This window comes from Musca autumnalis, unplaced genomic scaffold, assembly GCF_047663935.1.
Source record: "Musca autumnalis isolate F117 unplaced genomic scaffold, ASM4766393v1 scaffold_1, whole genome shotgun sequence".
NCBI classification, from domain to species: Eukaryota; Metazoa; Arthropoda; class Insecta; order Diptera; family Muscidae; genus Musca; species Musca autumnalis.
Window position 1 is genome coordinate 164,976,250 of NW_027411644.1, and position 72,089 is coordinate 165,048,338.

Here is a 72,089-nt window from a genome sequence, read left to right on the forward strand (position 1 = left end):
GTGATATTTTGAAGGCGATCTGCTGAAGAATGAATTTAATATCGTTATTTTTTATTATTTTGTCATTTATAGAGTGAAAAAGTAAAAAATTGAATTGATTTTATTTATTTACTTAATAAAACAACGTATTTATACCCAAACGTCACTATACATAATATTATATTACCTCTTTTATAAATATCGTTTATAACGACTATCGCTTATAGCGTCCGATTTTGGCCGGTCCCTTGACCGACGTTATAAGCGATTTCGACTGTATTGATTATTTTGGTTCTGTTGGACTTAAGTCATCTATCTATATACATATATAAAATTGAAATTTGTTTGTACGTTTGTTGGTTTGTTTGTTTGTTTGTACCTTATAGACTCGAAAACCGCTGAACAGATCTTACTGAAATCTTTAGGGATTGCTACATGGCCTGGAATGAAAATAGAATATATAATTTTTTGAAATTTCGCGTTGATCTGGAGATATAGCATCAAAACCGGAGGTACCTCCAAAAAATTTAGATTTTGTATGCAAATATCTTTAGAACTGTTACAGATATAATCTCCAAATTTTGTATACGTGACGAAATTTGATGTGGAAATAAATTTACCAATTTATATTCAAATCGGTTCAGATTTGGATATTGCTCCCACAAACATATATTTGTCGGCCGATTTCTTTATTTTATGTATCAAACATGCTATTTATGTCAAATTTCAATGAAATTTGGAATGTGTGACGGAACATGGTCTGGAAATAAACGTGCCAAATTATATCAAAATCGGTTCAGATTTGGATATAGCTCCCATACATATATATTTTCGGCCGACTTCCTTATTTTATGCACCAAACACGCTATATATGTCCAATTTCGCCGAAATTTGGAGGGTCTGACGGAATTTGTTCTTGAAATAGATGTTCTAAATTATATAGAGATTGGTTCAGATTTGAATATAGCTCCCATATATATTTTCGGCCGATTTCCTTTATTTTATGCACCAAGCACGCTATATACATATGTCCAATTTCGCTGAAATTTGGTATGTGAAACGGAATTTGGTCTAGGCATAAATGTGCCAAATTATATCGAAAACGGTTCAGATTTGGATATAGCTTCAATATATATTTTCGACCGATTTTCCACATTTGATGCACCAAACACTCTATATATGTTCAATTTCGCTCAAATTTGGAGGGTCTGACGCAATTTGTTCTAAAAATAAATGTGCTAAATTATATAGAGATCGGTTCAGATTTGAATATAGGTCCCATATATATTTCGGCCGATGTTACCTCCTGAAACATACAAAAATACCATAGTAGCTCCATAACAACCCTGAATAGGTTTATTACGCCTTCATATCTCCTATATTTATTCGTTCAAATATTAAAAACGTTAAAATAATTATGGCATTCCATTATACGAGTATTTTATCGTAGTCGGGGCAGCAAAGCCCAACGGGTTAAGCTAGTTTAGTATAAAACCCAGATAGGTGAAAACTTTAATATCTCCCTAAAAGAAATGTTTATGAGTTAAAGACTTATGCACAGGGGTAGTGGTGTAGGGTATCACATAGTCGGCCCCGTCCCGACTATAGCCTTGCTCACTTGTTTTATTATGGTCAGTGTCATGTGTTATTTTGTTCACGATCGTAATACATACATATTTTTGGTTTATTCATACTGATCTTCGGTTGGAACACAAGCGCAGAAATGACAGATGTCTTTATTCGAATTACGAGGCGCACTAATGAAGTTTTTGGCCTAACCATGAAAACGCAAACATTTACCATAAAAATAGTTTTACTGTATTCTTAAGTAATCTCCAGCATGATTTATACAATTTTTCAAAAACATGGTTTTTTAATGCTTTTACAGCATCTTCTGGCGATTGCTGCTATTCTTCGGGCTCATGCGCTTAGTTCCATGATACGTCACCTGGATCCATCTTATAAACGTCTTATGAAGGAACACCAGGTGTTCATGCAATATCAAATGTTAGTTGCTGGAATAAATGCCCAAGGATGCCTCTATCGCATCGTATATGACATGGCAATCTTAGGACCCTTACGATCTTCGTCATTTTTTTGCGAGTGTCGGCCACGATTGATTTCACTATACCAGTTTTTCATAGAGCTATAGGATGGTCCTTTCTCGACATACAAATATATAATTTGATCGAGGCAAAAAAAGTGTGAAAATGATCGGACGAAAATGTTCACAAGTAAATTCCTTTTTTTTAAGTTATTTTTTCAAATCACTGTAAACTAGTAAAATCTGGCCTTTGAGCAGTAGTTGTCAACAGTGATTTTAGAGCTTGGTTCACTTTCCACATTGCATAAGCTGATTGAACATCTGGCACTTAATCTTTGCGGAACAGTAGGGGGAGAGATTTGGATATACATAGCTCCAATATGTATTTTCGTGCGATTCCATGTATTTGATGCACGAAACATGTTATGTATGTCTTATTTCAATGAAATTTTAAATGTATAGCCGAATTTGGTTTAGAAATAAGTTTTCCTGATTATAATGAAATCGGTTCAGATTTGGATATAGCTTCCATATATATTTTCGCCCTCAAACACTCAAACACTCTATATATTTCCAATTTCAATTAAATTTGATATGTGTGACGGAATTTTGTCTAGAAATAAGTATGCCAATTTATATTAAAATCGGCTTAAATTTGGATATAGCTCACATATATATTTTCGGCCGATTTCACGTATTTTGTGCACCAATCACGCTATATATATCCAAATTCAATTAAATTTGGAATATGTGACGGTCTAGAAATAAGTTGGCCATATTATATTGAAATTGGTCGAGATTTTGATATAGCTGTCGTATATAATTTTGGCCGATGTCATATATTTAATGTGACGGTCTAGAAATAAGTTTGCCATATTATATTGAAATTGGCGGAGATTTGGATATACCTCCCGTATATAAATTTGGCCGATGTCATATATTTGACGCACCAACACTTTGTATGGCTAATTTCAATGAAATTTGAAATGCGTGACGAATTTTATTTAAAAATAAATTTTCCAAACTATATTGAAATCGTTTCAGATTTGAATATAGTACAAATATATATTTTCGACCGATTTCATCTACTTGATGCACGAAACACGCTATGGAAATTAATTTATTAAATTATTATTAAACCGGTTCTAAACGGGGAAATCATTATTGGACTAAAATTATCAATACAAGTGGGATAAATTAAATTATGGAAAAATGCTCCCATCAATAATATAATTTAAAACTATCCCCAAACTTGAGGTACTAAAAACTTAGTGTTATTCCTAACATTATCTTATTTTAAGGGGAGAGAAGGCTCAGATAGATATACATACATCAAATCTGTCGAAATTAAGAGAACTTAAAATGGTAAGAGTATACGATGTTTGTAGATGTGACCTACATACGTAGGTGTACTTATAGTCGGAAAGGATTTAGGAGGAGTGTTGCCTGTTGCAACATACAAAAATACCATATAATAAGTTCCATACACAGAACTGCACGCGTATAGAACGTCTTCATATCACCTATGCATATTTTAGCCGCCCAGTGCACACATCGATCAACTTCATAAAAAAAGCGGAAAAGCGATGATAAAATGTATGCTTGCCATTGTATGTCTTTGTATTTGCCATTATTTATTTGTAATTAAAAGGTGCTCTTTATTATTCAGGAATGATATTTTAAATATATGTGGAACAATATTCCAACTATATTTTTTTTTCTATTTTGTTGTTGCTGTAGTCTATTTTGTTGTTGCTGTCGGATTCTGGCGCAAGATAATTTGTATATACTTCAAGCTTTTTTATACCCTACACCATAAAATGGAGGGTATAATTACATTTGTCATTCCGTTTGTAACACATCGAAATATTCATCGGAGACCCTATAGAGTATATATATTTATGTTCAGGGTAGAATTCTAAGTCGATATAACCATGTCCGTCTGTTGAAATCAAGATACAGCTCGCAATTTTTAAGATAGAGGTTTTTAATTTGGTCCACATTTTGATATAGCCCCATAGAACGGTACCACCCGATTTTAGGTACTTTGAAGGTTTTAGCCTCATTATCACATCGAAATGGCTGAAATTTTAAAAAAAGTCTTCGTCGCGGGTATACTACTTTTCCCCTGAAGTTTTTTGGTATAGGTCCACGCCTTCATAAAGCCCCCATAGAATGTACCTCCCGATTTTCGGCATTTTGAAGGTTGTGGCCCCAATATTCCTTAGAAATGGCTGAAATTCGGTATTTTGTGTTCGTTAGGGGTTTAAAACTTTCCCCCAGAAACTTGTCAGTATAGGTCCAAGCCTTAGTATAGCCCCCTTAGAACGGTACCTCCCTATTTTAGGTTTTTTGGAGGATGTGGCCTCAATATTCCACCGAAATGGTTGAAATTTAGTATTTGGTCTTTATTTAGGCTAAAAAAACTTTCCCCCAGAAACTAGTCGATATAGGTCCACGCCTTAGTATAGCCCCCAAAGAACGGTACCTCATTATTTCCGGTATTTTGAAGGTTGTGGCCTCAATATTAAACCGAAATGGCTGAAATTTGGTATTTGGTATTCAGTTGGGGTATTAAACGTTAAATATGAAATTTGTCGGTATAAGTCCACGCCTTCATATAGCTCCCAATAAAAGGTACCACCCGATTTTCTGTATTTTGAAGGTGAAATTTGGCACCTAGTATTCGTTGGAGGTATAAAACGTTCTCCCAGAAATATGTCGGTACAGGTCCACGCCTTAGTATAGCCTCCACAGAACGGCACCTCCCTATTTCCCGTATTTTGAAGGTTGTGGTCGCAGCAACACAACGAAATGGCTAAAATTTGGTATTTAGTCTTTGTTGGATGTAAAAGCCTTTCTGACTGAAATTCGTCGGTACAGGTCCAATTTTCGATATAGCCCCCATAGAACGGTACCTCCCGATTTTCGTAATAATAAAGGTTGTGACGTCAATATCTCACCGAAAGACTGAAATTGATTATTCAGTCTTCCATGGGGTGTAGTGTCCAACTGGATATGGTGTTAATTTTGAATAAAAACTGTTTTTATTTTCTTACACACCGAGAACTCATGAGGATAAAGGACTGCGGGAGCCTTTGTTCTGCTAGCAGCCAGTCGTGTGGGGAGGTTCGGTCCTTTTTCCGCATAAATCTGTATCCACTACACATAATTATTGTAGACTCCCTTTTTAGTTCCTTGACGTTAACTATTGACTCTAAATGGACCAGGATGACTATTACAAAAATACCCCAAAATATAGTCATATTGAAAATGTTCTAAAATAATATAAAAATACCATTATCTTTTCTTATGGAGATTCATTTCCACGGATGTAATTGTGGAAAAGTGCCTCAATACCCTCGCCTGCCAATGTTCTGTAAGCACAAAAGAATTATACCAGAACCCCTAACATACTTACGCATTTTTTCTTCTTCACATCACTCGGCTCGAAAACATAAAGCTAGTCTTTTACAAAGCCATCCTTTGGCATACAAAATTCATTTTATTCAGAGCATTACTTATATTCAATAAAATATATGTATAATAAAACATAAATAATCAATAATAGTACATTTTAAAGAATGACTATAATATAAAAAAATTGTGCATCTTCGGTCCTTAAAGGACCTTAAAGGATTAAAGGATTAATGTTTTAAAAATATCTTTTCTGCTCCATAAGTAAAGTAATACGCTTATGCGAAACAGAGATAAAAATAAACAATCATATGATGATTGTAGTTACAAATTTACGTGTTTATATCTGTACATACACATATTAAGGTACCGAAATGTTTTGTTTCTATTCCTCTTTGTTAAAACAACCTGTATTGAGAGATCACAATTAAATGAGAATTGAGTTATTTTCAACTGTTATACACCTTTGAAATATTCACCTCCAGTGAGAGGGCACTGTCATTTTTATTGTGAGATCTCATTACATGTTTTAATTTTTAATTCAATGTAAGAGCAAGTAATAAAGAGACATATACGAAATTTCAAGCAAAATCAGCTGTTTTGACTTACCACCAACATCACCATTTGAAGAAGGCCTCCTGCAGTTTGTGACTGATGGCTGCTGCTACAAAAAAAGTAAAATGCTAGGAACTGCTCTTACAAAAGTTAAAAATTCTCCCTCTCGAATTCTAATATACTCAAATAGAAAAAATATAACTTAGGTAATGTAATTATAACAGGAATACTTATAATGATGTTGCCTGGAATACATGTTCAGTAGAGAAGTGACGGTCCAAAGGGAATCACTGGGATGTATGTGGAGCTTGCAACATATTGTCTACTTCAATTCGACGAAAATTATGACTGCATTTTGCATCTAATTTTATGATGTATCTCATGGATAGGTTTATGTGTAATTTGTTGCAGGTTGTTTAGATTACTCCAGATGTTAAATTATGACGTTCTTGGAAGTTTCCGTGTGATTTCTTGCCTCATCAATTGGGAAATTATTCGTAATCAGTGTTACATCAATACGTATCCTTCTATATATCCATGGTAGTTTGAAGTTGAGACGTATTAAGCGATCATTTTATGACATATTTTGAATGCTTTTGTGGTCACTTTGCTATGCGGATTTCAATCATGTTAACAATCAAAGTGATCTTGGAGTATTTTGGAAAACCATGACTGAGCTTATTGTTCCAATTTAATGGGAAAAAAAGTCATCACGCTACCCGTTGGGCAGCGTGAATTCTGTTCGTCTATACTGATGGTATAAGCGCTTTTTAGTACCGATTTGGCTTCAATTTTCACTAGCAAATATGCTAACCTGAATTTTTTGGAAGAAACACTTGTTATGCTACCAATCACAAACTTTCTTAATTTGTATTTCTCACCTTCGTAATAGCAAAATATGTATGCACCAATTTTATCAAAGAATATGTGATTTCACAAAAATTGATGGAATTTCACTTGAAATATATAGGATTCATGTATGGCAAACTGATTTCTTTATAAACTTGAAACGATGTTAACACTTTGGAAGATTGAACAGAAAGGAAGTTCTTGTATGAACGTTCTCAACTTGATGTATTGGATATCTTAAAAAAATGACAATTGCCAAAACGTAGAATTTTAATAGGAAATGTTGCCACATTTGGTGTATTAGTGTGCATCGTTGAAACAATAAGTATTAACAAATCTGAATCATGATTATGCTCGGTAGTATTAAAAATGGGTGATATTTATTTGAATTGAGCTACCCTCGAGATATTTATTTAAAATTTAGCATTTTTCTGAATGATTTTATCTTTGATTATTTTCTTGTTTTTCATCCGACATGTTTGCCAAACAGCTAGGTTAAATGTCCGTTTAGTTTGGAAACGAACCATTTACGCTCAGTATCTGTGGACTAAGTCACCACAGAACCAGAACACAAGATCAAAATATAATTACAAAAACATTTTACATCTTCCTTCTCACTGACTAACTGTCAAAATTTTATGACCTCTTGTCAGCTATTTCGTAAACATTCAGATAAATATTACTAGCATGCATAATTTATCAATGAATATTATTTTGTTTTTTAATAAATTTCGGTAAATTTAACCAGTGAAATATAATGAAAGAAAGTGAATTTCATGCAAGAATAATTTTACCAATAGCAAAGAAATTAATATATCCGAAGATAGTGCCCAAACAAAATCTGTAACATGTTGATGAAGATTGCCAAACATAATGATGATGAAAAAGCAAACCAGTCTACAGAACAACAACAACTCCAAACGAATCCCAAAGTCACAGCTAACAATTGGTAAACATTGGTGACAATTTAAAGGTAATATTTAACATCATCAACTTTAGTGTGTCGATGAATTATAGGGAATTTTGCTATTTTTGATATGTAGAATTGTTCGTGTTTATAAAAAATGTGAACGTCCGCCACAGGGGTTATCAAATATTCCAGAAGAGAATTTTCAGTATAGGTCGGCGGGTTCCTCTAGAAGCTTATCACTTGATTTTCGGTATTTTGAAGTCTAAAAACTTTCCGCCACAAGTTTGTAAGTATAAGGCCTCCACCCACCTATCAGACATGCCGTCGGGCCGATGAACCCTTTCTGTATGTGTGTGCGTGACAACTGTGTAGCCTAGCCTTCAGTCAATTCTCGAAAACGCAATTCACCCAGACTGATCGGGGTTCATTTTGAAATCAAAACTATTTTGATTTTCATCAGTCTTGAAAAACTCGCACATACATTCTCAAATTTTGGAAAATTTATACATACTAACACAAATGCTGTCGGGCAGACTGATAGGTAAGTGGACGCCTTAAAGGCGTTCTGATATAGCTCCAAGGAACGGTAGCTCCCGAATTTCCGTATTTTGAAGATAAACCGAACTTGCTGTAATTTGGTATTTAGTCTTCTTTATAAACGAAAGGAAACTAATTGTGCCATTTTACTTCAATACAACTTGTGGTGGAGGGTATAACAAGTTCGGCCTGGTCGAACTTAACGCCGTTCTTACTTGTTTATTCTTTGTTGATTTTCCGCGAAAATAAAAATAAATTGAGTAAATATTTAAACATCTACAAATAGATATGGAATGCCGTTAACGATTTATGCATAGATTTTCTCATAGGAACAAAAAAAAACATTTTTAAAATATTTTCTTTATATGAGAATAAAAGCCGCTATAACATTTGCGCGCATCTGTCAATTTGGCGAACGCGAACGGATTTAAAACCAAATGTTTTTTTTAATTTTTTTTTTAAATACAACTCCAAAAGAAATTTTGTTGTTATAAAAATAAGATATGCATAGATGTTAGCCAAAGCAAATCATCATTTGAGAGAAAAAAAATGAGAGGAATTTTTGTAAAGGCCGCTCTAAAATATTTCTTAGTAGAAAAGTTTTTGCAATACCTAATATATATTTTCTGCACAGACAAACAACCTCACTTACAGTCCCTGTGGGATCTGGCTACCATGTTTCCTGTAAGCATGGCTATTTCGACTTGGCAGCCCCGACTACATACTCACATGTTGTAGCTTAAAAGGCTGCCCATCCTTTTAAGCCCGTAATCAATAAGCAATCATTTTAAGTAATATAGAAATTTTAATTTGCATAATATTTAAAATTTAAAGTCTATTGCGAAACAAAGCCTGAAACATTTAAAAAACGGAAAAATACAATATACCCGAAATGGGCGGAATGTGGCAAAATATAGCCACAATTTGTTTGCCAAGCAGCTTTTCGCAGCTATGGTGGCAAAATCCATTACAACAAGATTAACAAGCAACCACCCAAGGGATTCGTGTACGGTTTCTATTACAAGCAATGCCAAGCCGTTGATTTGTTGGCAGTTAAAACTAATGTAAAAACTGTGTATTCAGCACTTCATTTACTGTGTCTATCGTTTCTCCATTAGTGGGTGTACGACGTGCGTTTGTTTGTGTAAGCAAACATGGCTATGCGAGTATGCGAACATTTTCTTTAAGGCGTCTTAAAACATTATTTTTTAAACATTAATTTACGTACGTACATATATGTGTGCGAATTTTTATTATGTTTACGATAATGTGTGTATTGAGGAAATTTAATCAATTTCACGTACACAAAATATATATTAAAATATTATATTTGGCATACAAACATATTTAGATCTTTTAAATTTGTGAAAAAATATATTTAGGTTTTAACTTTTGCGAAATGCCAAGGAAGGGTTCTTTTCGCTTTGAAATATCAAAGTCCAGGATTTTGCTTCTTTCGTCTTTCATTCTAATTATAACATATCAACTCGCCGTGTAACCAGCAGAGCAATCGTTAACATCCCCTCAATGTATCTTTTCGGATATCATATGCTACGAGGACTTTCAGCCATTAGCAAGCAAAGTGAGGTGTGTAAAACTCGAGTTGTACAAGAAGCATCAGAAAATCATTTTAGCGATGACTGAAATATCCAACATAAATTACAAACAAGCAAACCTTGTAATAGGTACAGTATATGGAATTAACATACTTGTAAGCTGTTATATTTAGTAGTTATACATTACTAGCTGAACCGATGCGCTTTGCTACCCCGACTAAGATAAAATAGAATGCTATAATTATATTAACTTTTTTAATATTTTAACGTATACATATAGGAGATATGAAGGCGTTCTCTGCCCATTCAGGGCTGTTATGGAGCTACTATGGTATTTTTGTATGTTTCTGGAGGTAACACTCCTTCTAAAACTTTTTCGACTATAAGTATTCCTACGTAGGTTATATACTCTTACACTATAAATTTCTCTTTATTTCTACAGACTGAATTTGGAGTGAATTAAATTAGGAATAAAACCAGGTTTGAGAACCTTAAGTTTGAGGATAGTTGTAATTTATTTTATACCTGGGACTTATTTTTTCCAGGTCATATACATATTAACCTATTGTAATATCTTAAATTACTAATAGGATAACTTCCACTCGTATTTATAATTTTTACTCCAATAATGATTTAGATATATCTTAATAAAACATCCCTCTTAAGAAGTCTCACATTCCAAATTTCATTGAAATTGAACATACATAGCGTGTTTGGTGCATAAAATACAGGAATTCCTCCTAACCGATTTCGATAAAATTTGGCACATTAATTTCTAGACCAAATTCCGTCACACATTCCAAATTTCAAAGAAAATGGACACATATAGCATGTTTGGTGCATAAAATACCGGAAATCCGCTGTAAATATATATATAAGCAATATCCAAATCTGAACCGATTTCGATATAATTTGGCATATTTATTTCTAAAAAAAATTCCGTCACAAATTCTAAATTCTATTGAAATAAACAGCGTGTTTTGTGCATAAAATACAGGAAATCGGCCGAAAATATATGTATATGGAAGCTATATCCAAATCTTAACCGATTTCGATATAATTTGGCACATTCATGTCTAGACCAAATTCCGTCAGACATTCCAAAATTCAGCGAAATTGGACATACATAGCGTGTTTGGTGCATAAAATACAGGAAATCGGCCGAAAATATATACATATAGGAGCAATATCCATATCTGAAAAATTTGGCACATTTATTTCTAGACCAAATTCCGTCACACATTCCAAATTTCAAAGAAATTGGACATACATAGCGTGTTTGGTGCATAAAATACTGGAAATCGGCTGAAAATTTATATAGAAGCAATATACAAATCTGAACCGATTTCGATATAATTTGGCATATTTATTTTAAATTCTATTGAAATTGGACATAAACAGTGTGTTTGGTGCATAAAATACAGGTTATCGGACAAATATATATGTAGGAGCAATATCCAAATATGAACCGATTTGAATATAATTTTGCAAATTTATTTCTACATCAAATTCCGTCAAACATACCAAATTTAGAGATTGTATCTGTAACAGTTCTAAAGATATTTGCACACAAAATCTACATTTTTTGGAGGTATCTCCGGTTTTGATGTTATATCTCCAGATCAAAGGATCCTTGAACAGACCCTTAACCACACAAACATGTTGAACATTTGTGTTGGTGGTACCCCAATGATCGGACCGATAGGGCCCACATTTGACAAAATATTTAGAGATCTTTGGACAAAATATTTAGAGATCTTTAGAGTTTGGACCAAATAGGTTGCTGCGTTTATGAGATATCGCACGTACCATTTTAGCGAATATTTTCGAACTTTTGTGGGGGAGGTACCGGAAGGAGTGGACCTATAGGCACCACCTTCGAATTTCATCTAATATTCGAAGAAATATTCAAAGTGTGGATGAACGCAGTATTCGGTTCGAGCTCTCCAGCAACTATATATGGTGGTATAGGGGTTTTTACCAGTTTCGGACTGTTTTGTCAAGAAGTAAGGACTTGCCCCTGAAAAAACTTTTGCAGTCGTAATTGAGGCTGTGAATGCAAGTTGCTTCAACATAAATCAAGGTGATTCGAGAGCAGGTCTTAAAGTGAATTTGTGTGGGAGGTACCTGAAGGAGTGAACAAATATAGTACATATTCGAACCTGATCTATAATTGGTAGATATATTAGAATGTGCAAAGTATGGACCAAGTCGGTCACTCCCTTCAAGAGTTATGATGCGCATTTTTGAACTTTTGTGGGGGAGGTGCCTGAAGGAGTATTTGCCATCGGTATTTCAACTTATTGGAACATAATTTGAAAGTATTTGTCAATAGTCGAAGGTTAGTAAAAGCGTTCACACAGGATATTACGATCAATGCTCGGATTTTATTCCCTCCTTCGGACAATGTTTATGAAACTTCTATAAAATAAATTAAATGAAAGATTTTTAGCAAGTCAAATAAATTAAATTTAAATTTCACAATAATTTAAAAGCTATCACGAACATTATGATTATCTCCCAAGAATGTGAGCATTTGTATATGTTTCTGCATTTCACCGTATTTCCTTACAGACTGTGATATTTAATTGCATTTTTTAAATTGTCCAACATTGTCATTTAAACGAGTGCCGGTTAAGAGTTCAAGGCATTCACAAATAATCTGATGCCAAATATATTCAACCTAAATATAAACTTTAAAAGCTTATTCTGTTCTAGCTGTCTTTATTATTTTTAAGAATGACAAAAGAACAGCACAATTTTTTGGCTATCAAAATGAGAGAAGATTTTTCATTGTAGATAATGAGGCTGGACTAAGGATACGGATACCACCGAAATGCTTCGAAGTAAATAGACAAAAGAAAAACAGAGCTAATTCCATTGGTTGTTTGGCGGTTCATTTTACTTTGCCCGTTACTTGCTATTCATTTACAACTTGCATTGCAATTAAAATTTATGGAAAATGAAAAACAAAGACGTGGTGGTGGTCGTGGCGATGTTAAATTGGGGTGCTTTTTGTAACATCACAACCGGCAAGTAATAATGAATGGAAGGAAACGTAATTTTTTCTTTCGTATTTTCATTTTGCTGAGATGAACGGTTTTTTATTTGTGTCTTGGGTAAAAATAATTCCCTTTTCGCGTTTATTAATGTGACCAATTAAGTTACCAAATGTACCATTAACGAACATCATTTAATTACGTTCTTTCAGTTTCTTTCATATTTCACATCAAACAACGCTTTTCAAGGCAAATTTTACCACAAGTGCGGTATAGATAATCTAAAGCCATGATGGTGTGATATGATAGCATAAAGGATTAAAAACAGGTTTTGAATTTAAAGTGTTTATACGAAATAATTGGCTAAGAAAAAGTCTTAAATTTTTGCCTACAGATATCTAAACAAGTAAAGGTTTAAGGTTTAAGGTTTAATTTATTGAGCCTTTTTGGAAACGTTACAATTTTACAGAGCGCAATAGTAAAAGTAATACTTAAGATTATAACGTGTTATCAAAATTTACAATAAGTGTGGATATGCATACAGCACCATGCTTTAATATATGTAAGTTTGAAAAATAATAGAGTTATAATAATAATGTGGAATATAATTCCTTGCTCCCGGGAATACAATTTTGTGAGTGTTAAAAACTCGTCTAAACAAGTAAAAAAGCATTAAGTTCGGCCGGGCCGAACTTTTCATACCCTCCACCATAAAATATTCTGAACTAAAATGGAATAATTACTTTTCATTCCTGTCCCCAACTTTAAGTGGGTACGTTAAAATGTCAGATAATGTTTATGTACATTTATGCTTCCTTCAAGAGGCCCTTTTTATGGTGCCTATATCTAACTATGTATGTTGACAATTTTTGGTGGGCTAGAAATTGGGAGGTACTGTTATATAGGGGTTATATAAAACATGGGCCTATGTTGACAGTTTTTGATGGGAGCCTTTAATGTCAAATAACTCCTAATTCGGTTAAAAAATTTAGCTAGAATCTTCAAAATATCGAAAATCGGTACATAACGTGGGAACTTCAAATGTCATTAACAGCTAGTTCGGAGGTATCTGGGCTATACGAAAATATGAACTTAAATGAACTGTTATATGGGGGCTATACCAAAACGTGGACCTATGTCCACACGTTTTGTCATATAAGTTTATTGACATTTAAGAACTTTAAATGTCAAATTATAGCTACATCGGTCTGAAAATGTAGCTACAAACGTCAAAACACCGCAAATCGGGGGTACCGTTATATGGTGGATATACCAAAACGTGGACCTATGTCCACAAGTTTTGTTATATAAGTTTATTGACACTTAAGAACCCTAAGTGTCAATATAGCTACATCGGTCTGAAAATGTAGCTAAAAACGTCAAAATACCGCAAATCGGAGGGTACAGTTATATGGGGGCTATACCAAAACGTGGACCTATGTCCACAACTTTTGTTATATAAGTTTATTGACACTTAAGAACCCTAAATGTCAAATTATAGCTATATCGGTCTGAAAATGTAGCCAAAAACTTCAAAACACCGTAAATCGGGGGGGCTCCGTTATATGGGGGCTATACAAAAACGGGGACCTATGTCCACAAGTTTTGTTATATAAGTTTATTGACACCTAAGAACCCTAAATGTCAAATTATAGCTATATCGGTCTGAAAATGTAGCCAAAAACTTCAAAACACCGTAAATCGGGGGGCTCCGTTATATGGGGGCTATACCAAAACGGGGACCTATGTCCACAAGTTTTGTTATATAAGTTTATTGACACTTAAGAACCCTAAATGTCAAATTATAGCTATATCGGTCTGAAAATGTAGCTAAAAACATCAAACACCGTAAATCGGGGGGCACCGTTATATGGGGGCTATACCAAAACGGGGACCTATGTCCACAACTTTCGTTATATAAGTTTATTGACACTTAATAACCCTAAATGTTGAATTATAGCTACATCGGTCTGAAAATGTAGCTAAAAACGTTAAAATACCGTAAATTGGGGGGTACCGTTATATGGTGGCTATACCAAAACGTGGACCTATGTCCACAAGTTTTGTTATATATGTTTATTGACACTTAAGAACCCTAAGTGTCAAATTATAGCCAAATCGGTATGAAAATGTAGCTGAAAACGTCAAAATACCGTAAATCGGGGGGTACCGTTATATGGGGGCTATACCAAAACGTGGACCAATATATCCCATCTTCGAACTTGAACTTTCGACGGCTAAAAAAATGGTATTCCTCAATTTTCAGCGGAATCGGTCAACAAATGCGACCTGTATGTTGCGAACGGACGGACGGACGGACGGACATGCATAAATCGACTCAGAAAGTGATTCTATGTATATCCCTAGAAGGAACTATGGGTCTATCTCGCTTCCTTTTGTATGTTACATACAAATGCACTAACACATAATACCCCTTACCACATAGTGGTGTAGGGTATAAAAAGATATTCAAAATCAGAAAAAATGCTTAAGTTGACCCTGATAGAAGGACTCCCACCGCGTTCCGTGCACAGTGTGACTTTTTCCAATTTTAGGTGGCCAAAATTAATTACTGTGGTATTAAAATACCTATCGAAGTGAAACTTGGTACATACAGCCCCAATACTCAAAAGATGCTGTATGAAAAAAATGGGCGTGGTCCGCCCACTTTTGGGCGTATTAGTAAAAAAATGTGTAATGTTCATGAAATGCAATTATAAAACACACAAAGATTAATTAAAAATATAGTTTATTGTTGTTTTTATTATTTTTATCTTTTTTTTTTTTTTTTTTTTTTTTTTTTTTTTTTTTTTTTTTTTTTTTTTGAAGCAGTTAATAAAAAAAGAATCAATGTACAAGAAAATTAAAGAAAATAATAAAAACATTTAAAAACAAAAATAAAATATTTATTTATATTTTTAATTTAGATGAAATATAGTTTATATTAGATTAAAATATAGACATAAAATAAATTAGATTAATCCATTGTATCCGTAATAAGGTCTTCTTCTTCTAGTGGCTCCAATAGTAAAGATTGCATCTCTGGATTTAATGTTTTTCTTCTTGAGGTCGTTGGAAGTTTTCGCAAACTACATATACACACACGGCCGTGTGGAGAGTCTTGGATAAATGTCCGAGTGCTTATAATCCCTCGGTTGATGGTGAGAGTCTTTGGATCTTTCTGAACACCCAGTGCTGCGGTTACCTTTGAGAACGTTAAACACAAAAAACACACTCTATTAAAACGGATCTGCGCTGATCTACACCTGGAATGTCAGGACTTTTTACAGAAAAGTACAGTTTTGGTACTGAAAGATTATTACCTTACAGGAAGTACCACAGAACGGAAAAACAGATAAGACAGCAACTGTTTAAGCTCTGCCTCTCCTGTATTCCACTTCCTGCAGACGGCACTGAAATCGTAAAGTATGCGGATGATTGTACAAACTTGCCATTCCCTGATATCATTTGTGAAAGTCGGAAGTCCTATTTTATCAATCTTAACACATTTTCCATGCGACCTTTCCAAGTGCACTAAAGGCCACATTTATTGTCCGAAGAGAACATTTTACCAGTTCATTTCTGTGGCTAAATAAGTAATCCTACAAAGTTTTTTTGAAAATAGACTGGATTTTAATATAACGCTATATTATAGGGTCCCAATTGACCAAATATTCTATTGGAACAATATCAAAATCTTACCCGATTTTTATAAATTTTTGTAGGATTACATGCTTAGCCACATAAATGGACTTGCAAAATTTTCTTTTCGATTGCACAATAAACTTGGCCTTTAGAGCAATTTCGTGAAAATTCACCTTTGGCTAAATACAAATTACTATGGAAACTTTAAGGCCCCATTAGCACGTGTTAACATATTCCGAACTAAATGTAATTAGACATTTTGGGTTCCTAGCGATCGAAAAGGTTTAGGTTTTAGAGGCTTAAAAGTGCTCGGAGTTCCTTCCCCGTAGCCATGTAAGACTCCTTGACTGATGAGTGCACAGTAGGTGCTCAATGGTTTCCGTCTCCTCATCATCTTCGCACAGCCTACAGTAATCGATACTACTGTCCCAACAAGTTCTGCATCTTACGTAGCAGTGCCCCGTCATTACCCCTATAGCAATTCTGATCTCAGCCTTGTTAAGAAGTAATAAGGAAGAAGTTATACGACTCGATATAACCGGCCAGATAAGCCTCCAGATCCTGCAACCGGGCTAGTTCAGCCATTTCCGAGCAGAAAGGTATGTGCAGTAGTTGTCGAGTTTAATCCGGTTGGAAGACGCTACAGAACGCCAAGCCTTGTGGAAGTGGTCTTCCATGACACAAATCCCCATGTTACAAATTCTAAGATTATTTAAAATAAAATTGAATAAATTTAATATTGTCGCAAAATACCAACAATAGACACCCATATAACAGTACCTCCCGAGGGTTTTAGATACATTTTGTGACTGAACTGCCTTTATTTCACATGAGAGACAGTCACAAAACTTCTCCACCAAAAATTGTCAACATTGATGCTTATTTTGGTGTACGCCCCGTATAACGGTACCTCCGATTTTAGGTGTTTTGAGGAGTTAAGCTTCATTGGCTACAGTTGACATTTGAGTTTTCCAGTGTCGTAAATCTTCTCCACCAAAAATTGTCAACGAATGTCCATATTTTTGAAGAGCCCAGTAACGGAACCGGTTCACGCTACATTTTGAGACTAAACTACCTCCAGATTTTAGGTACGTTAGGGGTTTTAGATACATATTGTGTCTGAGCTATCCGTCATTTGACATGTGCGGCAGTCACTAAACTTTTCTACCAACAATTGCCAACATAGGTCAATATTTTGGTGCAGGCCCCATACAATGGTACATCCCGATTTTAGGTGTTTTGAGGAGTAATGCTACATTTGTTGAACGAAATGCCTGTAATTTTTTATTTGAGGTTCCAACTGTCACAACAAGTCTTCACTAAATATTGCCTACATAGGTCCATGCTTTGCTATAGCCCCCATATGACGGTACCTCACGATTTTAGGTATTTTGAGGAATTAAGCCACATTTTGTGAAATGTAATGTTTCCAGTCGTCACGAAACATCTCCACCAAACATTTTCAACATAGGCCCATGTTTTGGTATATCACCAATATTTTTGAAAATTTAACATAGTTGAAGCCAAGGTTTACCCTTTTAGAACACGCGACTTGTGATTGTATATTATACAAATTAAATGGTTTTGGCTCAAATGATATGTTTATGGACGTGGCAAAAAATATTGGCATCAAAAGTTAATTTGCGTGGAAGCTGTGGCAACATTTATGTTAAAAAAATAGGTAAAAATGGGTTGAAGCCAACGTGTCTTTTTTTTGTTTTCTCTTGATTTGTGAATAAAACAAACTTTTCCCGATTTTCCTGTCAAAGTAAAAGCAGAAGCAAACTAAATAAGGATCATCTCACTAATGTATTACTTTTCAAAATTTTATCTGCTTCTACCATTAAATGATGCTGACATTTTGAAGCCAGATTTACAGTGTTTTTTTGACATTTTCTTTTAATTTCATTCCGCAAACATGTTTTTCAAAAAATCGTATATAGGATTGTAGAACTCGCGATTCTGAGTTATTTGATATATGTGCCGTGAATGTAGTCTACACAGCTTCATAGAAATCTGCATCCAAATAGGGAAATTTTGTGCGAACATTTTTCTAAAAATCATATTTTTCGGGACTAATTTTTACAATTGTCATTCGAATTCCTCGTACTTGATTGCACATTTTAGCTTTTTACGTTCCGGATCCAATAAATCATTCCGCGTGAAAATCCATCTACTAAAACGCGAGTTATGAGAAATTCCAAAGTAGAAAAATCACCTAAAATTTTTTTTGAAAATATCGCGTATTATATCGCGTTTTCTGCGGTTTGTTTCCACTGCAATGAAACAACTAGTACAGCATCTTCGTTTTAGCGGAAACAGAGATTTCAAAATTTCAATGATAAGGAAGCTACCTTCATTTTATCCCAAAAAATAGTGTGGGATGCTACATCCACGGTTCTTGATTCATCGCCTTGAAATAGATATATATCGACGTAGATTTCCATGGTGGACATTGAAATCGGATGCGGACAATAATTGTATTTACTTTGCGCAAACTAGCGATATTTTATTGGTTTTTTAGTGCTAAGATGCAGCCGATGCTACATCTTAGCCTCCAAATTAAATTTCGAAAAATATATACAAATTAAAAGATATGGTCTTGCTGTACATGAAAATCACATGCGGACAAAATGATTTTGATAATTACGCGATTTACACGTATTTCAAATGCATATAAATTAAAATGGGTCACATAGACCCCTATTTCCATTTCAGAAGCCTTGAGATATATCATCAGCAACCCAATTATCTTCCTCAATAGGAAAGCTTTTATATGAATGTCTATAAAGCAAAATCCGTTTACTTTAATGGGAGATTTAAGCAAAATAAAGGAAGTATTCCAAAATTTTACACTACATATTGAATGTGAAAAAATATTTTTTCAAACAAAAAATTACTTTTTTAATCAAAATATGTGTTTATTTTGGCTGTGACATCGAAACTATAATACCAATCTGTATGATTTTAGTCTTATTTGATTCGCCGTGAAGTTTTGCTCCCATACGAATTTTTTCGTAATTTTATAGCGGGTAAATGGACCTTTATTTTGAAAAATGTTAACTTACATTCAATAATTTATCAATTTATTATACATTTCGCGAGTACTGAGTAACATTTAACAAATATTATGCAATCTACTAACTCAAGCCACTTCCAGATAACTTTTTAGTAGCAATTGCTCGCGGTAAAATAATTAGCGCTTTTATAATATTTTTTTCTTTAAAACGAAAATAAAACCGCCATAACTTTTGTTCGCATCAACAAAAAACTGACTCGCGAGCGGATTCGTACTGGGAATTTTTTTCTTAACCTATGTACAAAAAATCTTTGATGTAGCGCGAAAAAAATTTAACATTTTTTTGAAATGGAATATGAAATATTTGACAACATTCGTGATATACTTATGTTTTGGGTATTTCTTCTCCTTCAAAATTTCTCAACATAGGTCCATGTTTTGGTGTACCCCCTATATATCGATACCTCGATTTTAGATATTATTTTACGGAACTACGCCTAATTTGACATTTCAGATTCCAATTGGTCACAAAACATCGTCACTAAACATTTTAAATATAGGTCCGTGTTTTTGTATAGCCCGATTGAAGACATTTTTAGAAATATTTTCCCAACTAAATTAGGCATTTGAGTTATTCATGGTTGTAAAACTTCTGTTCCTAAAATTGAGGGCAGGTCCCTAACCTAATTAAGTAATTATTCCATTTTAGTTCAGAATATTTTATGTTGGAGGGTATAACAAGTTCGGCCCGTCCGAACTTAACGATTTTTTACTTGTTGGATCTGGAAACAGATGAACCAGAACCAGATAGCTTGAAAATATGTGTATACGAACATATTTGCGTTGTTACACCAACAACCCTTTTACGCTCTCTGTCTCCCTAAAATCTTCAAAATTGCAATTACATTCAACGACATGCAAATATTCGATTAGAATTCCAATGTTTTTTACTTTATTCAGATTTGACTAAACACAACCTTTTTTACAAATTTAATAAAATTGCATTTTTGCCCTTTGCAATAAAATCCTGCAAATGGATGGAATATAAAACGCTTTCAATCCGTTAAATGGCAATTTACATGTAAAAATCTCTGCAAAATTTTGCCATTGTTTTTTTTTTTTTGGTTAGTTGGAATACAAAACACGTTCAAAAAACGTTAATACTCCAATTGTTATTCTAACCAAGAGATTATTGCATCTACTCGTCGTAGTCCTACACGGGTAGCATTGTGTACGACAGGAAGTATATGAAAATGCTATTAAAGAGCATTACTAAAAACTTAAAATGTATTTAAAACTATAAAAAGAAGATTCCTGAATTCTGAAGATAACACAAAATGAAAACACAAGAAACGTGCAAACAACAAACATCCATAAATATTTTTCGAATGGTAAAAAGATGCTCAGGTGATAAAAGGGAATAACAATGTTTTAAGGGGGAGTTGTTTTTTTAATGAACGTTTATAAAAATGAATCGAAAAGAATCAAGACAAATTTAAATAGTTGAGAGAATGTATCAGCTTCTTAACTCTAAACTCTTAAGCTGGGTACACATTGTCAGTTTTGAATGACAGCTTTGTTGTTGCTTGCTAGTGTGGCCGTTCATTTTTGTCATTCATCATGCAACCACAAAATATTTTGTGGTTGCTGGACGGTTGGACAGTTATCGATAGTTGCAAAAAATCGTCATTCAAAACTGACAATGTGTACTGTACTTTAGTCAGACTAAAACTCTTAGTCGATTTAGCCGATTTACCCATCCTTACTACTTTTTAGTATATGATGCTTCTAATAAAAATATCCGCAAAACCTCTGTTCACCATTAAATTGACCTACCCACAAATTAGTTTCTGCAAAATGTCCTGTTTTTTAAATTTTTAAATTAACATCGGCTTTCCGACTATAAATCAAAGTTTCACTTCACATTATTTTTCTTTCCGCTAAATACCAATGATTAATAACATCAATATAAATGAATAAATCCTCTAATCCCTGGCCAAACAGACTATTAGTCAATTATGAAATGACAGCAGAAAATCCTAGCCCCAATGGTAAAGCACAGAGCAGAGAAGCAATTTAGTTAGACCTAGTGAAAAACCATTTGTACAGCCTCGAGAAAATAATACAGCAGCCATTATCAAACGATGTAATTTCCCACTGTCCGTCTGTCCCTGTGTCGCTCTGGTTGGTGTCTATTAACTGACATTAGAACAAAAAACATATAGCTTGGCACAAATTATCAGTCATTACTGCCAGTTTAATTTGCCAACAACTACCACAGCAGCAGCAACAATACACAAGCATCACAACCATTGGCAGAGACAAAGCAAACATAAATTCAAGCCAGGACTTTGCGTGGCATTTTTCCCAGATAACATTTTATGATGGTTGATAGAATGACAAGTTTTTAATTTGAAGTAAATGAAGTGAAAATATCTGCAAACCACCACACATTCAATGAAATATCCTGTCGAACGGCAAAATAATCAAAAAGAGTCACATAAATCTAGCAAATCTCCACCACTGCTGATGATGATGCAAGGGAAATAGAGGATTGCTGTTGTGTGGAAACCACCAATGTTGAGGAGGAGTCAGTCCATGAACTTAGGCTGTGGCTAATTCGATTAGGAAGTCAGAATGATAAATGACAAGTCTAAGAAAAGCATTTTTATCTTTGGCCTCGGGCAAACAAAAAAGACTCACATCCACATGAATTCAAACTGGCTTCTGTTGAAAAATAAGTGTTAAATTAAAATTTAAATTATGAGTATGGGATTAAGCCTGACTATTTTGACAAACAAATTATGAGTGCATTTAGAACCTTGAGGTAGTTGTTTGTCGGAACTCTGCTACCATCAACCATAACATTCCACTCAGTGCCCACCTCTGAAATCGAAAATAAAAATCGAAAATAAATTGTATAAATTTAAATTTAAATAGTGTCAAATATTGTTTATAGGATGCCATAAAAGCTGGTCAAAGTGACCCTATTTGACATTTTTTGTTTTTCTCAATATTTATGTTGTTTATAAAATTATAAACAAAATAAACAACGGTTTTTAAATATTTTTATACCCTATACCGGGAAGCATATTATCTTGCGGTATCACTAGACTATCTCCCATTTGCCTTATGTTTAGAAACTTATTGAAATTTCCGTAGGTCCCATAGAGATGAACATAGGTTAATCGTGGCATACATCACGACATATCGGTAAAATTCAGTCCAGATGGATTTAGTATTTATAAAATCAATAGCTCAAAACATCATATTACAGTTTTTAATTAAAATTTTTGTGGCAAACGGACTTTACAGATGCACACTGCTGGTGGGTACATCCCACTATTCGCAAATTTATAAAGATGAACAAGAATATGATGTTTTATTTGATGTTTCTATGAACTACTTGCATCAATGAATTTGTTTACATGTGAAAAATTCGATAAAAAACACTAAAAAACTGAAATTTCCATCAGTCCTTCAGACCCAAAGTGTACCCCATATAATTCCCTTCTGACACTGAAATTTCGGAGACTGGTGGAGAGTATAACTAGCAGATTGGAACTTATTGCCAAACGAAAGGGATTTAAAACTGAATATGGACGAAAATATTGAAACTATTCACAATATTAGTGATTCTTTTAAGGTGTGCTAATTACGTGTCCGTTACGTGTTACACGTGTTACGTGTCAGTTATTTTTCAGTTTCTATATTGCGTTTTATTCTTTAAGCATACTACTGAGAATATATTAGTACAAATACTTCATTAAATACAACTACTTTTGAAGGTCTTTTTAGGCAAAATAAATGTTGGTAGTGGGGTGTGCTAATTGTGTGACCAACACTGTATATATTTCGCAAAGTAGCTTACATATGGAAAAAAACTACTGACCTTTCCTCTTATGTAAATTGCAATAAAGTGTTTGCTAGATAACGGGCCTGCTGCCTAATATATAATGGGTTCTGTGTAGAGAATCACATTTTTATCCCATGCTAGATATTGTCTCTCCAAAAGTTTATGTAACACCACGAAATATTCGTCCTAGACCCCTTATGTGGTATGCCAAAATTCATATCTCGACGAGATAAAGCGATTTAGCGATGTGTGTCCGTCCATTAAAAATTGTAAACAAGCTTAAGGCCGCAATTATGGACCGATTTTTTTTAGGAGATTGGGTTGGGGCCAGAATAGAAATGATTATTTTTTGGTGATGATCGTGAAATGTTTAGGGGATGAAATGGACCAAAAACAAAATATTAACCAATTTTGTAGCGGCTCTGCAGGTCAAAGTAATAACCCACAATAGTTTAAACAAAGTTTGAGTTTATGATGAAGAAGAAGCGTACAAACCAACGTGAAGATCAGATAATACTTAGCGGGTTAAATGGACAGAAAATTTTGTGTGAAATTGGTAAAAATTTCAATAACGTAGCGGTTAAACAACGGAAGTAGTACTACATAAGTGGGTTTCATTACATTTTAGTTTGTGTGAACAAAATTTTCCTTTCCTGCTACAAAAATGTCTTTGTCATGCTAGATAACTTTTTGGTTTTGGTCATAAGTAGACATCGGATTTTTGCATGTTTTTTATTTCTCATGCGATTGGACTCAAATTTTGGATCTAGGCGTTTTGAGGGTCAATTTTTCGATATTTGGGGTCATATCAAAAATATGCAAAAAATATGCAAAAAATATGCAAAATATATGCAAAAAATATGCAAAAAATATGCCAAAAAATATGCAAAAAATATGCAAAATATGCAAAAAATATGCAAAATATGCAAAAAATATGCAAAATATGCAAAAAATATGCAAAATATGCAAAAAATATGCAGAATATGCAAAAAATATGCAAAATATGCAAACAGTTTTTGTGCGAAAATCGTCATAAAAGTCGTAAAATTTACAATTAAAGTTGGAAAATATCATTAAAAAACTTTAAAGTGTCCTAAATTAAGACTGTTGGCCATTTAACGTCGATTTTTTAGCAAATTATTATGTTATTGATACCTTTTACGACGGTGTGGTGTAGAGTATATGGTATTGTAATACTATTTTTTATTGTTAAACTACATAAAATATAAAATTTGATAAAATATCAATCATTTTATGTTAATTCAATACTTTCTTTGTCTTAATTTGTAGCTTTAGGCTGGTTTTAACTCAAAGGGGAGAAATCGATGTCGGATTTTTTTAGGCGGGGGTGCCGCCTAAACTGTTTTCTTAGATTAGATTTTAGATAGATTTAAGATTAAAATTGCCAATTGAGCACCATTGGAATAAGTTAACACGTGCTATGAAGTTATGAAAATTTCGTCTCTCTCGGCGACCCATATCTGTGGAACGGTTAAAGCTATTTGCCCGTATTATGCATTAAATTAAAGGCCATTCTGTTTATTTTATATTCAAAAACAAAATGCGTAAGTATTACTGAATTCGAGATAGAAAGCCAGTGTGCGAAAATGGAGCCTATCTGGGTATAGCCGACTACTTGGAGAACGCATTGTTTTAGTTGTTCGTCCTTTGTATTTAATTGGTTGTAATCTGTGGTGAGCTCGACTCGGAGTTAATGTGACTTTTTTATGAATTTCGAACAGTTGTTCTTTTGTAAGTTTGGGTCGAATATTTCCGGAGAAGTTTCCATCTTCGCTTTGTTAAAATTTTTGTCGCCATTTGACTCTTTACGGTGTTTTGCACTGTCGGATCAAACAATGCCAAGCCAACAAGTTCAGGACTAAGATACCACAGGTGATTTATCATTTTTTTATTTCCTTTTTCTGTCTATGTTTTCGTATTTCAATAGATTATCAATGAGGTTTAGGTCTTCTTTTGATGCTAAACGCTTCGTAAAATCTGAAGAACCATCTGTCCCGAAAATAATCAAGCTCAGCTTCAACAAAAACTCCTAACCATGAAATTGTCATTGCTGCTGGATCCCTGTAAAGTGTCCTATAGGAACGTTAGTCGAACCATTTTATCTACAGTAGAAGCTCTCGGAGAGGACCCCAACAACTATATGATCTTTAGAAGCTTTATCCGTTTATTCCGGAGAATAAACAGTGAAAAATACTAGCAACAACTTCAAGGAAGATACCCCAAAACAAGGCTATTTGCGTGCACTGCACGATGGGGCCGATGATATGTTTTTGAGGCAAAAAATCACAGGGGCAAGCTAGACCTTCAAAATTTCGTGCAGATGTTTATAATCGGCCTAGAAGCTAATCTGCCAAATTTGGTTGATATCGGTTCATATATAGATATAGCTCTCATATATATGTTCGCCCGATTTCGAGTAATTGATGGACCAAACACGAAAATTCTGTCCAATTATGATGATATTTGTAATATGTTGCGGAATTCAGACTGGAAATAAGTTTGCCAAGTTATTTTGAAATCGGTTCAGATTTGGATATAGCTCCCTTATATATTTTCGCCCGATTTGAGGTATTTCGTGCAACAAACACGTAATTTCTGTCCAATTTCGCAGAAATTTGAAACGTGTGACAGGATTTGGTCTCGAAATATGTTTGCTAAATTATATTGAAATCGGTTCAGATTTGGATATAGGTCCCATATATATTTTCACCCGATTTTAGGTATTTGGTGCAACAAACACGCAAATTCTGTCCAATTTCGATGAAATTTAAAATGTGTGACGAAATTACGTCTAGAAAAAAAGTATGCCAAATTATATCGAAATCGGTTCAGATTTGGATATAGCTCCCATATATATTTCACCCGATTTTAGGTATTTCGTGCAGCAATCACGCTATATATGTCCAATTGTGATGAAATTTAAAGTGCGTGACGGAATTTGGTCTAGAAAACATTATTGAGACATCATATTGAAATCGGTTCAGATTTGGATATATCGTTCATAAATTTTCTCTGTCGAAGTTAATTGTTTTCTCAATTTAGTTGCTTGATACCGAACTTCCTTGAGAACATAGTTTAAATATTTTTCTTTTGACAAATTGGCCGAAACAGAGGCGGCATGAATCAAGGGTTTGGCACTGTTGCCGTGTTCATAGCAGACTTCCGAAGCAAGTTTTCTTCCTTCACTATAATCCACATTAGGGCGCCCTCTCTTCTTTTTATCATTACCTTGTTCTAGAGTTAATACTGTGTCGCTAGCTAACCATAAGCTTTCAAATTGTAATACACGACTTTTTGACCTCCAATTTTTTATCCATTTTTGGTTAAGGCGTGCACAAATATTATAAATTTGCTTTTTAACTTCCGTCATGAAGTTGTCTTTGACACCTCGATTAAATTTTGCAGAAATCCATTCTATAAGGAGTTTAGGTTTTCGCTGATTTTCCAACCAAAAATAAAAATATCCAAATTTTTAAGTTTTACGAAATCTGGAAGTTGATAATTTTTTTATTCGCAAGTATACGCAAAAATTCTTTTCAAAATCTGTTAGCCGACATTGTCGCCTTTCACCAGATACATATTTTTACGAGAAAGCACCCTGAAGTCGAAAGTTCTACTCCAAAGAACACATGGACGATACCACAGACTACATCAAAAACCATCACTTACAGACACAACAAATTTTTGACCACATCTAATATTACATTTACACTTTTAATAATAATCTTAATTTACATACCATTACCCATATTTTCCATTTTTAAAAAATAGATAATATCAACAGATCAGGTTTTGGCGCCAAAATACTTAAATTGTTTACTTACGACTGAATGTCAGAAATAAACGGAATCATAATTATGACATCTTTGACAGCTTGACATGTCGCCGTGGGTCGTTGCCAGATTGTAATTTTTTGGTTTTGGAGGTTTGAAAGTGTTAAGAATATAATTCCGTTATTATTTGATTTCAATCGCTGATTTGAAAAAATGACTTTTTGCCTCAAAAACCTGCCATTGGCCCCATCGTGCACTGGCATGGAAAACTATTACCAGGTATTCCCAAAACAGTGCAGAAAGAACGGGTTGCTGTTCTGGTATCATCTGGTATGGGGGTAAAGAACAACTCCTGGGCGTTCCTGAAACTGACAGTAGCTCAGGGGAGAAACAAGACTTAGCAGTATACGAATGCCTAGAATAATGGGGTCTTACAAGCTTGAGCAGATGTTAAGTCCAGAGCTTCTGTACCTGCGTACAGATTTATAAGAAGTATTGTTGAGAAGGATTTTTGACTGCAAGTTTGGCAGCACATACGGACATCAACCAAACATATTCACGCGATTTCTATAAGAATAGTCTGCGATTGACAAATCTATGTTCGATGTAGGCGAGAATGTTTTAAAACTACTTCCCAGCTGACTTCCCAAGAACAAGAGGTCGTAGAAGCACTTTGTGTTTTCATCTTTCGAGCCTGGTTTAACGCGCCCAGAAAGTTTCTTATTTTTTTTATTTATTTTGTATCAAACGACAACAACTGAGTGTTATAAATGAGAGTGTGGGTTATTGATTTTACAAAACCTTATGTAGATATAATATCGGATGGATTGGGTAAACATAATCAATAGGTTGAAAAGGATTAGAGACAATAGATTGAGTTTAATACAACAAATAGTGAAAACGAAATTCAGAAATATTTTTTAGGTCCAAAAAAAGACCTAAACCGCATTGAAGATTTATTGAAATACGAAACAAATATCAGATAAAGGAAATAACAAAATGATAAATCATCTGTGGTATCTTAGTTCTGAACTTGTTGGCCTGATCTGATAGTTCAAACCACCGTAAAGAGCCAAATGCGAGAAAAATCTTAACAAAGCAAGCAAAAGAAGATGGAAAAAACCAAACTAATAGTACGGCTACACTAGAGTTTTTTTTGCCGGGTTAACCCACTTCGATAGGATTTATTTGACGTTTGCGCTATGGAATTGACATTTGAAATCCAAACCCACTGGGTTAATCTGGCTAAGTGTAACCGGGGTATAACAAAAGAACAACTGCCGAAATTTCCAGAAAAAGTCTACCAGGCGTAATTACTTCTTGTTCAAGAGATTAAGCATTAACTCCGAATTTCTTGAAAAAGATCCTGTAACTTGACCGCAGAACATCAATTACCAGGAAGGGTAAAGGATGTTAAACAATTTGAAAGTTGTGAACGACATAGCAGAGCAAGGAGTCGAGTTCATCACCAACTAGTCATCTTTACCCAGATGTCTCCAAAATCACAATATGTCAGTCCCTTAAATAAAATTAAATATGAACAAAATGTAAAATACATTTGTTTTCATTCCCAAAAATTGATAATATGGGAAGAAATAAAAAATAATTTAAAAAATTAAGTTACAATGTTTTATTTATAAAAGCGCTTAAAACGAGAATATAATTGTTAAACAATTTGAAAGTTGTGAACGACATAGCAGAGCAAGGAGTCGAGTTCATCACCAACTAGTCATCTTTACCCAGATGTCTCCAAAATCACAATATGTCAGTCCCTTAAATAAAATTAAATATGAACAAAATGTAAAAGACATTTGTTTTCATTCCCAAAAATTGATAATATGGGAAGAAATAAAAAATAATTTAAAAAATTAAGTTACAATGTTTTATTTATAAAAGCGCTTAAAACGAGAATATAATTTTTAATGATGGATTCTCTCAAATAAAACGCTGGTGGCCGTTTAATATTGCCCCAATTTTTACTTCAAATGCAAGCGTTTTATTTGAGAGATTTAATCATTAAAAATAAATTTCTAGTTTTAAGTACATTTGTAAATAAAACACTGTAACTTATTTTTTAACTATTTTTTATTTTTAACTTTTCAGCATTTATTTTTTTGATCACTGGGAAACTCGTAACAAAATTATAGCCAATTTAGGCCGAACAAACTTTAAAATACCTGAAATCGTGTTGCACCGTTATATACAGGCTATACCAAAACCTTGACCTAAGTCCAACATTTTTAGTGAGGAAGTTTCTGTACCATTGGGAACCCCAAATGCCAAGTTATAGCCAATTCGGCCTAAAAATTTAACCAGAATCCTTAAAATACTTTAAATCGGGTGGTACCGCTATATGGGGGCTCTAAGAAAAAAAATGGACCCATATTGGTTTTGGTTTCATATTCATGTATTGTCATCCAAGTCTGAAAAGTGTGCGAAGTTTTAGTTCGATTGGTCAACTACAACTGTGTGGAAAATAAGTTACTAGATTTGATCTAAACAGACAAGTTAAATAAACCACTGTAAAAAGGCCTTTTTCACAATAGACTCCATTTTCACCTTAAGGCGTTTTCAGGACATTGACTGTATTATCTTGAATTTAGTACTACTTAGGTATTTTGTTGTTCGGCAAGAAATATCAAGAAAAGTATGGCATTTAATTTAATGCATAACACGAGCAAATAGCTTTAACCGCTTCATAGATATGGGTCGTTGAAGTCGTCAAATAGCCAAAAAATCAAGATTTTCATAATTACGAGGCCCCAATGGCATGTCTTAACATATTCCAATGGTGATTTAACTTTAACAATCTTAAAATCTAACCAAACTAACAACTTTAGGGGAGTGCCGCATAAAAAATTGTACATCGATGTTTTCCCTTTGAGTTAAAACCAGACTAATGCAACAAATTAAGCCAAAGAAAATATTGAATTTTACATAAAATATTTGACAATTTAACAAATTTTATATTTTTGAATAGGTTAATAATAAAAAAATGGTATTACAATAGACATATAACCATATTTTTATATCCACACTGTGGTAAGGGGTCTCAATAGCACAATAATCTGCTAAAAAAGCGACGTTAAACATCCAACTATCCTAATTTAGGGCACTTTGAAGTTGTTTTGATGATTTTTTCCAACTTTAATTGTCAATTTTACGACTTTTATGACGATTTTCGGCCAAAAACTATTTGCATATTTTGCATATTTTTTGCATATTTTGCATATTTTTGCATATTTTGCATATTTTTTGCATATTTTGTGCATATGCAAAATATGCAAATATGCAAAATAAATACAAAATATGACCCTGCCATTGAATTTAGATTTCTTTGAAACGAATTTTGGTCCAATCAGAATCTTCGTATCTTTATTATTAAAAAATATGCAAATATGCAAAATCCGATGTCTAGTCATAAGTATTATACATTACATCTCTGATATTTGATAATTAAATTTTCACAATCATTGAAAAGAAGTTCCGTGGAGAGCGGCTCCGTCCGACTATAGACTTTTCTTACTTGTTTTGTAATTGTAATGAAATGTATGTGAAACGAATTCAAAATGTTCGGTTTCGCCAATGAAGTGTTTTTTTTTTTTTTTAATAATTGATCACGTTAAAATGCAAGGTGCTTACACCGGGGAAGTATTTGCGGAAAACAAAAAAATCGCTTGAGCGCTTTTTAAATAAATCGCGATTCAAGTTGACATTTGTAAGGTTTTTTTTAGGTTTTCACGATTTTGCTTAAATCCCGCAAGTCTTATCGAAATAGGACTAAAGAAAATATTATAGCTATAAAAACATTTTATAGGAGTTTTTAAAGGTTTGTGGAAAAAGTGACCAAAAAGACCCCTTTTATGACTCGCTTGAGGGTTTATTTCTTAAGAAAAGTATTCATCGCATTCTTGTCAGTAAAGTTGCCAAGGACACTATATACCTAAAGTGCAAGGATTCCAAGTAATCTTACCACAAATATTTCCAAAACTGTAGAAATGGTAGAAGCTTTCCTTTTTTAGTTTTTGATAACGATATTCCCTTGGTATGTAATACAAATATAGATGTCATTTCTTTGGTGACTTATAGTGAAATTTAGCGGAAGATATTTTTGTCTTTGACGCCATTTTTCTAAAATGATGTTTTGTATGACAATTTTGCAAAAAACTCACATGAAGTACGTCCTTAACCCTAAAATGTGTTTTTAATTTTGCATATTTTTGGAGAGTTTGGTGTATTCTAGAACCTATAGTAAAAATTGATGGCGCACAGATTTGTAGAATATCTTGAACTGATACGAACACATTTTATAGGATAAGGGGTTAAAAAATATGAAAATGAAACCAGCGACGCGAAAAACATAAGAAACAAAGGTAAGTTTGAAATCCATTCATTTTTAGAGTTTTGGTCAGGTATTTCGTAAAATTGGCCACTGTGCCATTCACAAGAAGTAACCGATTTTAGCGGTTAATTGAATTAATTACCTTGAATTTAGGTACAAAAATCATAATATAACTAAAAGAATATACGTTTAGGATAATATTTGATTTTAACTTCACATTATAGTGTGGTATATCTATGGTATAAAGAATTTAAGTTAAACATGACAAATTTCTAACATTAACCCACCACGTCCCTATCATGACGTAGGCGCCCCACCCCTTACATATTTCATAATAATCTATATATGTATATAAAAGAGTAAAGTGATGACTGACAGATCTACAACGCCCAGACGAAACGGCTGAAGCTAGAATCCCCAAATATTGTGTGAGGATTAGTCTTGGGACGAAGGTGCTCGATAAGGCTGGGTTTTTGGAAATTCGTCCTAGAAGGGTACGAAAAGTACTAAAATGTACTAAAAATGGTACCATTTGTGTGGGGGCCGACTAAGAATCAACGCCCAGACGAAACGGATGAAGCTAGAAGCTTGAAATTTTGAGTGTAGGTTGGTGTTGGTATGTAGGCGTGAGATAAGGCTCGGTTTTTGGAAATTGGAACTGGAAGGGTACGAAAAGTACTAAATGGTACTAAATATGGTACCCTTTGTATTAGGCAAACGGGAAAAGCTAGAATTCTGAAATTTGGGATGAGGGTCACTGGTGGAGAGTTAGAAAGATGTACCAAAGGGTTTTTGGAATTTCGACCTAGAAGTGTACGGAAAGTACTAAAAGTTATAAAATTTAGTACCAGTTGTATATTTTGAACGGCTATAGCTAAAATCTTGAAATTTGGTATGGAAATAAAGAATGGGAGGTGGTGTTTATGAAAGGAAATTCGTTCTCATGTGTACGAAAAGTACTAAAGTGTACTAAATTTAGTACAATTTGGATTTAAGCGAACGGATAAAGCTGGAAACTTGAATTTTAAAATTAAGACTACTATTGAAGAGTAGGATTGAGATATGAGGGTTATTTTTGGAAATTCGTACTTATGTGTACGAAAAGTACTAAATTTGGTACAATTTGGATTTGGGTGAACGGATAGAGATGGAATCCTGAAATTTTGAATTATTATTACTGTTAGAGTATAGGATTGAGGTAGTTTTGAAAATTTGTACTTATTCGTACGAAAAGTACTAAACGGTCGTGAATTTGGTACAATTTGGATTTCGGTGAATGGATATAGGTGGAATCCTGTAATTTGGAATCTAGATTACTGTTGGACTGTAGGATTGAGTTAATCTTGGAAATTCGTACCTATGGGTACGGAAAATACTAAATTTGGTACAATGGTACTAAATTTGGTACAATTTAAATTTAGGTAAACGGACAGAACTGGAATCTTGAAATATTGAATTAAGATTTCTGTTGGGCTGTAGGATTGAACAAGTTGTGGAAATTTGTACGAAAGTACTAAATGGTACTCAATTTGGATTTGGGTGCACGGATAGAGCTGAAATTCTGAAATCTGGAATTAAGGTTACTGATGGAGTGAAGGATTGAGGTAGTTTTGGAAATTCATACTTATGGGTACGGAAGGTACTAAATGTACTAAAGTTGGTACAATTTGGATTTGGGTGAACAGATAGAGCTGGAATCCTGAAATTTATAATTAAAGTTACTTATGGGGTGTAAGATTGAGGTAGTTTTGGAAATTCGTACTTATGGGTACGGAAAGTACTAAATGGTACTAACTTTGGTATACTTTAGATTTGGGTGAACGAATAGAGCTGGAATCCTGAAATTTGGAATTAAGATTACTGTTGGACTGTAGGATTGAGTTAGTCTTGGAAATTCGTACTTATGTGTTAGGAAAGTACTAAATTTGGTACAATTGAAATTTACGTGGACTCAATTTGGGATTGGGTGCACAGATAGAGCTGGAATCCTGAAATCTGGAATTAAGGTTACTGATGGAGTGAAGGATTGAGGTAGTTTTGGAAATTCATACTTATGGGTACGGAAAGTACTAAATGGTACAAACTTTGGTATACTTTAGATTTGGGTGAACGAATAGAGCTGGAATCCTGAAATTTGGAATTATGATTACTTATGGAGTGTAGGATTGAGGTAGTTTCGGATGTTCGTACTTATGGGTACGGAAAGTACTAAATGGTACTAAGTTTTGTACATTTTGGATTTGGGTAAACAGATAGAGCTGGAATCCTGAAATTTATAATTAAGATTACTTATGGAGTGTAGGATTGAGGTAGTTTTGGAAATTCGTACTTATGGGTATGGAATGTACTAAATGACACTTAATTTAGTACAATCTATATTTGGGTGAACGGATAGAGCAGGAATCCTGGAATTTCGAGTTAAGGTTATTGTTGGAGTGTAGGGTTAAGGAAGTTTTGGAAATTCGTACTTATGGGCACGGAATGTACTAAGTAGTACTAAATTGGTACAATTTATATTTGGGTGAACGGAGAGAGCTGGAATCCAGAATTTTAGATTACTGTTGGAGTGTAGGACTGAGATAGTTTTGGATGTTCGTACTTATGGTTACGAAAAGTACTAAATGGTACTTAATTTCGTACAACTTAGTTTTAGGTGGACGCAAATTTGGAATTACTGTTGGAGATAGTTATTGAAATTCGTACTTTCATACGAAAAGTATTAATGGTATTATGAATAGAGATGGAATTCGGAAATTTGATATTATAGACCCTCTTGATGTGTAGGGTTGAGATATGGATGTGGTTGTGGATATACTTACAAAATTACAAAATGGCACAGAATTTGGTTCAAACTGATATTGTGTAAATTAGTAGAGCTGGAATTGTGAAATTCGATATTATGTGTACGTACTTATGTATACGAAAAATACTAAATTGCGGTTGGGATTATGTTTTGGATAAAAGGCAGTAGTTTTTTAACTTATACATATTATAGGTACTGAATTTGGTACCAGTTTGGCGTTGAAGGGATAAAGTGGAATTTCGAATTGTTGTTGAGGGATGGTGTTGGTGTTTAGATAAGAATTTTTTTTAAATGCATACAAATTCTGAAATTAGGCTTAGGGCTGGCTGACTTATTGAGAAATACACAATGGTATTAAATTTGACGTTGCTGTAGCAATGAAGCTGGAATAATATAATTAGCGTGTGAAAAGTACAAAATTGCAATCAATTTGGTATTGGGCTAAGGAATAGGTATATTATCTATTTGACAGGTTCATTTTTAGAAGTGGTCGTACAATCAATGTACTAGAGTATTAAGTAATACTAAATATTGAAGCACTGGTATTGGGTGAATCGATAATTGAAATTTGTTGTGAGGATCACTGTTGAGATTGGATCAGAATGTTTATTAAAATCCACCTTTAAATGTATGAAAGGTTTCCACATGTAATACTATTGACATTGGGTGAACAAGTAGAGGTAAAACTGTAACATATGAGCTAAGGTTCTGGATTCTAAAAATTGTACTGAATAATGTTCTATTGTTTCTATGTTAACACGAATTCGGTTTCTAAATTATGTAATAATTGTTTCACAAACATCCCAGACGGGACAAGGGAGACTTCTCTCATATCAATGAGTGCACCCGATTCATATTAGATCAATGATATGGGACGTACTGATTATCGCCGAGTCCGAACGGCGTGCCTTACGACACCATTTGTAGAGAAGTTTTACATGACTGAAATACTCAGTAAATGTCGCCAACATTACTGAGGGGTATTTTGCAACCGTCGAAAATTTGATGTTGCCTGACCGGGGAATCGATCGGTTTTCTACATTTTGATATCACAAATTCCAAAATTCGGACTGAAATTTAAAATGTAGGTCGCTGTTGAAGTGTAGAGGTCTTTTTTTTGAGATTCGAACAAAACATGCACGAACAGTACTTGAAAGAAATTAAATATCAATTTAAATAGATATAAGTACATAAAAATGTTCAGTGTTCACCATATTAAATGTTTATTTGAATATTATTTCTTTTCCGCATACGAAGTAGCGGGCATTTTGCTAGTATTAATATATTGACATTTGCAATTGCTTTTTTCATGCGAATTATTGGGATTTATATTCTTCAGTAGTTGTCTTCTAACGGTATAAAATGTGTTTTTGATATTACAAAAGGTAAAGAAGATATCACAAAAAATACCTACCATAATTATTTTTCCCAATACCGTGAAAACACAAAAACGCGTGCGTCCGCTATCATACCTATGACACAATTGCCAACTTTTGGGAGATGATAGATCTTTACTAAACTCACAATTTTGCCTTTAACGGCTTTTTTCTAGCACTTGTATTATGCAAGAAAATCGGCGCTGGAGTAGCCGCCCCAGTGGCGAAGGCCATATATTATAATTGTTCCACATTGTTACCATATATTATAATTGTTCCACAAACATCCAAGGCGGGACAAGGGAGACTTCTCTCATATCAATGAGTGCACCCCGATTCATATTAGTTCAATGATATGGGACCTACAGTTTATCGCAGAGTCTGAACGGCGTGTTTTAAGACACCACTTGTAGAGAAGTTTTACATGGCTGAAATACTCAGGAAATGTCGCCAATATTACTGAGGGGTATTTTGCCACCGTTGAAAATTTGATGTTGCCTAGCCGGGGAATCGAAACCAAGACCTTCTGTGTGCAAGGCGGGCGTGCATACCATTGCCCCGCGGTGGCACCCTTACTACTAATTACTTACTTTACTCATTTCTAAGTAATTACTAAGTAATGAGTGGCACAGAGCTTGTGTGTCCGAATACAAATCCTAGGGATGTGTGTTCAAAGCTCACCGTGCCGACGGGAATTTTTTGTTGGAAAATTTACAACCAAATGTTGCCGTACCTGCATATGTTTAAATAACCCTTAACGTTCGTAAGTGTGGCCTAGTGTGTAGTGCATTTGGCTACAAATCAGAGGTTCGTGTTCAAAACCAGCAGCGAGTAGAATAAAAGAAAAACAATGAAAAAATGGAGTGTTGAAATTGACCATAAATTCACCCCAATTGTTCTAAAAATAGAACGTATGTTTTTAGCTTTTTTCGACTACCAGTATGTGGTTAAATATGTACTTAACAAACATGTTTAAGGAACTACTTCCTTCCTATGGCATACCTATGTATAAATAATGACTTTTGCGGTCAATTTGTAAGTAGGTACTTGTGCCAAAATTTACTGAATAAAGCTATTGGAGTTAGTTGAGTAGGCTTAGCAGGACAGTTGAAAAGGTGCAGTGTGACGAGCGGGCCTGTGTCACAGGCTGGGCAGATGCTTTAAACGGTGTAATCGAATAGGAATTTATACTGCTGCACCATCCCTAGCGTATTTGAGCCAAAACTACTGTGGTTTGTCGTGGAGGCTAATACACCTCAGCTGCGATAAAGGGGGGGACGTTCTCCGAGGACCACATTAGCACGATAGTTGTTTATGGCATCTGCGAATGTATCTGTGTTTGCTACTTAAACCTGAATGATATTCTTGTTGTTCTAGGAGTTATCTCTTGTAACGTTCTACCTCCCTTCTAGATCATGAACATGCCTCCTGACATGTCTGGTTGGCGGGGTTCTATCCACCGTATAGTGATTAGGATGGCTTTCCCTGCAACACCCGAACAAGTACTGCAACGAAAGCATGCCATTGTGTTGCTGTACTAGAAGAATATTTGCCTTCTCATGTAGATGGTCCACTGAAGACATGAGAAGGCACCTTGTTGCAGTTATCATCCTGACAAATTTTGAATATTTTTTTACTTAACGGTTGCCCACTATTCTCATTTGCTGTATCGCCAACTCTGCTGGAAAATTTGGTCACACTTGGGTATTCGCACAGCAGGTATATTGCGAGCGGCTGCAGCTTTGATGATGTCCGAGAACATCCTTACTGCTACCCAAACATCAGAACGGCTGGGCAGTTCTCTGAAGAGGCGATTGGTGAACTCCTTGTGTTAAGAGGTGATGAAGTCGATAGGTCTGCTGATGGAGACGATTTTAGAGAGATGATCTGACCCAAGAGAAACAACGGATGACACAATGATTATGTCTGGCGAACTATGGCACAATCCGCAAATACTGGTAGGGGCGTCTTCATTGACAGTGCAATACATAGAGCTGTCAAATTGCAAAGCCAGCGCTATACCCCTCTGGGCATTAACTAAAACCAAATGCCACTACTCATGATGAGCATAATAGTCCCCTAGGACCAGTGCACTGTGGTCCCACTTGTATGGCAAGGTGCGACAAAAATATTTCTAATCGTCGGATCGATCTGATTTTTTCAGTAAATGCTTAAAATAAATAAAAACTACTTTAGACAAAAAAAAATCATCAATATGGGTCCAGGTATTTTGAAGTTTTGAAGTTCCAGGTATTTTGAAGCTTTTATCTACATTTTCGGCCTGAGTTGGCTGTAATTTGGTATTTGGGGTTCCCAGTAGACCGAAACCTCTCACCTACAAACCGACAATTGCCACAAGGAAAATTGCCTAATTTAAATATGGACTTAGTTTTATTTGATAGACGTGAAGGTAGTCTTCGGTAATAAAAATGAAAAGTGCACAATATTTGCATTCTTTAGAAAAGGTACTGTTCGAATCCCACAAAGACCAAAATTTATATCGCAAAAGTTAGTGTGCACCGCAGAACCCTTGTTTAACTGTGGAAAAAAATTCTTCATTCAAAACAAACAATTAAAGAACAAAACAAAGATAGTGAAGCTCAACTTCAATTATCTTTTAAATTTTCAGTTATTTGCCGTGCTAGAAGTCAGTACCTAACTGACGTTTTTTAAATCTTTAAGATATCATACCTTAATGCCAACTTTTTATGTTTTGCTTTGTTACGTACCATTATACATTACGAAAATATTGCTGGAATATTAAAATATGTTATGTTTAGAGACAATTTACTGAATTGTCATTGAAATTTTTTTATATCGATTTGTCGATTTTTGTCGATTTTTGTCGCAGGTTGGGACCACAGTGCAGTGGGTTATGACCCTCTTAAAGCGGACTAATGTTAGGCCTATAACCTGAAATACAGCGGAATTTATCTGTGAAGCAGTTTCACACCTGGCTGGTACCGCCATACAATCCATGTAACGCCGCCAGCATAGTCTTCTTCCGACTCATAAAGTCCACTATTCCCGATCTTACCTCGGAGTATATTGCAAAAATGATGCATTTCCAGGAAGCAATGACTGTTGTTAAGTGTTAAGTATGTGGCTATGTTCTGAAATGCACCTTCATCTCACCGAAGTTTGGGTGTGGTGAATGCGATGACACAAACCGAACACATCCAAAGAGGTCCTAGATTTCCATTCGTTGCGGCAAGCACCAAAAGAATCCAAAGCGGGCATTCCTGGATGCTGCTCCCAACACAGAAGAACTATACAAATACAGATGTACACTGAGGCGTCAGCCGCTGACCGGAACACTGATGTAGTGTAGTTCCGGGTCAATCCGATGTCGAAGAACCCGCCGCGTGGGAGTTTTTTGGACTTTTGTGGAGGAACCACACTCCTTTCAAGAGTTTTCGAGCTCACCAACCACCTTAGTTCGTGTAAGCATAAACTGTCCCAAGAAAAATATATATCGCCTTAAAATCTATTTGCGGGCGGATCCGAGAAAGACCTCGAAATTTCAATTATATGACAAATTTTGGACATAATTGAAGTTTGGCCCATATCGGTTACTCTTTATAGTTCGCACTAGCCATTTTTGTTACTAGCAGTAGGATTTTTTTGTAATGTTCTCCCTTATATCAGGAACTATGGGCTTTCCCAAGAAAACAAATATATCTATTAACTTAGGACCGCAGCGACTGTTTGGTAGAAAAATGTCAAAACGAACCGCAAAGGTATTCAAACAGATTTCAGATTATATTTATAGCATTAAGATTGAACGACAAGATACAACATTTCCCACATACATATATTTTTTATCACTTTCAGACATTTGAAGCTTTCCCTTCAGCGAAAACAAATAACCAAATTCCGACAACATTAATTCATAATCAATTTTACAAAATTGTAGGTACTGACGCAAAATAACAATAAAAGGATATTTTTGATAGACTTTCGGCCAAAGTATGTACAATGATAACAAACTTCACTAGCAACGCTCTATGGAAACAGACCACCACGAAACCATGAAAATAACAGAAAACACACATAGCAGAATTAAAAACACACAAAACGTAAGACTGGCAACATTTACAATCAGTAACACAATGGCTACGAAATGACCACAAAGGAATGCACACTTGAAACAGATTCTGATATTAAAACTGAATTCATTGTAAAAATTATAAAAGAAACTGTAAATTCCATTACATTGGAGTGGAATTGCATTGAAGATGCCGAAGTGTACCGCATTGAAAAGCACCACAAAACAAAAGGATGGACAAAAGTTGATTGGTAATAATTGAAATTAAAAACGATACTAACGAAGGCAATGGCAAACAAGCGGCTGGTTGCAACAACAACAACAATCACAAAGTTACATCATTTCAGGACTAGCCAATGTTCCACAACCATAGACAATTTGGAAGAAAATTTTGGTTATCGTTTGAGAGTGAAAGCACTAAGGCTTCTTCCACCCGATGCAAACGAATACGAGTTATTACAAACTTCCAATGAATTTGTGGTAAGTGAATGGCTTCAAGCGGAGGAGTATAACGATAACATTTTTGTGGCATTTTCCACTTTTTATAAATTCTTGAAAAAGAATTTTATTGTGAATAATAATGGCAGAGAAGATTTTATGACAGCGTATTAAGATATTATTATTCTTATAATGGACCGATACATTAGCTCCGTTCCAGTACTTTTTTAATGGTAAAATGAGCAAAAGAGAAAACTGTCAAAAATGAGTTCAACGCACACATTTTTCCAAAATGTACGGGAACGGAAAAATGTCAGAAGCGTCAAAAAAGCTTGAACAAATGTCAAAGTCGGCGTGTCAGGCAATCGGAAGCCGGCAAACATGTTGCACATTTTTGCTCGCTGAAATTTGTCGTGTAAAAAGTTTCTAAAGAGAGAGTCATTCAGCGCCATTTTTGTTCAAAGAGAAGTGAACATTTTGCAACTTTTTTGGTGTACGGGAACGCATTTCGGGGAAAAATGTTCAAAATGTGTTAAATGTGTAAAAACTTTTTAGTTCTGGAACGAAGCTATTGTAACCGAAAAGATTTGTTTTGTCACATCCGCACCACCGCACTCAAACTTCGTTGATATGCAATAGATGCCGAGAGCGCGTAGAGGTTGCTGTGAACTCGTCAATGTGAGGTACTAAGACAGAAACTATGTTGCTGCGTGCTACGTGAACACAGCCCCCAGTGAGTCATCGCCATCACAATAAGAGACTCTCCCGCAGTCCCCCCACCCATTGCTGTTCGAATCCCTGACAGTGCATATTTTTGCAATTTAATTGCAAAATGTGTCGGAAGAATATCATGGTTGCGGCGGTGCAGGATATCAAGCTCTGCAAGAACCGCAGCTTACAGCGTTGTGATGGTTACAACGTACTGAGGAAGGATCGCACCAGAAGTGGAGGTGGGGGCTTAGCTTTTCTATTTCACCAGCTCGTTCAATATTTTCCTTGAGCCTGGCTCTAAAAACCAGTACATGGAATGTATGGTGGTAGCAGTCAGGTGTGGAACTGCCGAGGTAGAGTTGCTTAACGTAAACATCCCGCCGATAAATAGTTGTAGTCCAGGTTATAGGCCCAATATTAGTGCGGGCTGAGAAAATTGATAGCTCTACGTTTTTTACGGTCAATAAGGACGCCCTGAAAAAGTTTAGCTGAGAGTGCCATAGTTCACCAGACATAACCATTGTGTCACCTGCTCTGACAAATAACGTCACCTGGCAACCCGTCGTTTCTCTGGGATCAGAGCATTTCCCCTCAATATGTCTCCGTCAGCAGACCGTCCGATTTTATCACCTCTGAACGCCGCACTTTTATCAATTATGAACAAGCTAATTGTCCTAGTTTCAAAGTGGTAGAGTTGCTTAAAGTATACAGTCTGCCGTACTTCAGGGTATAGGCCCAATATTAGCCCACTTTTGCAAGGTCATAAAATACTACTCTTAGGAGACTTTTATGCTCGTCATAAGTTGTGACATTAGGTCCCCTGCAATGACCAAAGAATTAACGGAGAGTGTCAGAATTAACAGAGAGTGTCACAGTTTGCCAGATATAACCATCGTTTCGCCTGGTCTGACAAATAACGTCACCTGGCAACCCGTCGGTTCTCTTGGGTCGGACCATCTCCCCATAATTGTCTCCATCATCAGATTAAACGATTTCATCACCTCTGAACGCCTTACTTTCATCAATGATGGGAAATCTAATTGGCGTAGTTTCAGAGAGTTCGCCAATCACCGCTTCAGAGAACACTTCAGATGTTCGGGTAGCAGAGGGGACATTCAGAGACATCATCACTGCTGCAGTCGCTCGCCATATATCTGCTGGTCGAATACCCGAAATGAGACCAAATTTCAGAAGTGACTAAATCATCAGAAATGTTATTACGTTTAGCGACGTTAGGCCGACTGATTCGAAGAGTTGTTAAATTTGTTTAGGTGACAGTTTGACGAGCACCGCGGAATTGACAAGGTGAAGAGAAAAGTATTACGTCGCATTAGATTCTAACTACTGATTAGGAACCACAACAATTCAAACTAGATGATGTTGGGAATGTCATCAGGAACGCTTAATCATCCAAAGCATTGGGCCTGATATAAGCTCCATGGTAATGCTGAAACAGCTGGATGAGCCATGAGTCGAGTATCTTATCCAAGTTTTCAAACTGCCGCTAGCCATCCAAATCGTGCACGAAGTATGGAAATAGGGGCAGGGACGTCCCGTTTCTAAGGCCAGGCAGGGATGCGTGCAAAGGTATCTCGCCAAGTCCTCAACCTGATCTAGCCACACACGTCGTTCCCGAAGTCTGGAAAATGGCAGGATGGTCTCGTAGTCCGTAGCAAAGAATCTTTGTATAACATTCAAACATGTGTGAATAGCATTCACACAGATGTCATAAACAACTATCGTGTGAAGGCGACACTCGGAGAATATCCCCCATCTAACGCAGCTGAGGACAGTCAGCTGCCACGAAAAACCAGATTAAATTTGGTTAAACTAAAATTCTAAATTCCTGTAGGGCAAGTATTGATATCACCGTGCAAAATAACTACCCAGCATTTGGCACAGGCTCGCACGTCGCACTGCACCTTTTCAACAGGCCTACCAAACCTACTAAACTAACTCCAATAGATTCTTTGTTACAACCCATCGAAGCATTCCTAGAACCGAGGTAGACCTAGAGCCAGATTAAGCAGAACAAGCAAAAAAGTGTAAGTGTATACCCTCCACCATAAAATATGCTGAACTGAAATGGAATAATTATTTTGTGACCTCGGATACCCCAAATGTATAAACTAGGCCAGAAAATGCATCTAAAAATGTCTTCAATCGGGCGGCAGTTGATAGTTTTTTGTGGAGAAGTTTTGTGACCACTGAGAACCTCCATTGCAAAATTACAGCGAGTTCATTCAACAAATGTGGTTAAAATCCTCAAAAACCCGAAAATCGGAAGGTATCCTTACGTGGGGGGTATACCAAAACATGGATCTATGTTGTCAATTTTTGTTGGAGTATTTTTGTGACCACTGGAAACATCAATCGTCAAATTCCAGCTAGTTAGGTCAAACAATTTAATTGAAATCCTCAAAATACCGAAAATCGGGATGTACCGTTACATTTGGGATACGCCAAAACATGAGCCTTTGTTAAAAATTTTCAGTGAAGATGTTTTGCGACCACTGACAACTTCAAATGTTAGTTTACAGGTAGTTCGGACAAAAACTTGGGCTGATATAATCCATCTTCAAATTTGACCTGCCTATGAAAAAATATACTTAGGTGCAAAAATATATCGTTCTAGCATTCGCTTCGCCATACTATTGTGAAGGATGTAAAAACATATCATATGCTGTTACAACAACGTCAATATACCATATTAAAATATTACTTACTTACTTAGTTGACCCTCTACAGAACATTTGTCCTAGAAGCCTCCAATTTGGAGTATCACGATTCCACTTGTTTACTCCATCGAAGCCTAGGCCTTCCAGGTTTGCGTGTACTGTCATGCGGTCCGTATTTATACGCCTTTTAGCGGGTTCTGAAAATATACCTCTATATAACACTGTGCAACAAAATTCAATTTTTTTTTTCAAAATGATGGGAAAAGCTGATTAGATTATGAAAGTACCCAGCAAAAATCCTCATTACAAACCTCCTTTCCCACCCATTATTTTAACAAGGGCATGTCGCGCGAAATATCTGGTTATTTATAACCACTGAAATAAGTAGTCAGAATCCACTCAGTATCTACTTATTTCAGTGGTTACCATCTACCTTTTTCAGTGGTTACAAAATAACCAGATATTTCGCGCGACATGCCCTTGTTAAAATAATGGGTGGGAAAGGAGGTTTGTAATGAGGATTTTTGCTGGGTAGAGCTAAAAATATAAGATACTTGTATCGGCGTTTTTAAAGATTACATCGGAAAGTAACCAAAGGCGGGGCAAATTCCGCCCATTTCTATTTTTTTCCAAATATTCAAGTTAAGATATCTTAGAATCCTTGCATTTTAGGTATATAGTGTCTTTGGCAACTTTACAGAGGAGGATGTGGGGAATATTTTTGTTAAAAATTTTAACCCTCATGAGGTCCATCAAACTACTTTAAAAAGAGTAAATGTCAACAAAGCAGGAGTTACTCCCATCATTGTATTATTTTGGACCACGCCAAATCGTGTATATGAGAGCCCATATGACTCCTATATTTTTACTGGACCATAGCCGTAGACCTCCCATGTATTTCCACATACAATAAAAGCAAGCAATGGCTTATATTAACTACGTAATTTAAGTTCAAATTACTAAAATTACGCAATTTTACAACTTCCGATATGGGTTTTCTACATTTTTCCAATATATATACACCACAAATATTTCAAAAGCTGTTTAAATGGAGCGCACAACACCTTCCGTATGAATTCATGACGAAAAACCATCAATAAGATATTTATAGTGTCCAATCACAACGACAATCTAGATAAAATTAGTAAAATATGGCCCTAAACCCTATATCAAAAATAAGGGCTGCTAAGAATGTTATATGTTATGGTTACAGATTTCTTTTATTCAGAGACTCATAGTGAAATTTGATTTGGAACATTTTTTCTTTTTACCATATTCCCAAAAAGTGAAGAATTTTGTTAGATTTTGATCCAGTTTGGAATTATGTAAAATTAACAGTCCAAATTTAAAACAAATAATTTCATTCTAATATATATACAGTTGTAATCTAATTTTTTTAAGGAAATAGTATACCTATATATATGGTTTATTCTGAAACTCATAGTATGATTTTGTGTAGAATTTTTTTTCTTTTGACACTTTTCACCTAGAACCAAGTTTCATATTACTTTCATGTATCAACTCGAAAGGAGAATGAAAAAAATTGGTAAATAATTTCATATTTTTTCAGCAAAATTGATACTGCTATTTTTATGATACATTATGTAAACAGACATTTCATTTCTTTGGTAATCCATTGTGAAATTTGACGAAGAATAGTTTTGTCTTTGACGTCATCTCTCTAAAATTTTGCTTTGTGGGACAATTTTGAATAAACTCACATGAAGTCCGACTTTAACCCTAAAACGTGTTTTTCATTTTTAGAGATTTCTGGGGATAATATAATTTTTACAGATTTGGTGTATTCTGAGACCTATAGTAAAATCTTATGACGAACAATGCAGAATATTTTGATTCGATATGATCACATTTTAAAGGAGTTTTTGAAAGATTTTCGAAAAAAGGACCAAAAAGTCCCCTTTGATGAACCGCACCTCCTCTGTAAAGTTGCCAAAGACACTATATACCTAAAATGCAAGGATTCTAAGATATCTTAACTTGAATATTTCGAAAAAACTAGAAATGGGCGGAACTTGCCCCGCCTACTTTGGTTACTTTTCGTTTTAACTTCGGTTTAACTTTCGTGTTAACTTTAAAAACGCCGATACAAGTGTCTCATATTTTTAGCTCTACTTTCATAATCCACTTAGTTTTCCTTGTCATTTTTTTTTTGTCGCACAGTGTAATCAACAACAAAAAAACGTATTTATCTCTTACTTAAACCTCATACTAATTAGTATTTGTTTCCATTTCAGGGTTCTACACTTGCCACCGAACCCACATCAATATGTCTTTTTCGAGCCATTAAAAAGGACCACCACTTTTTGGTTAAACGGATTTTACGTCGACGTCCCTCCCTAATTGAATATCCCGGTCCGAATGGTTATTTGCCACTGGCAAATGCTATTGCATTTGGTGACATGTGTGTTGTTGATGCTCTACTCTCTGCCGGAGCTAGTGTCCATGTAGGAAATCCAAATAATAACCGGACACCATTACATGTGAGTAAGTGGGCAATGTGTAAGTAGTTGAATGTTAAGCAGCTGCAAATTTAGTTAGGTTTGCTGCTATCATGTGCTGAGGATAAAGATAATCACATTTAAGTGGGAAGGATAACGTGAAATGTAGTTTATCATTTTGATGTGCTGAACGTAAGATGCCACAAAATTTATATTGCCTGTTCCAAACTGGGCATTGAAAAGTTTATCAAGTCTTAAAGATTACATTCAAAGTTCAGATGCCATGTCACTGTATGTTGACATTCACAGCATCAGTTATTCTAACCAACGTGTGTAGAGGCTTTCAAATTAGCTTCCCATCAGCTTTTTCTTTTGAGCAAACTGCATTCCATTGGTGTATTCTTCCCTCCCAAAACAAATTTCAAAAACAATTACCACGGGAATATTCCGTTAGGTAAGCTTATGCGCATTATATCGATACAATATCTGTTTCCGTTTTTAATTTTTTTCCACGTTCCGTCCACATGTTTGTATGTTTCACTGTATTCTTTTCAACCCACTCTATCGTTGAAACTATAGCAAGCGTTCTATTATGGCCGTGTGGCAGTGGCACGTATGTTGTTGAACAAAAAAGCCGATTTGGATGCCAAAGATATGTACGGCTTAACTCCCAGCCATTTGGCAGTCGATGCAAATCAAGGTGAGATTTTAAAATTTGCACTTGAGAACGGTGCCAATGTTGAGTCCAAGGATGCCTGCGGCTGGACACTGTTAATGCGCGCTGGTAAGTAAACAAATGTGCTTACACACACACTTATGCACACATACATATACACTCACAATAACTGAGTCTAACGCAACACAACCGTACTACATAGCACAGAATCGGTGAAATTTTAATTAAAAACAGATAGAGATCAGAATCCATAAAATGAAGGCCAACTTGTTCGTAAAACGTATTGTTTGATTTGCAGGTTATGATGATGAAGATTAAAGTTTTATGACATTGTTCTGTTTATTTTCAGTTGTTATGGATTCGTATTTGACCATTTTAAAGTTAATCATCCAGTTTGGAGCCGATTTGGAAAACCAAGATATGCGTAATTTAACTTGTACGAATTTAGCTCGTTTGTATAATAACAAACAAGCCGAAGATTACTTTGTTAAATTATTAAAGCAACGCGAATTAAAATGTCAAAAAGAACATAAAGATAAAGAACATGATTAAATAAAGTTACATACCATCAAAAAGATTGTACTGGTAACCCTGCGTTTACAAATGCCAGTATTGGCAAGACAATAGCAAAAATAAAAACCTTTTTACAGTGTTTTATTTAACTTGCTTTGGTGTGTGTTTAGTTCAAATCTGGTAACTCATTTTTAACACGGTTGCAGTTGACCAATCGAACTAAAACTTTGCACACTTTTCAGATTTGGATGACAATACACGAATATGAAATCAAAACCAATATTGGTCAATTTTTACAATGTTTTACAGTGTTTATATAATTTGCTTTTCAAATCTGGTAACTAATTTTTCACACAGTTGCAGTTGACCAATCGAACTTAAAATTTGCACACATTTCAGATTTGGATGACAATACATGAATATGAAATCAAAACCAATATTGGTCCATTCTTACAATGTTTTTACGGTGTCTAACTTAACCCCCTTTTAAAATCTGGTAACTGATTTTTAAAACGGTTGCAGTTGACCAATCGAAGTAAAACTTTGCACACTTTTCAGATTTAGATGAAAATACGTGAATATGAAACCAAAATCGATATGGGTCCATTTTTTCCTATTGCCCCCATATAACGGTACCACCCGATTTCCGGTATTTTGATTTTCAAATCTGGTAACTCATTTTTCACACAGTTGTAGTTGACCAATCGAGCTAAAACCTTGTACATTTTTCAGATTTGGATGGCAATACATGAATATGAAACCAAAACCAATATATATTTTTTTTTATTAGTTGAGGTTTTTTTTTTTATTAATTCCAAAGTATGTACTAAAGGAAATATGTAAAAAAACATCGCTCCCAAGTGGAGCATCTAGCTATTACAAGCAAAGTTAGAAATTCGAAATATTATATTTATAAATTTACATGGAGTATAAAAAATTTCGAAATGTAGTTCGGTCTTGTGCCATTCGCCTTAGTTCGGCCATGTTTTCCCCTTTGATTGGAATTCTGCTTCAACTGATCTTCTCCAGGTTGTTCGATGGCGCCTTCTGTTGCGTGTGCCTTGTGGGTTACATTGTAAGCTCATTTTAGCGATATCAGAGTCATTTTTCCGTATTGTATGCCCAATCCATTTCCATTTCCTTTGCCTGATTTCGGTATCGAGTGGCTTCATATTGCAGGTTGCCATCAGGTTCTGGTTACTGATTTGTAGCGGCCAGAAAATTTTAAGTATTCTTTTCATACATTTATTAAGAAATACTTGCAATTTAGATGTGATTGATGTAGTGACTTTCCATGTTTCGCACCCGTATAGCAAGACAGATTTCACACTGGTGTTGAAAATGTAGATTGTTTGTTTTTTGGAAATTTGTGAGGATTGCCAAACTCTAGATAGTGAAGCGTATGCATGGCGAGCTTTGTTTATTCTGTTGGTAACATCCACATCTGCTCCTCCCCGTTTGTCTATGGTACTCCCCAGGTATGTGAATTCGTTTACTTCTGCGATGGGAGTGCCATTGAGCAGTACGGGTGCGTTGGTCGACGTTCCAATTCTCATTAATTTTGTCTTTTTTACGTTTATTTTTAACCCAACTGCTAGGCTGTTTTTATTCAGACTGTCAATTTTCTTCTGAATGCCATTAAGTGTATGGGACATTAAGCATATATCGTCAGCGTAGTCTAGATCATGTAGACGTTGTTCTAAATGCCATTGCCTTTTTTTATTTGAATTTTTATTACAACTGAGTATTAACTCATCAAGCAATATTACAATAATTAATTTGTACAAAATTTAACAATTCAACAATGAGAGATTGTGGTGAGTAAATAATTCTTTAATTACACTCTAAATATGCGGCTTTCCAGTCTTATGCGGCCAAGTCCATTCGAGATGTCCGTCTAAGTCTCCTGCCGTTTCTGTTAATGTGTTCACAATAGATGAATTTCATATCTGCGTTGCTGTGGTGACGTATTTTATTAGTATACGTCTGGGCTTGTTGTTTTATTTCGTCTTCGACTAATTTTATACGTAGATCTCTATGCAGATCTGAGTTTCGTATATACCAAGGTGCTTTTACTATACTACGAAGTATTCTGTTTTGAAGTTTCTGGATTTTGTTGATATCTCGACGATTTGCGCACCCCACAGTGGACAACCATATGTCCAGATTGGTTTTATGACTTGATTGTATATGAGTAATTTGTTGGCTACATTTACATTTGATTTTGCAGTAAAAATAAAGTTTAGTTCCTTTACTGTTAATTTAATTTCGTTGACTTTTTTCTTAACGTGTTCTTTCCATTTAAGTTTCGTATCAAGCGTCATTTCGAGGTATTTTGCTGTATTGGCAAATGGGATTTTTAAACCATTTATATAAATGTGCTGTGGTTGAAGAATAGTTTTGTTAGTGAAGAGCATATGGATTGACTTGCTTTCATTTAAGAGCATTCTCCATTTTTTAGTCCAATTAACTACTTCTAAGAGTGCTGTTTTGAGTTTAGTATTGGCGATGGTTTCAGTTTTTCCACTAGCTAATATAGCGGTATCATCCGCAAAAGTGGCAATGGTGGATTCTGGTGTGATAGGCATATCATTTGTGTATAAAATGTATAGGAGTGGCCCAAGCACGCTTCCCTGGGGTACCCCCGCTTTTATAGGTTTCAGAGTGGAGTATTCATCTTCAATTTTAACTCTAAAATATCGGTCCTTCAAGTATGATTTTAGCAATTCAAACATTTCAATTGGCAGGTACTTATGTAGCTTGAAAAGTAGGCCTTCGTGCCATACTTTATCAAAAGCTTGGCTCACATCCAAGAAAACGGCGGAACAAACTTCTTTATTATTGATAGTGTTTTTCAGCAAAATGGACGATTCTATGTACTTGTTCTATAGTAGAGTGTTTTTCCCGAAATCCGAATTGATGTACAGGAATTAACTTTCTATTTTCGATTAGTTTTTTCAATCTACTAACTACTAGTTTTTCAAAAATTTTTGATAATATTGGCAGTAAGGATATTGGTCTATATGAAGTTAACTCATTTGGCTTTTTGCCAGATTTTTCAATCATCAGCACTTCAGCTACTTTCCATTGAAGCGGGACATATCTTAGTCTAAAGCATGCATTGATAATGTACATCAGTTTCCGCATTGCCTTTCTGTTAACTTTTTGATTATTTTTGCTGTAATTAGGTCATAACCTGGTGATTTTTTTGTTGATAAATTATTCTTTATAAGAGTCTTCAATTCGCTGATTGTTACTGGCTGAATAGGTTCAGAATCAATTCTATGTAACATATCTATGTTTTCATCTATTGTTTGCCTGGGAAGGGGGCTGAATATGTTTTCGTAATGATTTGCGAATAACTCTGCTTTATCGTGGTCAGATCTTATCCACTGACCCTGATCGTTTTTTATTGGAGGTATTTTTGGTTTTACCTGGTTCATGTTTTTTGTTGCCTTCCAGAGGCTGTAATTAATTTCTTTCGAAGTAGATAAGTTTCTAAGGTTACGATCCATATTCTTGTTTTCCACATCATTTATTAGAAGTTTGAGTTCAGCTGTTAATTGGTTTAGACGCCTCTTGTTTTCTGGAGTTCTACTTTTTTGTCAAGTCTTCCTGGCTTTGCGTTTGGTAGATACCAAATCTCTAACAACCTTTGGATAATATTTGGTATAACAATGTTGATATTTTTGTACTGGAGTGCTTTCCCAGCATGCTTGTTATATAGCCGTGATAAGTTGTTCCAGTTCATGATCTATTCCATGTGTATATTTCAAGGAGACATTTAAGTTAAGTTTTTGATCTAGTAACCATCTGAAGAAATGCCAGTTTGTATTATGTGATGTTAATCTAGCTTGTGTAGGTTTCTCAATAATATTACAACCAACTGTTAGTATAACAGGAGAGTGGTCTGACGACAACCCAACATAGTTTTCTATGTTTGTGTGTGATTCTGGAATGTTTTTAACGATAAAAAAATCAATTAAATCTGGTGATATTTCGGTATTTGTTGGCCAATACGTAGGCTCATTTCCTGATATTACCATGCTTGCATTCCTTTTGATGGCCTTATACAACTCACATCCCTTCGGATTAGTAAGTCTGGATCCCCATAGTTTGTTCTTTGCATTGAAGTCTCCTCCTAATACAAAGAAGTCTCCTAGAGCTGTTAGCATTTCTAAGTATTCCTTTTCCTTTATTGTATGCCTTGGAGGAGAGTAAATTGCTCCTATTTTGAATGATTTGTTATTGTTCAATGTCACGTTAACTGATGAAACCTGAAAGAAGTCAGTTTCTATCTTTATGTCTTCGTTTCTTTAATTATTACTGATGCACCTCCTCGAGCTCTCTGTGAGGGATAAACAGCATTATAAACTTTGTATCCTTTAATGTTTATGAACGACGAGTTTGTCCTGGCTTCAGAATTCGTTTTCGTCATTACGGCGTCAAGAACTATAAGAAATGGAAGGGGGGAGAGAACGCACCCTTGCTTTACCCCGGTTTGTGAGAGGTTCACTTTCGAATCCTTTAAATGATACTTTGTACACAGCATTTTCGTACATCATGTACATATATCATTTGTATGATTTTGGGAGGAACGCCAACATTTTTCAAATGTTCCCAGATAGCACTTCTATTGAGCATGTCGAAGGCTCTCTCAAAGTCGACAAATATGAGATACAGAGGGCTGTTCCACTCATTCGACTGCTCCACTATAATCCTCTATCTATACATGATCTATTTCTCCTGAATCCTGCCTGTTCTTTTCTAATATTGGGTTCTATTGCTGGTCCGATACGGTCCAGGATGATAAATGATAATATCTTTTGTATTGCATTTAATAGTGTTATACCCCTCCAGTTTCGACACTCACTTAAATCGCCTTTTTTTGGGATAGTAATGATTAGGACTTCTATCCAGTCTTGCGGAATAACCTCTAAATTCCAGACTTCACTGACGAGGGGATAAATATATTCATGTAGCATTGAGTATTTGAATATTTCTGCGGGGATGTTGTCTGGGCCAGGAGATTTATTATTTTTTTAGTTTTGTGATAGCATTTCTTATCTCACAAACTGATGGCGGTCTGGTAGATATGTCCCTCCTTGGGTTTCAGTGCTACTGTTGCGGGTTTATAAGAACTCTTGAAGTAGGTTGTGAGGTTGATTCCTAAAACTCCTTCCAACGTTGTAGTTGTCCTGGTATTGTGGTGAGGATTTGCCCATTTGCATCTTTTATGTTCGTCACAGTAAGATTTTTTTCGGAGCATAATTATCTTACCGCTTTGTAGACTGATCGCGTATCTCCTCGTATCGCCGCAACTTCCGCATCTTTGGCTATTTCATCGTAGTGCTATCGTCTATCGCGTCTTGCCGACTTCTTTACGTTTTTGTTTATTGCACTATATTCTCTTCTCATCAGCAAAATATCTTCGTGGGGTTTAGCTGTTTCTACCTTAAGTTTTAAGTTTTTTCTCTCGTCTACTAGCTTCCAGGTTTCATTGCTTATCCAGGGTTTTGCGTGGTGTGTAGAACAACCTAGGACTTCCCGTGCTGTTTCTTTGCAGGATGTTGCTATTTCTGACCAACTGCAGCGTTGTTGGCGAAGTTTGCAGTCTAATGTGCTGGAGAACCTTTCTGCTATCGTTGTGGTTTTAAGACTTTGGATGTCGAGTTTGGGCTTTGTGTTCCTTTGGTGGTAAAATGCTTTGGGCCGCAGTTTCACTATTCCAACAAGGAGCTGGTGATCACTATATACGGCTGCTCCTCTTATAGTTTTAACATCCATCAGACATCCCAAAAAGTTTCTGCTAATGAGAAAGTGGTCAAGTTGGTTGCGCGTTATTCCGCCTGGTGATTGCCATGTATATTTATGAATATCTTTGTGGGGAAATTTTGTGCCACCGATGAATAATTAATTTTCCATGCAGAGATCAACCATACGTTCTCCGTTGTCGTTGCGTGAGCTATTTAAGCCATGTTTGCCCATTATAAAACGCAAGTTGGTGTTGTTGTTGCCGACTTTTGCATTCATGTTACCTATGATGATCTTGATGTCGCTGTTATTCGATTGAGCAATCTCTGAGTTTAGTTTCTCGTAAAATTCATTTTTTGTGTCTTCCTCATCCTGTTCAGTTGGTGCGTAACATTGAAAAAGTGTAATATTCCTGTACTTCGTCTTAAACCGAGCCATTAGCAATCTATCTGTTATTGTTTTGCTCTCTATCATTGCTTTTTAAATGGTTTTATTTAGCTCACCCCGTTTGTTTTATTATTTATTCTTGGGTCAAATTTAGTAATTCAAATTTCACCCTCTTCCTGTCAACCGATTAATCTGAAATTTTATATACACTTTGGATTTTGGTGACAATACAATTATGTTTAACCATTATCATTATAAATTCAAGATGGCCACCGCTACAAAATGGCGGATAATTTATGTTTTATTAATCCCATAAATATGGGTATCAAATGAAAGGGCTCAACAAGCAGAATACAATATACCATAAAAAATTAAAATCCAAGATGGCGGCCTCTACAAAATGGCGGATAACTTAGGTTTTATCAATCCCATCAACATGGGTATCAAATGAAAGGTCTCAACAAGTAGAATACAATTTACTATGCAAAATTGCATATGCAAATAAGATGGCCGCCGCTACTTAGGTGCAAAAATTTTTCTACCACGGATATAGGAAATGCCTAAATTAGCCAGGCCGAACATGTTATATCCTCCATTTTGAGTTGTAGTTTCCTTTCATTTATGAAGAAGACTAAGTATCAAATTTCAGCAAGTTCGGTAAAACAATGTGGCTAACCTTCAAAACGTTGATCTATACCAACAAATTTCTGGCGGAAAGTTTTTAGACTCAAAGAAGACTAAATACCAAATTTCCGATATTTCGGTAAAACCTTCAAAATACCGAAAATCAAGAGGTACGCTTCTATGGGGGATATATGAACCCGCGGACCTTTACTGATACTTCTCTTCTGAAATGTTTGATAACCCCATGGAAGACTAAATAACAAATTTCAGTTTTTCGGTGGGATATTGACGTCACAACCTTCAGAATTACGAAAATCGGGAGGTACCATTCTATGGGGGCTATATCGAAACGGAGACCTATACCGACAAATTTCTAGGGGAAAGATTAATACCCCCTTCGAAGACTAAGTACCAAATTTCAGCCATTTCGGTATGATAAAAAGGCTAAAACCTTCAAAATACCGAAAATCGTGTGGTATCGTTCCATGGGGGCTATATCAAAACGTGGACCCATATAGCCCATTTGCAATTCCGAACATCCTAGGAGTAATATAAACCTCTGTACCAAATTACAAAGCTTTATCTTAAAAATTGCGAGCTGTGTCTTGATTGTGTTACAAACGGAATGACAAATTTAATTATACCCTCCATTTTATGGTTCAGATTTCAGATTTGGATATAGCCCCAATACATATCTTTCCCCGATTTTGCTATAACTCGGTCAATTTTAATCGAATGGCCTTCAAATTTAATATGTGACATTTTCTTAGGCTCCTTAGTAGTTTCACCGGTTTTCGTAAAAATCGATTCAGGTTTGCATATAGCTCCTATATATATCTTTCCCGATTTTGCTATAAATCGCTCAATTTTTGATGAATAGTCTTCAAATTTTACATGGGACGTTTCCCCAGGCCCCTGTTCAGTTTTACCGATTTTGATTTGATTTTGCAAAAATCGGTACAGATTTGGATATAGCCTCCATATATATCTTTCACCGATTTTGCTATAAATCGGTCAATTTTTGAAATTAACCTACAAATTTAACATGGGATGTTTTCTTAGGCCTGTGCCCTCGTAAGTACTTGTGCAAACATTCATCAACCCAGGTCAACGGTAAAAATGAACAGGGGCCTGAATCCCATGTTAAATTTTAGGGCTATTCATCAAAAATTGAGCGAATTATAGAAGATCAGTGAAAGATATATATAGGGGCTATATCCAAATCTGAACCGATTTTTGCTAAAATCGGTGAAACTACTCAGAAATCTAAGAAAATATAACATACTAAATTTGAAGGCTATTCGATTAAAATTGATCGAGTTATAGCAAAATCGGGGAAAGATATATATAGGGGCTATATCTAAATCTGAACCGATTGTTGTAAAAATCAATGTAGCTACTCAGGGGCCTATGAAAATAACACATACTAAATTTGAGGGCTATTCGATCAAAATTGAACGAGTTGTAGCAAAATCGGGAAAAGATATATATGGGGGCTATATAAAATCTGGACCAATATATCTCAGAAGGTTGCAGGGATGGTCAGAATGTTTTTACACATTTTGATTTGAAAGAGATATCCAATTAACGGAAAACAGGAGCCAAGGTGGCAATAGGTGGCAATCAAAAGATCTGCTCTACTAAATATTAAGAATTTTTAATTTTTTTATCAATTTTAAATTTTGAATTCTTGATAACACTGTGCAACATTTTTAAGGTGATCTTGTGCAAACAATTCGAACTGAGGATTTTTTGAAAGTACAGACCCAAACGACAAGAAACCCTAGTTGGGTTTTGTTGTGTCAGATCCAGCTCGGATTTTATGGCCTCATCTAAACATGTTTAAATATTGAGTTTTTAAAGAAATTCTGGGCTATATCTCTGCAACCAATGCGAATCTTCTTCTGACCTCTGAAGCAAATTTGTAGATAAGGACAAGAATAAAATATTTGGAGAAATAGTGAACTCGAAGAACTACATTTATTGCCTCAAATTTCAAAATATATGCAAAAATTCCACAATTTTTATACATTTCGCACCGTATCTCCAAAACCGTTAATTTTTTCTGAATATTTTCTTTTGGAAAAATATTCCCTGGAATGTAATACACAACTCTTAAGAAGATGTTATTGTTGTAAAATGCCTCTATGCCGTTGTTTTCAGTACATTTTTCAACGACGATTTAATAAAAATGTCAATAATGTGGTGAAATCCGAAATGCGAGAATAAACTGTTGGTGTGAACTGTGTTTGAAATACGTGTTGTAAAAGATATGATGCAAAATACCGCTGAAACAACATGAAGTAAGCATTTTAGAGTTTCAGAATGTTCTAAAGGATTGTTGAGAACTTTATTTGGAAGATTTTTGCAAAAGGTTACTTTATTTCAACTCCCAATAGTTTAGCCGATACTGACCAGAATTTCAGCAATTATGTAAAATTTTCTATATTTTATAGATTTTGATGCCCTAGATGGAGTTTTTCTTATGTGGTTTTTTTAAAAGATAAGTTCTACTAGTTTAGGGCTACAATATTGCTAAAGACAGCAACGCCAAATTCCTATTCGTTTCTGAGATAAAGGCCTGATAAATGCAAAAAAGTGTAGATTTAGCCCGGTTTAGATGGGGCCATAAAATACGAACTGGATCTGACAGGACAAAACCCTACTAGGGTTTTTGTAGTCTAAATATGTACTTTCCAAAAATGCGCACTAGAAGTTGTTTGCATTTTCAGTGTTGCATAGTGTAACGGTACATTGCCCATATGCAGTTAATGTCAAATTTTTGTACTAAAACGTTATATTTATATATAGTTATATATAGTTTATATATAGTATTATCAAACAATTTTTCAGAAAATGTTATTGTAAATGTCGTCTGATTTTCATATGATTATCGCTTTAGATTACCTGGGAAATATTTTTCATATTTAAAGAGCTATAACTTCATTTTGAATGCACATATCGACAAAAATCTTTCAGATTCCTTGTATCGGATGTGTTTACTGTAAGAAAAAAACATAAACATATGTAAAAGTTAACATCACATTTTTTATTTTTGTCCACGCGGCAACACTGTGCGGTGTGCTGGATTCTTGTTCTATGAAAATTTTAAATGAAAACTTTTATAAAGGATATAAATGTCAAATGAATAAAATTATAAAGAAAATATTTTTCATTTCAAATTTTCATAGAACAAGAATCCAGCCAAAGATATGTATTAGCAATTTTTCAAATAGAACTTCTGTATTCACAGTTCGCTCCGAAAATGTGACAAACTGGGGCTATACCAAAACGTGGAGCTATAGCAACAAATTTCTGGGAGAAAGTTTTATACGAAATACAAATACGAAACATAAGCCATTCAGGACAGTCGGACATCCTTATTTTGACTTAGAATTTTAGGCTGAATATTTAAGAATATTTATATCCAATAGGGTCTCCGACGACTATTTCGATGTGTTACATAATTAAAAAAACAACAATAGGATTAGGTCTGACTATTAAAAAACCAATAAGGAAATGTTCAATGTCGGGCGGGGCTGACTATATTTTTTTCATTTTTCACTTTATTACAATTGAGTTAGAAAAAACTCATCAAGCAATATTTCTTTAATTTACAATACATTATTAGTATAATTGTGAGGGTTATGTGAGTTAGTAATTCAGTAATTACACTCTAAAGATGATAGATAGCTTTCAAGACTTAATTGACTAAATCCATTGGAGTTATTCTTCTTAGCCTTCTGCCGTTTCTGTTGATGTGATTATGATAGATGCCTGTCATATCTGTGATTGTGTGGTGAAGAAGTTTGATAGCATACTTCTGAGCTTGTAGTTTTATTTCGTCTGTGAATAAGTTTACACGAAGATCTCTGTGTAGATCGGAATTTCGTACGTACCATGGAGCTTTTACTAAAGAGCGTAGGATTTTATTTTGTATCTTTTGGATTTCGGGTTGATTTGCACATCCCCATAATTGTATACCATATGTCCATATGGGTTTAGTAATTTGTTTATATACAAGTAGAAGAGAAGATCCAATTTAGTTGATTTAATTTCAGTTTAATTTCCTGCATTTTTTTTTCTTCACGTGCTCTTTCCACTTAATCTTTGTATCAAGAGTCATTCCTTAGTATTTTGATGTTTTTTATGAAAATTGGTGGTGTGTGGGTTATTTTTATTGGTAACAAGTTAAAAAGTATCAGTCGGCTTTGCCGACAGAGATATACCCTCAGCGTGTGCAAATTGAAACACTTTTTTCACAAAAAAAAAATTATGTATTTAGGGGGTTTCAAAATTTTGGTCGTATGAACCGACAAAAATGTTGATTAGGATTAAAGTTCAAAAATTTTGCGGAAAAGGTACTTAAAGGAATGGACCGACATAGACCATGGGGTGCCATAGGGGGTTTTTACACCCTTCGGACTGTTTTCTCAAGAAGTATGGACTTGCACCTGAAACAACTTTTACCATCGTAATTGAGGCAGCGAATGTAAGTTGCTTCAACAAAAATCAAAGTGATTTAATAGCTGGTCTTAAAGTGAACTTATCCAAAATTTTGTGTGGGAGGTACGGGATGGAGTGGATATTTGTCCACTCCATATTCCATATTCGAACCTGATCTATATCTGGTAGATATTATGAGAATGTGTAAAGTATGGACCAAATCGGTCACTCCCATCAAGAGTTATCGTGCGCACAATTTTTCCGAATATTTTTGAACTTTTGTGGGGTAGGTACCTGAAGGAGTGGACCGATATGGCTTATCAACGAACTTAAACTAAGTTTGGAAACAATATTACGAAGGCCAAATTTTGCCCGGAATCGACATTTCCGTTCGAGAATTATCTTGCGCTTCCACCCATAAACATGGTGTCATAGGGTTTGTTTTTCAACTTTCAGGCTATCTTTTCAGGAAGTATGGACTTGCCCCTGAGGAAACTTGTACCTTCGTATAGGGGACAGTGAATACAAAATGTTACAACAAAAACCAAGGCGATTCGAGAGCAGGTCCTAAACTGAACTTTTCCGAAATTTTGTGTGGGAGGTACTCGAAGGAGTTTACCGATTGAGTCCATATTGGAACCTCATCTAAGTCTGGTAGAAGTTTCATAATGTGCAATGTATGGACCAAATCGGTTACTTCCGAAAATCTTTGTTGTTGTTGTAGCAACGCATACATATATGTTCGTTCGTGTATTATTTCAATTATCAGTAGTGCGAATCTGTAAGGTAAGTGTAAATTTTTAAATGTCAATAACTTTTAATATAACCGATTTATTTGGTAAGTTAGCGATGAAAATAAAATAGTCGCTAAGATAGCAACAGTGATGAAAACTTTTACTTATACTTTTCATTCATAATTTTGCGTTTTAATTTTATCGATCTTTGTCGGAAACTGTGTTACAGAATCGCACTAAAGGTGTTGGTTCCTCTGTATCCAGACTCAAGATTTCTGCCCCCTGTATTGGAATTCTGTAACACATTTTTTGAGTTACCGGCAAAAATCGGTAGTATTCAAACGCAAAATTGTATATGAAAAGTACCAATAAAAGTTGACAACACTGTTACAATTGATAAGACTAAGCGATAATTTTGTTTTAGTTGTTAACTTACGGAGAAATTTCGTTGATTACCGAAGTTATAACCATTTAAATTTTACCGATATTTGTCGGCAACTCGAAAAATGAGTTACAGAATTCTACTACTGGGCTGGCTGCGTCCATAAAGAATCCGGATACAGGTGAGTGGGGTTCGCTGGGTAGCTAAACAAATGCAGTGTGTCGTGTGGTCCCAATCCTCATGCCGGGCATGTGTTGGGTATCGTGGCATCAATTAGGGCCCAATACGAATTAAGGATCTGCATCGTACCGATCTTAATTGGTTTCTTCTGCTGCAATGGATGGAGGGTGGTCTCCAAGAACGGCATTCACATTGTGTCTCTGTACTGCCTGCGGAACCATGTCAGTGTGAATGCTATCCAAGTCTGCCTGATAGGCTCGTTGATATAGAGGTTCTATTTTATACATTTGGACCATACCTTACCACTGACCGATCTATTGCGTTGTGAGTGGTCAACAAGGTTTGTTTGCCAGCACTCCAAGTGCTGCCGGTCAGTGACATGAAGATATTGTTCCTTATCGCAAATAGCTGTGGCATGCGCAGACGACTTAAACATGCTATCGAACGTTACACCCAATATTTTGGGATAGTTAGTGGTCGGAATCAGTACACCAGCAACCAATGTTCAGTGGGAGCCTCATTTCACCCGTCTAAGTGGTGATCGCACGCACAAATTTTCCGAACATTTTCGAACTTTTGTTGGGGAGGTACCGGAAGGAGTGGACCGATATAATCCATCTTTGAACTTGAACTAAGTTTGGACAAAATATTACGAAAGCCAAATTTTGGACCGAATCGGCAGGTCCGTTCGAGAGTTATCATGCGCTCTAACCACTACACACGGTGTCATAGGGTTTTTTGTAACTTTCAGGCTATTTTCTGAGAAAGTATGGACTTGCCCCTAATGAAACTTACAGCGTCGTATAGAGGACAGCGAATACAACTTGAGTAAACAAAAATCAAAGCGATTCGAGATCAGGTCCTAAACTGAACTTTTCCGAAATTTTGTGTGGGAGGTACCCGAAGTGGTGGACCGATTGAGTCCATATTGGAACCTCATCTAAGTTTGGTAGAAATTACACGATGTGCAAAGTATGGACCAAATCGGTTATTCCCTACAAGATGTATCATGCGCACAAGTTTTGCGACAATTTTTGAACATTTGTGGGGGAGGTACCTGAAGGAGTGGACCTATATGGCCCATCTTCGAACTTAAATCGAAATAATTCGATTCGCTTTCATTTAATTTAAGTCTCCACATTTTGTCCATGCTACTACTCCATAAAGAGCTGTTTTTAGTTTATCTGTTGCGATTTCTTCGGTTTTACCACTGGCTAATATAGCTGTATCATCAGCAAATGTACCGAACGTAGACTCTGGTGATATTGGCATATCGGATGTTTATATAAGGTATAGGAGTGGCCCAAGGACACTCCCTTGAGGCACACCTGCTCTTATTGGTTTTAGTGATGAGTACTCATATTCAACTTTCACTCTAAAAAACGTTCTTCCAAGTAAGATTTTAATATTTCAAACATTTCTGTAAGTAAATATTTGTGTAGTTTAAATAACAGGCCTTTATGCCATACCTTATCAAAGGCTTGACTTATATCCAGAAAAACTGCAGATACTACTTCTTTCTTATCAATCGCTGAATGTTTTTCTCGAAAACCAAATTGATGTGTTGGTATTAAGGTTCTGATTTCAGCTATTTTCTTGAATCTGGTAGCAAGAAGTTTCTCAAATATTTTGGACAACATTGGAAGCAAGGATATTGGCCTATAAGATTTCATGTCGTTTGGTGGCTTACCAGGTTTCTCTACGACGATTATTTCCGCAACTTTCCATTGTAATGGCACATATCTTAGTCTGAAGCATGTATTTATAATGTATAGTAATTTTCTGATAGCCTTTTCTGTGAATTTCTTTACTATTTCCGTGGTAACTAAATCATATCCTGGAGACTTTTTATTGGACAAATCTTTATTTATTACTGTTTTCAATTCACTAACTGCTAAATTTTTAAAGGATGCGAGTCTCTTTTATTGACAGGTGTTGTATTCACCTCCGATGTTTGCATTTGTAATGGTCTAAATGTGTTTTCAAAATGCTTAGCAAAAAGTTCTGCTTTGTCTTGATCCGTTCTGATCCAAGTTCCTTGGGGATTTCTAATTGGTGGTATTTTTGGTTTAACTTGGTTAATATGTTTAGTAGCTTTCCACATCGCCGTCTTTATATGTAGACAGGCTCTGCAAATAATCCGACATCTTCTTATTTCTTCATTTTAATTAACCTCTTGAGTTCTATAGTCAATTAATTGAGTCGTCTCTTGTTTTCTGTAGTTCCTTGCTTTGCGTTTAGCTGATAACTTTTCTCTTATCGATTTGGGGTAGTTTTTGTAATTTGCAGTTTGTCCGGTGTTTCCCGGAGTGCTTTGCCAACACGACTGTTGAATAGATTGGATAAAGCTTTCTAGATCGTCATCAATATCACTTCTAGATTTAAAAGACGTGCTTAGTGTTATTATAACCTATACCACAATGTGGAAATTCATGTAACACCGCGAAATATTCGTTGGAGACCCCCAATGTGGTATACCAATCTTCATATCTCGACGAGATAAAACGATTTTGAGATGTGTGTCTGTCCGTCCGTCCGTCTGTCCATTATAAATTGTAAACACGCTCCAGGCCGCAATTATGGACCGATCGTCACGAAATTTTGTATGGAGGTCGGGTTCAGATCAGAATAGATCCCTATTCTTATTGGTGATGATCGTGAAATATTTAGCGGGTGAAATGGACCAAAAACATAATATTTATCCAATTTTCTAGCGGCTCTGTAGGTCTCAATAGTAGTCCGATCAACGCGTAATTTTAAATAAGCTAAGAGTATATCACAAAGGAGAAGCTTGCAGTTTGAGATGGCGATCGGATAATATTTAGAGGGTTAAATGTGTGAAAATTGTGAAAATTTTTAATATACAGCTTATATCTTAATTCCTGGAAGTGACATTCCGGACAAGTGAGATATACATACTTGAAAGTTTAACGCTTGACCTTTCAATTGATGCCAATTATGTTGGTGTGCATGATCAGATAACAGAGTTACAGCCTAATATATTCCGTTATTTGTTTGTAGTGTAATAATAAACTCGCTAGAAGTCGCAATTATATATCAATAGTCACGAAATTTTGCACCGGGTAAGAGTATAGGTCGAAAAAGATGCCTACTATTTTGAATGATGATCTGATATTCTTTAGCGGGTGAAATGGACCATTACTTTTGTAGGAAAAATATAAAAATTTTATTTTTTGGTCGATATTTTAATTCCTTGAGGACATAGCCTACATACGGGAAAAAACTACTGACCTTTCCTCTGATGTAAATTGCAATAAAGTGTTTGCTAGACAACGAGCATACTGACTAATATATAATGGGTTCTGTGTAGAGAACCACATTTTTATCCCATGCTACATATTGTCTCTCCAAAAGTTTATGTAACACCACGAAATATTCGTCCTACACCCCTTATTTGGTATGCCAAAATTCATATCTCGACGAGATAAAGCGATTTAGCAATGTGTGTCCGTCCATTAAAAATTGTAAACAAGCTTAAGGCCGCAATTATGGACCGATTGTAACGATTTTTTTAAGGAAGTTGGGTTCGGGCCAGAATAGAAATGATTAGTTTTTGCTGATGATCGTGAAATGTTCAGGGAATAAAATGGACCAAAAACAAAATTTTAACCAATTTTGTAGCGGCTCTGTAGGTCAAAATAATAACCCGCAAAATTTTAAACAAAGTTTGAGTTTATGATGAAGAAGAAGCGTACAAACCAACGTGAAGATCAGATAATACTCAGCAGATTAAATGGACTGAAACTCTTTCAATAACGTAGCGGTTAAACAACGGAAGTAGTAGTACTACATAAGTGGGTTTCATTACATTTTAGTTTGTGTGAACTAAATTTTCCTTTCCTGCTACAAAAATGTCTTTGTCATGCTAGATAACTTTTTGGTTTTGGTCATAAGTATTATACATTACATCTTTGATATTTGATAATTAAATTTTCACAATCATTGAAAAGAAGTTCCGTGGAGAGCCATTGTCCAGAGATAGTGGTATAGGGTATCCCATGGTCGGCTCCGTCCGACTATAGACTTTTCTTACTTGTTTTTTCATCAAGTAGTGATCTGAATAGTTCCCAGTTAGTTTTCTTAGAGGTCAATGTAGCAGGTGTTGGTTTTGTGATTATATAGTCTTCTACAGTTACGATGAGTAGTGAATGATCGGAAGACAATCCTATAAGTTTTCAATATGTAGATATGTTTCGGGTAAATTTTTTACAATGAAAAAATCAATTAAAAACAAGTAAGAAAAGCGTTAAGTTCGGTCGGGCCGAACTTTTTATACCCTCCACCACAAATTTCAGCCATTTCGGTGGATTAATGTGGCCACAACCTTCAAAATAGCGAAATTCGGAAGGTACCGTTCTATGGGGGCTATATGATGGCGTGGACCTATACCTACAAATTTCTGGGGGAAAGTTTTATACGCCTAAAGAAGACTAAATACCAAATTTCAGCCATCTCGGTGTGATAATGAGGCTAAAACGTTCAAAATATCGAAAATCGGGAGATATTGTATTATGGGGGCTATATCAACACGTGGACCTATATAAACATTTTATGGTAGAAATGTTTCTTAGCCTCTGGAAACACAAAATACAAAGTTACAACCGATTCTTTGGTCAAATGGGTCTAATACATTCAAAATATATTAAAATGACGCGTACTTTATAAGGGGCCTTATGTGGGGGCTATACCAAAACGTGGACCTATAGAACCCAACTTTGGTAGGAATGTTTTCTGGCCTCCGAAGACACAAAATACCAAATTACAACCAATTCTGTGGTCAAATGGGTCTAATACATTCAAAATATATTAAAATGACGCGTACTTTATATGGGGCCCTATATGGGGGCTATACCAAAACGTGGACCTATATAACCCAACTTTGGTAGGAATATTTTTTGGCCTCTGGAGACACAAAGTACAAAATTACAACCAATTCGGTGGTAAAATGGACCAAATATCTTAAAAATTCCTTAAAACGACGACGCGTCACGCGTCATTTTGTATGGGGGCTATACGAAAGCGTGGACCTACATAGCCCGCTTTCAATACCAAAAGTCCTACGTAAATATAACATATTTTCCCAAAATTTCATCAACCTACGTCAATCCGTTCGGACGCTAGAGTGATTTCCACAGACGGACAGACGGACAGACAGACAGACAGACGGACAGACGGACAGAGGGACGGACATGGCTATATCGATGTAGAATTGCACGCTGATCAAGAATATATATACTTTGTGGGGTCTACAAAGATTATTTCGAGTAGTTACAAACGTAGTGACAAACTTAATATACCCCCATCCTATGGTGGAGGGTATAAAAAAAATCCTATAAGTTTTCAATATGTAGATATGTTTCGGGTAAATTTTTTACAATGAAAAAATCAATTAAATCCGGTATAAGGTTTGTATTTGTTGGCCAATATGTAGGCTCATTTCCAGATATTACTCGGCACTGATTTCGTTTTATAGATTTGAATAATGCATGGCCTTTTGGGTTAATTAGTCTTGATCCACATAGCTTATTTTTGGCATTGAAGTCTCCTCCAAGTATGAAGTGATCTTCTAAGGTTTTGATCATCTCTGATTCTTTAATTGAGTGTCTCGGTGGAAAATATACTACTGCAATTTTAATAGCATTATTGGTATTCAAATGAACCAAAACCGAGCTAATTTGAAACATTTTAAAATCTGCATAGTGTTGTAAACTATTTTTGATTATGACTGTCGCTCCCCACGTGCTATTTGTGAGGGATGAACAGAATGGTAAAGCATATATCCTTTTATATTTTCAAAAGATGTATAGCTATATCCAAATCTGAACCGATTTCAATAAAATTTGTCAAATTTATTTCTGGTCCGAAATCGGTGACATTTTCCAAATTTCATCAAAATTGGGCAGACTTTGCGTGTTTGGTGCACAAAAGACCTCAAATCCAACGAACATATATGCGGGAGCTGTATCCAAAACCGATTTCAATATTATTTGGCGAACTTTTTTCTAGGGCAAATTCCGTCACACATTCTAATTTTCATCTAAATACATAGCGAGGTTGGTACATGAAATACCTCAAATCGGGTAAAAATATATATAGAAACTATATGCAAAGCAGAACCGATTTTCACCAAACCCAATAGCGTTCTTAATATGTCAAAAAATTTATCTTCCCCAATTTTCAGATGACTCGGATAATAAATGCGAACAAAAATACATGGACATTGGACGGACATGCACAAATCGGGTCAGAAAGTTTTTCTATGTATTTCCTCAAAAAGAACTATGGTTCTATCTCGTTTCTTTTTGCATGTTATATACAAATGCACAAAGACATAATACCCCCTTACTACAATCTTGTGTAGGGTATAAAAAGAAACTTGTAGCGGCTTTCCCAATAAAAACGCCACTGTAAATTTTAATGAATATTCGTGTGGAAGAAGTAATTTCTTTCAATAAGAAATTACACCAACAATACGCATAATAAATTTTTACGGATGTTTTTGTTTTGTCTCCGGGAAAACCGTGATTGCATCTTTCCAAAATCCTGCTTCCCTGTTATGTCAATAATACCGACTTTGTACTTTTAAGGAGGATGGCGACACAATGTTGATTCATTTATGCGTTTCCCTGTTCATTCATTCATATTCCTGTTTTTAGGCTCTTAGAGGATGATGTAAACATCTCCCACGGTGACACTTGGGGTATGTTGGGGGCACTTGTAATGATAGATTAACCAAGACAAGTCCTGGACATTGTCATGTTAAGTTCCATCATGTACGTTTGGTTCTGGCACCTTCTACGTCATGCACCAGTCTTTACAGTAACATCTAGCAAGCACAACAACACACTTAATATTAAAATCATTTATTGACATTTTTTTAACAATAACAAAAAGCATAAATATTTCTTACAGGCAATCGTAGGTTTTATCTAAACGATAATTACATGAATATGCCCTTGTAAAATTAAGACTTTGTTTTAGTCCCACAAAGAAAACATTTTCGGCCAAATCTCTGCCAAATTCACAAAAGTTTTGGGCATACAAAGTGAAAAATAATTTCTCATTGGTCAATTGATATTGGGCTAGAATTTGATTTTCTTGGGCCGTTATCTGTTCATTGGTTGGTGACGATGATATCCAGTCCATGTAATCCTTCCAGGCACTATTGAAACTCTTCAAATAGACAATGGTTAAAATTCGTGCTTCCTCCAAAGCATTTACAAATTGTGGCAATTTTAGGCATTCACCAATTTCGGCAAATCGTTTAGGCTCATATTCACGTACTTCAGAGCGATTGTAGACCGACATCCATAAATGGGTATTAAATGTTGGATAGTAGTATGAAATGGGTTTGTGGCGACTCTGATAGAGATACAGTGTCCAGTCAAGAACAATACGATTTGTACCTTGGGTATAGGTGGAATTCCGTCTACGAAAAATTTCCAGATTTTTTATGTTATGTTGATAACTTTCTCGATAAATTCTTAATGATTCATATTCTTGGTTCAATTTCACAGAGCGGAAATAGGTTTGCGGATATCGGAAACTTGTTTTCAATGTTGTCAACTTTAGCAATGTTGGCTCTTGACGAAAACGTTTGTTCTGCTCTGCCACACGTATAAATCGTTCGAGTATGTTCAAGAAAGTGTCAAGCTCTGGTGAATTGTCTAAATAATTTTTACTTATCAAATAGCCGAAAAGCGGTTTGAAATATTCAAACGTTTCACGATAGCAATCATCTAGAGATTTATGAGAGTTACACGATATAAAGAAATCCATTAATTTTTGTTTGGCATCAAATTGTTCGGGATCCTCTTGAAGTTCAGTAAGAAGGTGTATTAGCTCGTTACTATCCGGGAGGTGACCTTCAAAAAAATAAATAAGTAAAGAGTGATTATAAGAAAATGTTGTATATGTGGAGTTAAAAATAATAATATAGGTATGTATTAGTTAGTTAGGAACCTACAACATTTTATAACTAAAAACTATTTTTTACCAATTGACAAATATCTTTAACAATTTCAATTGCAATAAAAAATTATATTTCCACTTGACCTACTCGGTAAGAACAATATTAATATTGTTACGAATGTAATTGATAGGTTTAAGTTAGTTTAGATGAATTTCCGTTAATTTAAAAATTTGAATTGTAACGTAAATACAAAAACAACTACTGTATAGAAGTTTCTCAGTCCGTCAGGCTCTCTGCACGTTGTTGGTGTGCTTTTGTTTCGTTTGTTTTGGCTTGGCTTTTGTCATGCAATGATTAGCGATTATTATTATTGTATTTATTATTGTTGTACCCTTTCATGTTTGTTTTGAGAGTTTAATGACGTCATTGCTGTCTTTCGATTCTCTTGTGTTTGTCGCCCTCTAGCCAGTTCTTGTAAGTGTGTGTGTCAGTGAATTTGTTGCACAGTTGGTTTCTAGATGTTGCCAGATTTTCTAGAAGAATCGGCAACGAAAAACGATGGGGCATAAATATCGGGGGATTTAAAGATAGCCTTTAAAAAATCCACGTCTGATGTTAAATCCTTTAAAAATCCAAATTTGATCTAAAATCCTTTAAAAAAGTTCACGTTTGATCTAGAATCCTTTAAAAAATCCACGTTTGATCTAAAATCCTTTAAAAAAAATTCACGTTTGATCTAGAATCCTTTAAAAAATCCACGTTTGATATAAAATCCTTTAAAAAAATCCTTTAAAAAATCCACGTTTGATCTAAAATCCTTTAAAAAATCCACGTTTGATCTAAAATCCTTTAAAAAATCCACGTGTGATATAAAATCCTTTAAAAAATCCACGTTTGATCCAAAATCCTTTAAGAATTCAACTTTGATCTAAAATCCTTTAAAAAATCCACGTTTGATACAAAATCCTTTAAGAATCCAACTTTGATCTAAAATCCTTTAAAAAAATCCACGTTTGATCCAAAATCCTTTAAGAATCCAACTTTGATCTAAAATCCTTTAAAAAATCCACGTTTGATATAAAATCCTTTAAAGAATCCACGTTTGATCCAAAATCCTTTAAGAATCCAACTTTGATCTAAAATCCTTTAAAAAATCCACGTTTGATCCAAAATCTTTTAAAAAAAAATCCACGTTTGATCTAAAATCCTATAAAAAATCCACGTTTTATCTAAAATCCTTTAAAAAATCCACGTTTGATCTAAAATCTTTTAAAAATCCACGGTTGATATAAAATCCTTTAAAAAATCAACGTTTGATCTAAAATGCTTTAAAAATTCACGTTTGATCTAAAAACCCTTAAAAAATCCACGTTTGATATAAAATGCTGTAAAAAATCCACGTTTGGTCTAAAACCCTTTAAAAAAAATCACGTTTAATACAAAATCCTTTGATGTAAAATCCTATAAAAAATCTACGTTTGATCTAAAATCCTTTAAAAAATCCACGGTTGATTTAAAATCCCTTAAAAATCGACGATCGATTTAAAAATATTTTAAAAAATCTACGTTTGATTTAAAACCCTTTAAAAAATTTACGTTTGATTTAAAACCCTTTAAAAAATCCACGTTTGATCTAAAATCTCTTAAAAAACACGGTTGATCTAAAATCTTTTAAAAAATCAACTTTTGATCTAAAATCCTTTAAAAAAAACACGTTTGATCTAAAATCCTTTAAAAAATCCACGTTTGATCTAAAATGCTGTAAAAAATCTTTTAAAAAATCAACATTTGATCTAAAATGCTGTAAAAAATTCACGTTTGATCTAAAAACCTTTACAAAATCCACGTTTGATCTAAAATGCTGTAAAAAATCTTTTAAAAAATCAACGTTTGATCTAAAATGCTGTAAAAAATTCACGTTTGATCTAAAATCCTTTAAAAAATCCACGTTTGATCTAAAATGCTGTAAAAATCTACGTTTGAAGTAAAATCCCTTAAAAAATCAAAGTTTGATTTAAAATCCTTTGAAACAGTCCACGTTTGATCTAAAATCCTTTAATAATTTCACGTTTGATCTAAAATCCTTTAAAAATCCACGTTTGATCTAAAATCCTTTAAAAAATCCACGTTTGATCTAAAATGCTGTAAAAAATCCACGTTTGATCTAAAATCCCTTAAACAATCCACGTTTGTTCTAAAATCCTTTAAAAAATTCACGTTTGTTCTAAAATGCTGTTAAAAATCCACGTCTGATCTAAAATCCCTTAAAAATCCATGTTTGATCTAAAATCCTTTAAAAATCCACGTTTGGTGTAAACCCCTTTAAAAAATCCACGTTTGATGTAAAATCCTTTAAAAATCTACGCTCGATTTAAATTCCTTAAAAACACGTTTGATCTAAAATTCTCTAAAAATGCACGTTTCATCTAAAATCCTTTAAAAATGCACGTTTGATCCAAAATCCTTTAAAAAATCCACGTTTTATCTAAAATTCTTTAAAACATCCACGTTTGATCTAAAACCCTTTAAAAATCCAAGTTTGATCTAAAATCCTTTAAAATCCTTTAGAAAATACTTTTTCGCTTAGCCTCAATAAGTATATTCTTCTTCATTATGAAATCACTCAAATAAAATGCTGGCATTTAAATTTTATTTGAGAGATTCCACATGAAGAAGAATATACTTATTGAGGCTAAGTGAAAAATTATTTTCTTTTGTTTATAAATAAATATAAAAATATATAATTGTTTTAATAATTTTTTTGTTAATGAATGTGCACTGAATGAAAGAAATGTCCCACAAAATTTCACAAAAAAAACTCTCGAAGCGCAAAGTAAGTCTTAGAAATAGTCCCTTGTTTGAAATGGCGACGATCGTGAATCCATACCCATGATGACAACGTTTGGAGTATATTTTCCACATTCTACTGAACACAATCCATCGACATCAATCTATTCATAAATATGTCTATGGGTCGTATTGGAAAAGTAAGCCAACAATATACAAGGTGTGCCTTAACCAAATTTAAATGGACGGTGTTTACACCTGGGAAGTTTTTGCAGATTCAGAAACTACAATGCTCATAGATGAGAAATATCAAGAAACAAAACAAATCGCCGGAGGGATTTGAAAATAAATCGCGATTTAATTTCACATTTATAGGGTTCTTTAGGTTTTCACGATGTTGCTTGGAAACCGCAAGTCGTATCGAAATGAGTCTAAAGAAAATGTTGTAGCTGTGAAAATTCTCTACAAGACTGACCTTTAGGTTTTTTCGTAGGTTTTACCGTTTTTGAGATATAGAGGTTCAGTAAGAATTTTTAGGTTTTTATCTTAAGTCTGCAAGATTTTGCTTGGAAACCACAGGTCATATCAAAATGGAACTAAAGAAAATGTTGAAGCTGTGAAAATTCTCTACAAGATTGTATGATTTATTTTTTCCTAGGTTTCCATTTTCAAGATATATAAGTTTAATTTGGGAAATTGCAGTAACGCCATTGTTTTATAAGGAGGCGATACAGTCAGTGCAGTGCATTGTCTCAATTTGAACTTCTATATCTCGAAAACGGTAAAACCTACGAAAAAATCATAAAGGTCAATCTTGTGGAGAGTTTTCACAGCTACAATATTTTTTTGGTCTATTTACATACATGCGGCTCGCGGTTTCCAAGTAAAATCGTGAAACCCTAAAGAACCCCTAAAAATGTGAAATTAAATCGCGATTTTTTTGAAAATCCCTCCGGCGATTTTTTTTGTTTCTTGATATTTTTCATTTATGAGTATTGTAGTTTCAGAATCTGCAAAAGCTTCCCAGGTGTAAGCACTTTCCATTTAAAATTAGTTAAGGCGCACCGCGCACAGAAATGAAATCCGAATGCGAAAACTCTCTGATTGAAGTTCATGTGTTAAAACCACAGATTCACAAATCTTTATATACACTCGAAGTTCTGTATAACGAAATTCTCTCTAACTAATTTTTGTTCATAACGAATCAAAATTGAAAACATAACTTTTTTCCGTGCATTTTCACTTATTTTAACGTCGCTATAAAGAACTTTCCTATAACGAAGTTATTCTATTCTGAAAGTACCATTATATGAGGTACATATATACGAAAATATAAACAATTTTTACTTATTTTAACCTCGCTATAACGATTTTCCCTATAACGAAGTTATTCTTCTATTCTGGAAGTACCATTATATGAGGTACATATATACCAAAATATGAGCCTATACTGCTGCCTGGAGGTTTTTATACCCTACACCACTATGTGGGGAGGGTATTATAAGTTGGTTTTGCCCAAAAAGTTTGTAACGCATCGAAATAATGGTCGTAGACCCATACTTATATATACCAAAATGAATGTCTCGACGAGCTGAGTCGATCCGTCCGTCAGTCCGTCCGTCTGTCCATCTAAACCTTGTAATCACGCTACAGGTCGC

The 72,089-nt window shown here is 34.9% G+C and overlaps 2 protein-coding genes across 2 annotated transcripts in view; one reads left to right on the forward strand and one right to left on the reverse strand.

Annotated features, from left to right (window-relative positions):
- The first annotated feature begins 39,766 nt into the window (after positions 1 to 39,766).
- Positions 39,767 to 47,330, forward strand: flip (ankyrin repeat and SAM domain-containing protein flippy). The gene is made up of 5 exons (XM_073958855.1): positions 39,767 to 39,980; positions 40,077 to 40,209; positions 45,812 to 46,057; positions 46,595 to 46,799; positions 47,041 to 47,330. The coding sequence occupies exons 1-5, from the start codon at positions 39,805 to 39,807 to the stop codon at positions 47,241 to 47,243; spliced, it is 963 nt and encodes a 320-aa protein (XP_073814956.1). The 5' UTR covers positions 39,767 to 39,804; the 3' UTR covers positions 47,244 to 47,330.
- A 19,249-nt stretch (positions 47,331 to 66,579) lies between these two features.
- Positions 66,580 to 72,089, reverse strand: part of LOC141390938 (uncharacterized) — a 16,192-nt gene continuing 10,682 nt past the window's right edge. The window contains exon 2 of the mRNA XM_073963867.1: positions 66,580 to 67,597. Within this exon, the coding sequence (XP_073819968.1) occupies positions 66,639 to 67,597 (959 nt within the window). The 3' untranslated portion in view covers positions 66,580 to 66,638. The remainder of the gene's footprint in view (positions 67,598 to 72,089) is intronic.

Excerpts from the sequence above, each read along its gene's own strand:
- flip (XM_073958855.1), top strand. The coding sequence starts at position 39,805 with ATGACCACAAAGGAATGCACACTTGAAACAGATTCTGATATTAAAACT. Across the intron at positions 40,210-45,811 it reads AAACTTCCAATGAATTTGTG|GGTTCTACACTTGCCACCGA; the intron begins GTAAGTGAATGG and ends TTTCCATTTCAG. Across the intron at positions 46,058-46,594 it reads ATAACCGGACACCATTACAT|CAAGCGTTCTATTATGGCCG; the intron begins GTGAGTAAGTGG and ends TTGAAACTATAG.